We start from the raw sequence: 51,142 nt of genomic DNA, 5'->3' as shown, positions 1-51,142 counted from the left end.
ATACTTTTATAGAATTGATCAAGCTAATGGTGGATTTGGTAGGGACCTGGATGTTAAATCATCCTGTATTACAAGAGTATAAGATTGTTCTGGAAATTTCCAGTAATTTGACACCTTCGGTCTCATTAGTCTGCTGCCCACATTAATTAGATTATTGTGTGAGTTCCGCCGCCACCACAAAAACCACATCGCCAGGTCTCGCCTCATCTCCGTGCTTTACTTGCAAACTTGAAGAGTGCACTTTTTTTTTGTTTACGTATTAGGTAGATGTGCTTATTACGTGTCAATTTGCGCATGCGGGACACTTTTGGGTCGTTTTCAGTTCATATTGGAGATCGCATACAAGTCTCATATAATCGGTAATGTGAACGGCCTAACAAAAAAAATCGGATTTCACAACAAATCTATGTTATATGGGTCGTTTCAGGTTGCAGTCTGAACGTAGTGCAACAGATTGTTTCTTGCCTCAATTTGGGGATGTTGTGGCCGCAGACCTGGCAACCCTAGTCCTCTGGTCGCACTTCGGCTGGAATCTGCCATTATGTGCCAGATGTTGTGTCAAAGTAACGGTGCTTTTAGGCAGTTTCTCATGATTTCTCTCTTGCACACTTTGGTAAGTGCGTATATTTAGAATCAGTGACTCATTGTAAAGCAGTGCAGTACAGTGTGCTTTTGCACGACTGATTTCTTGATATTTTAATTTGCATATTTCCGGTATTGCTGAGTTCTCAAAGTTTCATAAGCTAGTAAGAGATCATTTACGGAAATCCCCTGCTTACTCTCCTCATTTCTGAGACAGTGACTTGAGCCCAGATTACTGCAGCCCAGATTCAATGAGCCCCAACTCCCAGCCCTTCACTGATTGTTTTCATGCTGGATTCCTAGCAGATCACTGAGATCACAGATGTCTGAGAAGCCTGAAGATCCTCTTTGAATGACCATGAATCCGTGTGGGCTTCCACATCCAACGTATATTCTTTTAACTCTGGCACTATCCTGCATATTGATTAACCACTTGTATTTTCATCAAGCATCGACTGTAAGAGTGTCATCATTCCCAGAGTTAACAGCAATAAAAGTGCCAAAGACCAGAGACCTCAAGAACACCACCAGGAACTTTTCAAAGAAAATCAATTCAAGTGAATTACCAAATCACGCCGATGTTGCCGGAAGGGACTGTGGTCTTCCTGTGGAAAAGCGGTTTGATTGTGCCCGTGATCGAACCGTCAGTCAGGCGGAGTGTGAGGAACGTGGCTGCTGCTACTTGCCCCTACCCCAGTCTGAGTACAGTGGGCCACCGTGGTGCTTCTACCCTGCATCATATCCTGGCTACAGAATGGGACCACTTTCTCCCACACCTAGGGGTCAATCAGCCACCCTTACACGCGTCACTCCATCTTACCTGCCCCAAGACCTTTCCACTCTGCAGCTAGATGTGATGGAGGAGGAAGCAGGCCGCTTACATCTTACTGTAAGTAGCTGAGATTTATAGATAAATACATACACACGTACCTAAGGACTTGTCTTGTTACTCACAGAGCAAAAAACGAACCGTACATACATAAGTAGCAGATAGAAATAAGTGGTAAATGGGTAAAAAGCAGTGCTGTAGATCAGGGGTTCTCAACCTTTTCCGCTTTGAGGCCCACTTGTAACGAGTCGAGACCCATTAAAAAAGATCCCCAAATATTTTAGCTTATCTATTCTATTAGAATCTAATAATCTATTGTAAAGTGTATTAATGGGATGCAACATCACTCCCTGTTACAGATGGGAGCCCAGGAATTAAATAAATGCGATTTTAAAAAACCCTGTTTTTAATTGTAGGTATTGTATTTAAAACTCTACGAATGTGCCAGAAGCCAAACCATGCATGCAGGGCATTCTCAGCCAAAAGGGATTAATGATCCAAAAGTGGAGTCTAGTCCATTAACACAAGAACTTATTGCCATGTTTGTGTTCAGCAAACAAGCAAGTTATTAAAACCAAGAAATGGATATAGAAACCACTCAATGGGATTAGATCCTTACACACTAACAAAGAAGGATTTTTCCTATGAGTTGGAAAATTATCCATCTGTTGAGTTCCCCGACATCTCAAACTACCTGCTGCTGCACACATCGTTCTACACGGACAAACATAAAAACCTGGAAGAGCATGGAGGAGTACAACTTTTTATATGTGGCTGGGTTAAAGATCTGGTGATCAGGACACTACAAGATAGACAGCGGTAGATAGATCTAAGTGCAGGAAGAGTGTTTATTAGCAGGCATGATATTTACAAAAGCAAAACAGAAAGCAAAATATTTAAACAGCGTTATAAACATGGCTAGAAACAAACATGACCGTGATAATGCTTCGCAAAGCCTCTGTGAAAACAGCGTCCCTACCTGTGTGTGCTGATTGCGCCCAAATCAGTATCAGGTGTTTCCCGTAAGGGTAGTATCTCACTGGGCTGCGACAAATTGCGAACGTCATTCGCGAGAGAGTTTCAAAAGTGTCTCGAAACATTCGCGGGGCTTCTCGATTTCCTCACATGAGTCGCAAAGTGTCGCTCCTTCGTCGCTGAAATTTTGAACATGTTCAAAAAATTAGTGCGACAAAATTTCTCTCAAAATAGCCGCAAATGCGTCGCTGGTGTCGCAAAGCCGTCGCAAACCCTTCTCAAGTCAGTTTCCGTGAGGCTTCCTCTACTTCCCTGCTTGCTGAGGGAAAGCCGGGCTGCGACAGCCTGCGACTAGTTGGAGACACAACGATTGCGGTAAGATATGCGAATATCAATTCAGTGTGATTCCAAGTGAAAATTGTCACCTTTTCCAATGTCTACCAATCTTTTTGCCAAAATCATATTTTAGTGCCGCTGATAAATTGTTCTCTTCCTTTATATGGGGAAATGGGATCCCTAGGATTAAACGGGGTTTTTTACAAAGGGACAGATCAGTTGGTGGGTTAGCATTACCCAACTTGAGAAATTATTATTGGGCAGCCAACATACAGAAAATGAGTCTCTGGGTTCAACAGCCAACGCTAAATTGGTGTGAGATAGAAGCTAGTTCATGTCCCTCCACTTCACTTGTGGCGTTGCTCACATCTAAACTACCCATTCAACCAACCAAATACACTTGCAACCCTATTGTTATTGCTACCTTAAATATCTGGTCTCAATTTAGACTCACCTTTGGACTGAAAGGGACATCTAGTCATAGTCCAATTTGCAACAACCATCATTTTATTCCCTCCAGTATTGACACTGTCTTTTCCATTTGGCAAAGGTTAGGCCTCAGAAGTTTAAGAGACCTCTACACTGACCATTCTTTTCATAGCTTTACCACACTTTGCGAAAGGTTTCACCTTCCTCAATCACATCTCTTTCGCTATTTCCAGGTCCGTAACTTTGCTAAGCTGAATAATTTGGATTTTCCAAACACCCTATCTGATACAGCAGCTGACTTAATTTTTAACATTTCAAGCCATCAAAAAGGCCTCATCTCAAAAATATATAGTTCAGTATCCCAAATCACAGAAACTGGGCTTGACGGGATAAGAAGGGATTCGGAGGAGGAGTGGGGTAGCCCTATAGCTGACAATGATTGGAAGGAGGCACTCACTAAAGTTAATGGTAGCACATCTTGCGCAAGGCTGAATTTAATACAACTTAAAGTGATTCACCGCATTTACTTCACCAATTCTAAACTAGCCAAGATATATCCCAATATCAAAGATACAGTGGTGCTTGAAAGTTTGTGAACCCTTTAGAATTTTCTATATTTCTGCATAAATATGACCTAAAACGTCATCAGATTTTCACACAAGTCCTAAAAGTAGATAAAGAGAACCCAGTTAAACAAATGAGACTTTTTATATTATACTTGGTCATTTATTTATTGAGGAAAATGATCCAATATTACATATCTGTGAGTGGCAAAAGTATGTGAACCTTTACTTTCAGTATCTACTGTGACCCCCTTGTGCAGCAATAACTGCAACTAAACGTTTCCAGTAACTGTTGATCAGTCCTGCACACAGGCTTGGAGGAATTTTAGCCCATTCCTCTGTACAGAACAGCTTCAACTCTGGGATGTTGGTGGGTTTCCTCACATGAACTGCTCGCTTCAGGTCCTTCCACAACATTTTGATTGGATTAAGGTCAGGACTTTGACTTGGCCATTCCAAAACATTTACTTTATTCTTCTTTAACCATTCTTTGGTAGAACGACCTGTGTGCTTAGGATTGTTGTCTTGCTTCATGACCCGGCTTATCTTGAGACTCAGTTCATGGACAGATGTCTTGACATTTTCCTTTAGAATTCGCTGGTATAATTCAGAATTCATTGTTCCATCAATGATGGCAAGCCGTCCTGGCCCAGACGCAGCAAAACAGGCCCAAACCATGATACTACCACCACCATGTTTCACAGATGGGATAAGGTTCTTATGCTGGAATGCAGTGTTTTCCTTTCTCCAAACATAACGCTTCTCATTTAAACCAAAAATTCTATTTTGGTCTCATCCGTCCACAAAACATTTTCCAATAGCCTTCTGGCTTGTCCAAGTGATCTTTAGCAAACTGCAAACGTGCAGCAATGTTCTTTTTGGAGAGCAGTGGCTTTCTCCTTGCAACCCTGCCATGCACACCATTGTTGTTCAGTGTTCTCCTGATGGTGGACTCATGAACATTAACATTAGCCAATGTGAGAGAGGCCTTCAGTTGCTTAGAAGTTACCCTGGGGTCCTTTGTGACCTCGCCGATGATTACACACCTTGCTCTTGGGGTGATCTGTGTTGGTCGACCACTCCTGGGGAGGGTAACAATGGGCTTGAATTTTCTCCATTTGTACACAATCTGTCTGACTGTGGATTGGTGGGGTCGAAACTCTTTAGAGATGGTTTTGTAACCTTTTCCAGCCTGATGAGCATCAACAACACTTTTTCTGAGGTCCTCAGAAATCTCCTTTTTTCGTGCCATGATACACTTCCACAAACGTGTTGTGAAGACCAGACTTTGATAGATCCCTGTTCCTTACATAAAAGAGGGTGCCCACTCACACCTGATTGTCATCCCATTGATTGAAAACACCTGACTTTAATTTCACCTTCAAATTAACTGCTAATCCTAGAGGTTCACGTACTTTTGCCACTCACAAAGATGTAATATTGGATCATTTTCCTCAATAAATAAATGACCAAGTATAATATTTTTGTCTCATTTGTTTACCTGGGTTCTCTTTATCTACTTTTAGGACTTGTGTGAAAATCTGATGACGTTTTAGGTCATATTTATGCAGAAATATAGAAAATTCTAAAGGGTTCACAAACTTTCAAGCACCACTGTACATGTAATAGATGCAATTTATCTCCAGCTAACATGACACACATGTTTTGGTCTTGTCCTTGTCTTCATGATTATTGGACTAATATTTTCCATCATATGTCCAAATTTCTCAATCTCACATTGCTACCAAGTGTAGAAATTGGTGTCTTTGGGATAATACCAAATCATGAGAAGGTCACAAAGTGGGCAAAGAACATCATTGCTTTTACATCCCTACTTGCGAGGAGAAGAATATTACTGGGCTGGAAATCACCGCTTGCCCCTACAGCATCCACATGGCTTAAAGACCTCATGATGTTTCTTAGTCTGGAAAAAATCAAATACAATTTAAGAGGGGCTCCTGAGAAATTTGAGTTAACCTGGAACTCAGCACTAGAATACATAAATAAATTAAAAACACTTGAAGATCTTTAACCTTCATCCTACCAAGTGGGGTCCATCTGGACCCCGCACCTATATGTTTGTTTGCCATTTTAAAAATATGTGACATACTGCCTCACCGTTTTACGAGTTTGTCGGAATTTATGTCTTAATTAAAACACTAAAGCACCGGAAGATCAGCTTTTTGCATTGTGAAGGTATAATTAATTTGTTACTGGGGTCCAACCGGACCCCAGAGTAAAGTTTATCTGTCTTTCATTTTATAATTGAATAGCACACTGAAAGTTAACTTCTTTTATTTCTTTTATGTTCCATAATGAAACTACCAAGGCATTCCTTCTTGGGGTCCGTGTGGACCCCACTGCTGCAATAAGCACAGGCTGCAAAACAAAAGCCCTAAATTATTTTACAATTACTTTTTTGTTTTAAATTCTGTAAGAAAAGACCTAAGTTGTAATCCAGAATGTTTTACAGCTGCATGAGCTGCAAAAATCATGTATATAATGCCAATTTTTTTTGTGGCGCTATAATTTGCTACATGTATGCTAGTTATTGCAATATTATTGCAATGTTATTGCATTTATAATACATCATTGATATTCAGCCATAGTGGATTTTGTTCTTCAATAAAGTTATGTCTGTTTGCTGCATTGAATTGGTTCTTACTGCATTGATTTCAAGGTATTCCCTCCTGGGGTCCATACGGACCCCGCCTGGTAGTTTGTGTATGTAAAATTGGCTGGTAGGATGAAGGTTAAGTGTGTTCTTTATGCCTTGGGCCCTTTAGTGTATTGCTGTTATTAATACAAGATGTTCTGAACAAAACTTATCTGGTGATTTTGTCTTTATAAGCTTTAATTTTAAAGAAAAGTATTGGGGTCCAAACGGACCCCACATGGTAAGATTAAGGTGTAAAATAGCATGGTAGGATGAGGGTTAAGCATTGCTAAAGCAGAATTTGACCTTGCTATCTTACTCCCTAACCGACTTCTGGGTTTTTTTTTTGGTGTTGTTGTTGTTCTATAATTTTCATGTGTGCTCAGTTAAATAATGTATATATGTTGGGTTTTTTCTCTTCTTCATAATTACATGTTAATTGATAAAAGGACATACCTATATGCATCTCTGAAGGTAGCTTGTTTAGCTACATTGTTATATGCACATTGTATTGTATGTAGTGAGGAGGGGAGGGGAGGGTGGGGAATGAAAGGGTTTATTTGAAGGGAAAAAAATGGAAAATGAAGCTTTCAATGTCAATTGTACTTTTTATATGTGAAATCAAACATATATGTCAAAAAAAAAAAAAGAAATTTGTCGCTAATTCGCATATTTTATCGCAATTGTTGTGTCTCCAACTAGTCACAGGCTGTTGCAGCCCAGTGAGATACTGGCTTAACGGCCAGGTCCCAAGCGCGCACAGTGCGCTCCGTAAGCGCATGCAGCCGCTCGAGCTGCATCAGGCTCAAGCGCGCAAAGGCGCAACAGTCAAGTGTTCACCTACTGTGTGACCACAGCTTTTAGCTCACGTGTATATCGCCACCAAAATGCCTCATTTTCATCAATAACCTATCTCAAAGTATCGCGAGCTGTAGTGTGACCGTAGCTTAATGAGACAGATATGATGTCAGATGCAACCCAGCAATTGTACCCTACGACGAGTAAAAATGAGCTTCAACTTGAAAAAAAATTTGCGGCACACGAGATGGCGTTTCGCGGCCCAGTGGTTGAGAAATACTGCTGTAGATGAGACAGTTAGTAGTGTTGGTGCCTCACACTATCAGGGTCTGGGGTTTGAAGTTGGACCTACTGTCTGTTTTGCATGCTCTTCCTGTGCTGGTCTAGTTCCTCTTTGTTTTCTCCAAAAAAAAAAGTGGATTGTCTTCAGACCTACCATGACCTCGATCAGGCTTGATTGCAGTGTAAATGTAACTCTTGATGTATTGCAAACTCAACATCCATCATTTGCCCATTACTAAAACAAAAAAGTAGCCTACAGTATATATAATATATACAGAATGAACACATTCACATCTTCTGTAACTTTATTCTGATAGGGATCCAGAGCCCATCCTGGGAATACTGGGCACAAGGTGGCCTGAAGTCCATCACACACACACACTGACACTTTAAGTAGCCAGTTTACCTCTTGGCATGTTTTTTGGGTGGTTGGAGGGAACCCGGAGGAAGGATGTGCAAAACCCTGCACAGACAGTAACCCAAGCTCAGAATCGAACCAGAAACCCTGGAGCTGTGAGGTCACAACGTTACCCACTGGCTACTCCATTTTCCTGAAAGCATTAACCTGAAATGTAGAACAATTACTGTATTCTAATACAAAATAATTTTTCATACGACAGCTGAAGGATCCTTTGTCAGCTCGATATGAAGTTCCCTTTGTTGCAGTGCCATCCAGTAGACATACAGAGACACAAGACTTCCTCTATGATGTGGACTTTCAGTCAGACCCATTCGGCTTTGTGGTTCGTCGCAGGTCCAATGGCCGAGTGCTGTGAGTGTGTTCTATAGTCTTCATGTGATTTCCAATTTTGATCGTTTAATTGCGGATGAATGAATAAATAAATAATAAGTATTACCTTGTGGGCTGGTATGAGTAACACTGATTGATTTGGAATTTGTGGCATTCCACATGTACAATGTTCAGGCCTTTTGTGTGATATGTGCACATTAGACTGAACACCACTGTAGCACCGCTCCTGTTTGCAGACCAGTACCTGCAGCTCTCCACGTCTCTGGCATCTACTTTCATCTCTGGATTTGGGGAGCACTACACACACCTGACGCTGGATCTCAACTGGACCTCTGTCACTATGTGGAACAGAGATGTGGCACCACATGTGGGTACCTCACCAATCAAGTCTCCACTTTGAAAGCTCTCTGGTTCCAGTATTCTAATATTTGACTATTTTCAGAGCGATGCCAATCTTTATGGTTCCCATCCATTCTGCTTAGTTCAGGAGGGTGATGGTCAGGCTCATGGCATCTTCCTTCTTAACAGCAATGCCATGGGTGAGGAAACGGACCCTTTTAAGGTTTAAGTACATTTTTTTTAATAATATACAGTGGTACTTGAAAGTTTGTGAACCCTTTAGAATTTTCTAAATTTCTGCATAAATATGACCTAAAACATCATCAGATTTTCACACAAGTCCTAAAAGTAGATAAAGAGAACCCAGGTAAACAAATGAGACAAAAATATTACACTTGGTCATTTATTTATTGAGGAAAATGATCCAATATTACATATCTGTGAGTGGGAGAAGTATGTGAACCTTTGCTTTCAGTATCTGGTGTGACCCCGTTGTGCAGCAATAACTGCAACTAAACGTTTCTGGTAACTGTTGATCAGTCCTGCACACCGGCTTGGAGGAAGTTTAGCTCATTCCTCCGTACAGAACAGCTTCAACTCTGGGATGTTGGTGGGTTTCCTCACATGAACTGCTCGCTTTCAGGTCCTTCCACAACATTTCGATTGGATTAAGGTCAGGACTTTGACTTGGCCATTCCAAAACATTAACTTTATTCTTCTTTAACCATTCTTTGGTAGAACGACTTGTGTGCTTAGGGTCGTTGTCTTGCTGCATGACCCACCTTCTCTTGAGATTCAGTTCATGGACAGATGTCCTGACATTTTCCTTTAGAATTCGCTGGCATAATTCAGAATTCATTGTTCCATCGATGATGGCAAGCCGTCCTGGCCCAGATGCAGCAAAACGGGCCCAAACCATGATACTACCACCACCAGGTTTCACAGATGGGAAAAGGTTCTTATGCTGGAATGCAGTGTTTTCCTTTCTCCAAACATAACGCTTCTCATTTAAACCAAAATTTCTATTTTGGTCTCATCCGTCCACAAAACATTTTTCCACTAGCCTTCTGGCTTGTCCACATGATCTTTAGCAAATTGCAGACAAGCAGCAATGTTCTTTTTGGAGAGCAGTGACTTTCTCCTTGCAACCCTGCCATGCACACCATTGTTGTTCGGTGTTCTCCTGATGGTGGACTCATGAACATTAACATTAGCCAATGTGAGAGAGGCCTTCAGTTGCTTAGAAGTTACCCTGGGGTCCTTTGTGACCTCGCAGACTATCACACGCCTTGCTCTTGGAGTGATCTTTGTTGGTCGACCACTCCTGGGGAGGGTAACAATGGTCTTGAATTTCCTCCATTTGTACACAATCTGTCTGACTGTGGATTGGTGGAGTCCAAACTCTTTAGAGATGGTTTTGTCACCTTTTCCAGCCTGCTGAGCATCGACAACACCTTTTCTGAGGTCCTCAGAAATCTCCTTTTTTCGTGCCATGATTCACTTCCACAAACATGTGTTGTGAAGATCAGACTTTGATAGATCCCTGTTCTTTAAATAAAACAGGGTGCCCACTCACACCTGACTGTCATCCCATTGATTGAAAACACCTGACTCTAATTTCACCTTCAAATTAACTGCTAATCCGAGAGGTTCACATACTTTTGCCACTCACAGATATGTAATATTGGATTATTTTCCATAATAAATAAATGACCAAGTATAATATTTTTGTCTCATTTGTTTAACTGGGTTCTCTTTATCTACTTTTAGGACTTGTGTGAAAATCTGATGCTGTTTTTGGTCATATTTATGCAGAAATACAGAAAATTCTAAAGGGTTCACAAACTTTCAAGCACCACCGTATTCGAATCAGAAGTGTTCTCTTATATGTCTGTGTAGAAGTAGCACTGCAGCCCATGCCAGCGCTGACATGGGTGACCATCGGAGGAATTCTGGACATTTACATCTTCTTAGGCCCTGATCCACAGAGCGTCGTCCGACAGTACCATGAGGTTATTGGTGTGAAGCGTTTGAGTTTAATTTAAGCTGCATTTCAGTACACACAAATCCTAGTTAGGATTTATGACTTTGTTATAATATTATCCCAAGGTTATCCCATGATGCCTCCTTACTGGTCTTTGGGGTTCCACCTCTGCCGATGGGGCTACACCTCCACCAATGTGACCAGAGCTGTGGTGCAGAGGATGCAGCAAGCCATGTTTCCTCTCGTATGTAATGTATAGATTTGTAAACATGCATTGCGGGATTTTCTTCTTTATTATCCCTCGCCCAAACGAAGCTTGGCGGGAGATATAGAAATGGGTTTCGTCCGTCTGGTCACGTTTTCGTTTCCAGGCCATATCTTTAAAGCTACTGAAGATATCTTCATGAAACTTTGTATACATATCAAGCAACATGTGAACTGGTGCCTTTTGCTATTTTGGATTTTTGAAAAAAAGTATTTTTCAAATTTTTACATAAAAAAATAGATTTTGACTTAGTTTCTAAGAGCAATGTTCGTTTCCGGAGCATATATCCAAAACTATTCATGATACGGATTTGAAACTTGGTATACATGTTAACAAGGTGATGTAGATGTGCCTTTTCATACTAAGACATTTGAAAAATTTTAATTTTTCATGTTTCCTTGGAAACAATTTCAGACTTGGTGTCTCAGGTTAGTCTTGGGGTAGGTTTTGTTTCCGGAGCAGAACTTGAAAACTATGAGAGTGGTATGGTCTTGAAAGTTGGTATATGTGTTGATTAAGTAATGTATATGTGCCTTTTGATACTAAGAAATGTGAGAAATTTTAATTTTTAGCTCACCTGGACCAAAGGTCCAGTGGACTTATGCCATGGGCTGCTGAGGTCAGTGTAAAGAGGTAGGGTTGGTTTCCTGCAGCAGAACTTGAAAAATATGACAAATAATATCTTGAAACTTGGTATATAGTTGGTATATAGGGCGGGGGATATAGATGACTCTGTCTTCTTGTTTTGCTTTGCAGGCACCAAAATGAAATTATGTTTCAAAGAAAAGTTAGATAAAGCTTACTATCTGGAAATGTTTCAGGAAGTATTACAGTGTTGTGAAATGGAATAGCAATTTAAACCTGTGTGTTGCTAGGACGTGCAGTGGAATGATCTTGATTACGCTGACAAGAAGCGAGTCTTCACCTTTGAACCACAGAGATTTGGAGACTTGCCTGAGATGGTGCAAGAGTTCCATGAGCAGGGACTGAAGTATGTGCTCATTTTGGTAAGTGGGTTAGAAAATCGGTGATATGGGCTATAGATAGCCTGTTCATATAAGATAAGATAAGCTGTCATCAAGGTAAATAGTGGCTACATTGAAGAATCTAAAATATGAAACACATTTTTTGTTTTGTTTAACACTTTTTTTGTTTACCACATAATTCCATATACGTTCCATGTGCTATTTCATAGTTTTTTTTGTCTTCAGTTTTGCTCTACAATGTAGAAAAGAGTCAAAATACAGAAAAACCTATGAATGTGTAGGGGTGTCCAAACTTTTGACTGGTAATGTATATGTCCGATAACTACACTGGGACATTTCACTGTGTGTATCACTCCGTTGTGTCCCCAATGTAAACGTCCACTTTCTGGTTTGAAATGGTTCCTACAATAGAGTTAGCTATTTTATCAGCTGACATGGCAAACGATACTTTTCAGGAATATACGTTTTGGCTTAAAATATGAATCTGCCCTTCTGGTGTCGGGCAAAAACACTGGGGATATTCAGCAGCGTCTGTCTTGTGAGCTTCAATCAGTCCAAGAGTGGCTTGTAGAAAACAAGTTGTCTCTGCACCTTGGCAAGACAGAATCCATACTTATTGGCTCCAAATGTAGACGTAATAGTAACGAGTCTCTGGATGTCACATCTCATCTCATCTCATCTCATTATCTCTAGCTGCTTTATCCTGGTCTATAGGGTCGCAGGCAAGCTGGAGCCTATCCCAGCTGACTACGGGTGAAAGGCGGGGTACACCCTGGACAAGTCGCCAGGTCATCACAGGGCTGACACATAGACACAGACCACCATTCACACTCACATTCACACCTACAGTCAATTTAGAGTCACCAGTTAACCTAACCTGCATGTCTTTGGACTGTGGGGGAAACCGGAGCACCCGGAGGAAACCCACGCGGACACGGGGAGAACATGCAAACTCCACACAGAAAGGCCCTCGCTGGCCACGGGGCTCGAACCCGGACCTTCTTGCTGTGAGGCGACAGCGCTAACCACTACACCACCGTGCCGCCCTGGATGTCACATGTAATGGTCAAAAAATTACCAGTAAATCTTGTGTCAAATACTTAGGCATGGATTTAAACCAGTCTCTTAGTGGTAACCATATAGCTGACAATATTATACGTAAGGCCAACGCCAAACTCAAGTTTCTATATCGGCAGGCCAGGAACCTCGATAAGGCAATCAAGAAACTTTTAATGTCTCCTCTTATCCAATGTCTCTCTGACTAGCTCCACTTGGTACTCTGGCCTTACCAAGAATTATAAGAATCGTCTTCAGGTTACACAAAATAAAATTATTCCCTTCCTACTTAGCGCCTCCCCCAGGACTCCTATAGGGTATACTGAGTTCAAACAGGTCAACATGTTGCCAGTCCGTCTCTGTCAAACAGTTAAAACTAAATCACATCCACAACATGTTATATGGTAATGCTCTGAGATATCTCACATCTTATAATATATATCAGTGTTCGGAATACCCGCCATAATACCCGTTCAGGTCCCTTGTCCCTTTATGTTCCCTCTGTTAAGTCATTTGGGTTAACATTCTTCATTTAGGTATACTGCGATCACTGCCTGGAACAAACTACCGTGTCAGTTGCAGTCCATAAATGTTCTACATAGTTTTCAATCCAATGTCAAGAATTTTTTATTGGATCAATTTTATCAGCATTCACAAAATCCTTTTATTATGTCCTTTCTAGTTCATGCCATATTTTACTTTGTATACCTCCTGGACACCTTTTTTTTCTTCCTCTTTTGTTTATAGCCTCCTTTTTTTGGCAATTGATGGACCGGTAGGGTCAACGTCCGCTCTTGTAAAGTGCCCCGAAACAATAATGCAGCCACACATGATTTTTTTTTTTTACACTGGTATCATATTATGGAATAGTTTGCCACTTTCCGGCGGCACGGTGGTGTAGTGGTTAGCGCTGTCGCCTCACAGCAAGAAGGTCTGGGTTCGAGCCCCGTGGCCGGCGAGGGCCTTTCTGTGCGGAGTTTGCATGTTCTCCCCGTGTCCGCATGGGTTTCCTCCGGGTGCTCCGGTTTCCCCCACAGTCCAAAGACATGCAGGTTAGGTTAACTGGTGACTCTAAATTGACCGTAGGTGTGAATGGTTGTCTGTGTCTATGTGTCAGCCCTGTGATGACCTGGCGACTTGTCCAGGGTGTACCCCGCCTTTCGCCCGTAGTCAGCTGGGATAGGCTCCAGCTTGCCTGCGACCCTGTAGAACAGGATAAAGCGGCTAGAGATAATGAGATATCAGAGGGGCTTGCCCTCTTTGCAAGAATGGGCTGCAGAAATGGCACGAGTTGCAGCATTTGAAAAAATGTTATATAAACAACTGGGTAGACTGGATGTATATGAAGGAAAATGGGGGAAATACTTAAATTTCTTAAAGGACTCCTGAAAGGGTTTATACAGGGGAGAGACACCAGTTCTGAGTTTCCAGGTGGAGGACTGCGTACCTGTGTTGCTGATGCTCTTTTTGTGTGTGTGTGTTTTTTTTTCTTTTTTTAGTAAATTATCTCTTAATGCTGTGCTTATAGATTTCATCTAGGTATGCACATGTATGTGTATACAAGCATATGTGTCTTTGTACATGAAGGTGTATTGATAGAGGTATCTGATTTATGTAATTATGGGTTATGCGCTGCATTTATTTAATCTTTTTCTTTTTTCATTTTCATTAATGTTACAGTTAGTGTGGCTGTAGTTACTAGAGATAGGTCTGCTATACATGAAGGAGCACGACGTTAAATAACAACCAAAGAAGGATCAGCATTTGGTGGTGATGGTTTACGGGGGCTCGTTTGTGGTGGTGGTGGTGTGTGTGTGTGGGGGGGGGAATATGGTGTGAGTCTTTCATTCTGTAATACCATGCTCTGTTATGCTGTTAAAAGAATAAAATGTTAATCACAAAAAAATATCAGGTGGCACGGTGGTGTAGTGGTTAGCGTTGTCGCCTCACAGCAAGAAGGTCCGGGTTTGAGCCCCGTGGCCGGCGAGGGCCTTTCTGTGCGGAGTTTGCATGTTCTCCCCGTGTCCGCGTGGGTTTCCTCCGGGTGCTCCGGTTTCCCCCACAGTCCAAAGACATGCAGGTTAGGTTAACTGGTGACTCTAAATTGACCGTAGGTGTGAATGTGAGTGTGAATGGTTGTCTGTGTCTATGTATCAGCCCTGTGATGACCTGGCGACTTGTCCAGGGTGTACCCCGCCTTTCGCCCGTAGTCAGCTGGGATAGGCTCCAGCTTGCCTGCGACCCTGTAGAACAGGATAAAGTGGCTACAGATAATGAGATGAGATGAGACGAAAAAAAATCAGGTGGCACGGTGGTGTAGTGGTTAGCGCTGTCGCCTCACAGCAAGAAGGTCCTGGGTTTGAGCCCCGGGGCCGGCGAGGGCCTTTCTGTGCGGAGTTTGCATGTTCTCCCCGTGTCCGCGTGGGTTTCCTCCGGGTGCTCCGGTTTCCCCCACAGTCCAAAGACATGCAGGTTAGGTTAACTGGTGACTCTAAATTGACCGTAGGTGTGAATGTGAGTGTGAATGGTTGTCTGTGTCTATGTGTCGGCCCTGTGATGACCTGGCGACTTGTCCAGGGTGTACCCCGCCGTTCGCCCGTAGTCAGCTGGGATAGGCTCCAGCTTGCCTGTGACCCTGTAGAACAGGATAAAGTGGCTACAGATAATGAGATGAGATGAGACAAAAAAAATCAGGTGGCACGGTGGTGTAGTGGTTAGCGCTGTCGCCTCACAGCAAGAAGGTCCTGGGTTTGAGCCCCGGGGCCGGCGAGGGCCTTTCTGTGCGGAGTTTGCATGTTCTCCCCGTGTCCGCGTGGGTTTCCTCCGGGTGCTCCGGTTTCCCCCACAGTCCAAAGACATGCAGGTTAGGTTAACTGGTGACTCTAAATTGACCGTAGGTGTGAATGTGAGTGTGAATGGTTGTCTGTGTCTATGTGTCGGCCCTGTGATGACCTGGCGACTTGTCCAGGGTGTACCCCGCCTTTCGCCCGTAGTCAGCTGGGATAGGCTCCAGCTTGCCCCCGACCCTGTAGAACAAGATAAAGCGGCTAGAGATAATGAGATGAGATGAGACAAAAAAATATTAGAGGAGCTTTTAGAAGTCAGGTTAAGACTTTTTTTTATGGAATAGAGTAACAGATTCATAATTAAGTTGGTGAGATTTGTCTCTTTGTAGGGTAGTGTTATTTATTATTTTATATGATTTGTCCCATTTTGTTTTAGTAATGTTCTTGGACTTGTCTGTGTTAAGTTTTGTGTTTTATTGTTTTTATGTTTTTATGTCTTAACATCAAGGAACATGTTGGAAATAAGTGTTTTTCACTTTAACATGTTATCCTTTGGATTTTATTGTCTATCAGTCCAAAATAAAATCAATCAGTCAATGTACTTGGACCACAATGGAAATAAGTGTTTACTTTATTGTGCTATCCCTGTATTTTAATGTGCACTATACTTGTATTTTGTACATTATTTTACTAAATAAACTCATCATCGTCATGAAAGCTTGTGAGACAAAGATGAAAGGGAAGAAGCACCTTTAGTGGGAATGTACAAATGTGCCTTCTTCAGGATCAGTAGCAAGGCAAAAAAAAATTAACACAACATTTGGCCATATTGTGTCCAAAATGTCACTTAGTGGGCGGCACGGTGGTGTAGTGGTTAGCGCTGTTGCCTCACAGCAAGAAGGTCCGGGTTCGAGCCCCGGGGCCGGCGAGGGCCTTTCTGTGCGGAGTTTGCATGTTCTCCCCGTGTCCGCGTGGGTTTCCTCCGGGTGCTCCGGTTTCCCCCACAGTCCAAAGACATGCAGGTTAGGTTAACTGGTGACTCTAAATTGAGCGTAGGTGTGAATGCGAGTGTGAATGGTTGTCTGTGTCTATGTGTCAGCCCTGTGATGACCTGGCGACTTGTCCCCCACCTTTCGCCCGTAGTCAGCTGGGATAGGCTCCAGCTCGCCTGCGACCCTGTAGGACAGGATAAAGCGGCTGGAGATAATGAGATGAGATGAGATGTCACCTAGTTGATATGAATTCGAACTGTTATATAAAAGGAATATTGCACTCGCAGTCTTGCCTTACACTGAATATTGTCATGGCTGTGATTAGCTACGGCAGTCACCCTGTGGGCTTATGTGTGTGTGTAACTAGATAGGTAGGTAGATATATCAATCCATCTATTATCTTTACCACTTATCCGTCAGGGTCTCAGGTGAAGCTGGAGCCAATCCCAGCTGACTTCATCGTGGGCTGGTCATCAGTCTATCGCAGGGCTAACATTCTTTTCATAAGCATTCATACTCACATTCACACCTATATACTGTATCTCAGACTTCCTTTCAGCAGTCTTCTATAGGCACTGTGTATATACACAATCACAACGGCTGCCTGTGCTTCTATTTTAGGATCCAGGCATCAGTAGTACGAGTCCTCCAGGTTCATACAAACCTTTCGATGATGGAGAGCAGCGGGGTGTTTTCATCAAAAACATGACAGGACAAACACTCATTGGGAAGGTGAGTGCTTCTCCAAATGTAAAGTGAGGGAAGATAATTTCAAGTGTGAAATAAAAAAAAACACTCTAAAAATAGTCTTAAGATATTTTTACAGGATAATAGCTATTTCAGTTTTTGCAGTGGCTCTGTGACAGTTTGTAAGCAGCCCACCCCCACCCCCCAGCTAACAATTTTAGATGAGCAGAACATTGTATGAATGTTTTGTATGAGATCTAGGAATGTTTGGTTCCAGAAAACATTTTATATACTTGTAGATTTACCTCCAGCATTGTCACATTGTTAAAATTTGCATAATGTTAGCTTTAGCGTAACCTTGAGATGCAAACCAATATCGCAGAAATTGTTTCATCTCAATGTCTCAAGTCAGGTTGGTCAGAAGGTGTTGGTTAATGTTCTTAATGTTCTACGGCAGGGGTCACCAAACTACGGCCCGCGGGCCAGATCCGGCCCGCCACCCCCCTTTGACCGGCCCCCCAGCCCCTCTGCCCCCCATCACTTGAACCGGCCCTATGAGGCAATACCCAAAAGTGGTCATGGCCTATTTTTTTAAATTGCTTTTTGGCAAATAATAACATGTCTGCATCTTGTATTTTGTTGATTTTTTTCAATTAAAATTGATATTTAGTTATAAAATGAACTATTCATATTTTCCGAATTTTCGTCATATGCTCGCGATCAAGCAGTGACAGGCAGCGCATGCGCAGAGAAAAGTCAGTGTTCAGGACAGCAAAATGGCTAGCGGTCAGCGAAAAGCTGACAGAGAGTGCAGAGTTTTTAAAGAACAGTGGACCACCGATTATTTTTTCGTTCAGTGTAAGGACCGTGCAGTTTATCTTGTATGTAAAGAAAGCGTGCCGGTTTTCAAAGAATATAATCTGCGTCGTCACTATGAAACCCGCCACAAAGAGTATGCTAGTTTGCGAGGGCAAACAAGAGAAGACAGGATTCGGAGGATGAAATGCGGACTGGCTGCACAACAGAATGTATTCCTTCACCAAACCCAGATCAACCAGGCTGCTGTGCGAGCTAGCTATAAGGTAGCTCACCTACTAGCTACCCATGGAAAGCCGTTCGCTGATGGGGACTTTGTTAAAGTATGCATGCTTGCTGTGGCCGAGGAGGCGTGTCCCAACAAGAAGGATGCGCTCAACGCGGTGAGTCTCTCCGCACCTGCTATGACCAGGCGAATCGAAGATTTGGGGGACAACGTGTATGACCAGCTGAATGAGAAAGCGTCAGAATTCGAGTTTTTTGTTTTGGCCATGGATGAGAGCAATGACGTGCAGGACACAGCACAACTGCTGTGATCTATTGATCTATTGCTCATATTATCATAATTTCACTGTTTTTTAAAATGTATTTATTTTATAGGCCTATTTATTTGACCTTTATTAAGTGCTGCATACAATTATTATTTATATTATTAATAATATCAACAGGCCTACCTACAATTTATAATTTTCCACTCACCTTTGCCAGTGTCAATCACCTCAACTAGGCAGATGTTTCTTACCTTGACAGCTTTGATATTATTTTTATTAGAAAATAAATAAATGGAATATCAGTGGTATTTCAAATTAAAACAAAGTGTGAAGACTTGATTACTACTTTTGCAAACCACTAGTAAAGATAAACAAATATGTGCCAGGAATCAAGTGTTGATATAGTAGTATGGATATAGTAGTGGGGATGGCCGTGCCAGGCTAGTAATCTCTACTACACAATGAGGCCTGCTGGTGGTCATATTTGTCTGGGTCATACAATTCTATGTGATATAGCTGACCCGACCCCGGCCCCCATCACAGTCAGGAACGAGAATGTGGCCCCCAGAGAAAAAAGTTTGGTGACCCCTGTTCTACGGTATAACAGCAGCTCTGACAGTAGTGTCGGCTCTAAGGCCGACACTACTGGTATATATTAATGTTCTCTTTTTAATGTTGTGGTTTCTATAGTAATAATTAATTAACAGGGACATGCATGTGTGTGTGTATAATTAATATATAAAATACACTCTACAATGTGCAAAAATATATGTATTTGTTGATGTAGTTAATATACAGTACTGTGCAAAAGTCTTAGGCACCTTATTTTTTTCATACAAAATTTGTTATAGATTTCGATTTTATGACTTCTACATTATTGAGTCAGTACAAAAATATTTTCGAGTTCCAAACTTTCATTTTCCAGCACAAAATTAAATGTTACAGAAAAAAATGTTTGCATCCGATCAGTATTGTAGTCGAGTCACTAAACCTCAAGTCTGAGTCCAGGCTCGAGTCCCCAGTGTTCAAGTCCAGATCATTAAAAAAAATTTCAAGTCGAGTCCGAATCGAATTCACGATTGATCTGAGTCGAGTTTGAGAACAAGACTCCAACCGCACCATTTGACGCTGGCTGTTTTAGCGCCATTCCTTGTTCCTGTTTTAATTTGTTCCTGAACATGACATACGGTATGAACAGGTGAATGTGCATTCTCTTTGTCAGGGAGTGCAAAGTATTCTGTCAGAGATGGTTGGGAGACGGATGTAAGTGCAGAAGGTGTGTTTATTAATAAAAGTGAAGAAAGGTACTGGTGCGGATTTAAGAGAAAAAAGTTTTAGTACATGGCTACTTGGAATTGTGACTTGATTGTATTGCAGATACCGAGATATGCCTGCCATTTTTTAATTAATAATGTTAAAAAAACCCAAAATAAATCATTATGTGGGATTGAGCTGAAGAGTTTGTGGTATAAATTTATATTTAATAGTAGGTCCTAGCTTAGGTTTTTTTTGCTCGTGTCACGAATGCAGTGAAAAGCCAGCTGGACGAGTCCTGTTGGATTTTGACAGCGTGCGGGAACTTCGTGCATTGACATAATAACATACTGTATTCCTGGACTGCACTGTAGACTACATGTAAAGGGTGTGCGCCATCCTCTTATGTTTATGGTATCGTTAAGACGTGTGTTACAAGCCAAAATGATAAGATGCTGCAGTAGGCTTACTGCGTACACACACGTGTCGGCTGTCCAGCTCCTGCTTGTATTTATTAATAGTGTATCCCTATACTCACTATACCCTGTGTATGTACATGGGACACGTGCCGTTTTGGGGCTGAGCCTCACTTTGATTTTTACGACAGCGGCTGGATAGGTCTATGAGAGATGTTGATTTTTGCAGCGGCTCTGAAGAAAACAGTGAAACAGGCAGTAGGTTGAGTGAGGAATAAACAGGCTATCGTAGACTAAGCAGAATCAAAGACGAGAAACAGGAAATCAGGGACCAGGAAAGCAAACAAGGAAATAAGGCTCGGTAATGTGTCAGCAACACAACTCAATACTTCGCAAAGTCAGCGCGTTTTCACAGTTTCACAGTGTTTCACGTAGGCATGCTGATTGCGCCTTAATCCTGTGCAGGTGCGAGTTGTTTATGGCGCGCGTGCACGAGAGTCCACTTGGCGCGCGTGGTGTCCGGAGCGCACCCGAGAGTCTATCTGATGCACGCGCCAAGGTGCGCAGGTATGACACTCTTGCATGAAATTAGTACAAAAATTAATATAGATATAAATATGCCAAATTATTTTGGCATGTTACAAAAAATAAAGAAAAAAAAATCTGAGTCCTCGTCTCAAATTTATGAGTCCAAATGCAGTTAATGCATGATTCTGAGCCATCAGTGCTCAAGTCCAAGTCAAGTCACAAGCCCTTAAAATTAGGGCACGAGTTGGACTCGAGTACTGCAAGCCTGATCTGAGCAGCATATTCCATAAGAGAGCACTTTTCAGATTAAAAAAAGAAAACATAATGAAGGCTGCTGGGTTTTGCTGCAAAATTAAGAAGCGAGTGTGACAGTCAAAGTATCCAGAAGAACTGTGGCTGGTTCTGTAAGATCTCATCTCATCTCATTATCTGTAGCCGCTTTATCCTGTTCTACAGGGTTGCAGGCAAGCTGGAGCCTATCCCAGCTGACTACGGGCGAAAGGCGGGGTACACCCTGGACAAGTCGCCAGGTCATCACAGGGCTGACACATAGACACAGACAACCATTCACACTCACATTCACACCTACGGTCAATTTAGAGTCACCAGTTAACCTAACCTGCATGTCTTTGGACTGTGGGGGAAACCGGAGCACCCGGAGGAAACCCACGCGGACACGGGGAGAACATGCAAACTCCGCACAGAAAGGCCCTCGCCAGCCACGGGGCTCGAACCCGGACCTTCTTGCTGTGAGGCGACAGCGCTAACCACTACACCACCGTGCTGCCGGTTCTGTAAGATGCTCAGTAAAACCCACAGCTCATTTCCTTATAAAACTGCACTCACTGTACCTGAGACTACTACTTTTTTTTTAAACAAAGGCTCGTCTCACACCAAATATTGACTTTGTTTCAATTATTATGGCGTACTGCTGTTTATGGGCAGCACGGTGGTGTAGTGGTTAGCACTGTTGCATCACCAGGCCCGACTCTACGGGGATCCAGCCCTGTGCCTCACAGCAAGAAGGTCCTGGGTTTGAGCCCAGCGGCTGGCGAGGGCCTTTCTGTGTGGAGTTTGCATGTTCTCCCTGTGTCTGTGTGGGTTTCCTCCGGGTGCTCCGGTTTCCCCCACAGTTCAAAAACTCCAAAAACATGCAGTTAGGTTAAGTGGCGACTCTAAATTGCCCATAAGTGTGAATGTGTGTGTGAGTGAGTGTGCAGGAAGGAACCGGCCACCCTACTGCTGCAATACTGGCCAAGTTAACCAAACATGGTTTGCCTCAAGCCCGGATCAGGTTTGGCAGTGACGCCGACTGCTGTTTATAGTATTTTCTCAATTCTGAAACATTTCATTTCTGGTCTACAGCATTTCTTTACATGTGCCGAAGATTTTTGCACAGTACTGTATGAAGAGTACAGCATTTTTGGAACTCATCTCAAGTGTCAGATTAGATTAGATTAGATTAGATTAGATAAAACTTTATTGATCCCTTTGGGAGGGTTCCATCAGGGAAATTAAGATATCTCATCTCATCTCATCTCATTATCTCTAGCCGCTTTATCCTTCTACAGGGTCGCAGGCGAGCTGGAGCCTATCCCAGCTGACTACGGGCGAAAGGCGGGGTACACCCTGGACAAGTCGCTAGGTCATCACAGGGCTGACACATAGACACAGACAACCATTCACACTCACATTCACACCTACGGTCAATTTAGAGTCACCAGTTAACCTAACCTGCATGTCTTTGGACTGTGGGGGAAACCGGAGCACCCGGAGGAAACCCACGCAGACACGGGGAGAACATGCAAACTCCATGCAGAAAGGCACCCGTCAGCCACTGGGCTCAAACCCAAAACCTTCTTGCTGTGAGGTGACAGTGCTAACCACTACACCACCTATAAACATTCATAAGAGAGTAAAAGAAAGCAACTGTTGAGGGAACAATTGTTTACTGTATATCTGTTATAAAATGATTGGACGTTCCCCAACATTTAACATAACTATAAAGAGATAAAACATACAGCGTGTCATTCTTTAATTACAAATTGTAATTGTATAAGAGGAATAAAGCACATAATAGTAACTCAATTCTGTGTTGGGCTGCCCAACTTTATTTATTTTCCTATTATAACACACCTATTCCTATTATGTAGTGTTTTATTCCTTACACATTATATTACATTCATTACTTATCCAGCATACAACATTCCCAGAGTAGCTTGGGTTTAGGTGTCTTGCCTCAAGGGTAGCCATTCCTGTTGGTCCAGGGAATCAAACCGGCAACCTTTTGGTCCTAAAGCTGATTCTTCAACCATTAGGCCATGAATTCCCCTTATAGTCCCAGTACATTTAACATTAATATTGCAGGCCAGTCTGTTTCTCTGTTAGCTGGGATTTATTTAAACATTTTGATTTACTGCACTGGGCGGCACGGTGGTGTAGTGGTTAGCATGGTCACCTCACAGCAAGAAGGTCCAGGTTCAAGCCCCGTGGCCAGCGAGGGCCTTTCTGTGTGGAGTTTGCATGTTCTCCCCGTGTCTGCATGGGTTTCCTCCGGGTGCTCACAGTCTAAATACATGCAGGTTAGGCTAATTGGTGACTCTAAATTGACCGTAAGTGTGAATATGAGTGTGAATGGTTGTTTGTCTCTATGTGTCAGCCCTGCGATGACCTGGCGACTTGTCCAGGGTGTACCCTGCCTCTTGCCTATAGTCAGCTGGGATAGGCTCCAACTTGCCTGCGACCCTGTAGAACAGGATAATGGATACAGATAATGGATGGATTTACTGCACCAGAATGTATTTGATATTTGAGGCATAACGTGTATTTATGTGTGTGTGTGTGTTTATCAGGTATGGCCTGGTCCAACAGCATTCCCAGACTTCACTAATCCAGATACAGTGAGCTGGTGGGAAGAGTGCATCAGAGACTTCCATGCCAATGTGTCACTTGATGGCCTCTGGATAGTGAGTCTGATCTCGCTATTTCATTATCCAGTGTCTGTTTTTCTCCTTCACTCTGGAGTTATTTGTGTGTCTGGTTTGATTAAAAGGGTTGATAAGGCCAAAGTGTAATGTGGTAGCGCTCCATGTTATTTGCAATCTGTCTTCCTGTCATTAGATTCTCATTTGCTCTAACTGTCACAATATATCAACAGGATATGAACGAACCTGCTAGTTTTGTTCATGGCTCGGTCCATGGATGCCCAGACACCGACCTAGAGAATCCATCTTATACTCCAGGTCTTTTTTTTTTTTTTACGCATTTAACACATCTTCATTTCAACGTAACTCTGTATGGCTTGTATAGAAGGATATATTTCTTCTTTCACAGATGTTATAGGAGGTCAGTTAAACTCAGGCACTCTGTGTATGACCAGTCAGCAATTGTTATCTTCTCATTACAACCTGCACAACCTGTATGGGCTGACTGAGGCGATTGCCACCTACAGGTCAGACATGGCATTGCTTGACTTATTGACATGAATGATTACCAATAAGGATATTATGTACGTTTTTTGCATTTTATAGTTATTTTACACTTGTCAAGCAGATAACATTTAATTTGTAGTCCGGTTATTTGCTTGTCCTGTCTTTTTCTGGCATGTACTCAGTGCGTTGCTGAAAGTCAGAGGCTCTCGGCCGTTCGTGCTGTCCCGCTCTTCTTTCCCAGGACTGGGCCGTTTCTCAGGTCACTGGACAGGAGATGTGCGTAGTGACTGGGAGCAGCTGCAATACTCCATCCCTGGTAAGGCAGAATGAAAAGCTGTAGACTTCTGTGCCAAGTTTCCCAAAAGCATCGGAGCACAAAGATCATCGTTAAATGGTAGAGCAAGCAGCACAATGAACACTCTCTCTCCTAGTTAAGACGGTCTTAGTGTTAAGAGGCTTTTGGGAAACTCACCACAGTTATCTATGGTGAATAATATGGCGGAAATGCAATTGAGTGCAAAACTTGGACTTTTGGCTCACCTCCATTTCATTTTTAGCTTCTAGGATTTATTTTATTTGAAGATAAATTGTAAAATCGAGGTGGGTTATGGGCGGCACGGTGGTGTAGTGGTTAGCGCTGTCGCCTCACAGCAAGAAGGTCCGGGTTTGAGCCCAGTGGCCGGCGAGGGCCTTTCTGTGTGGAGTTTGCATGTTCTCCCCGTGTCCGCGTGGGTTTCCTCCGGGTGCTCCGGTTTCCCCCACAGTCCAAAGACATGCGGGTTAGGTTAACTGGTGACTCTAAATTGACCGTAGGTGTGAATGTGAGTGTGAATGGTTGTCTGTGTCTATGTGTCAGCCCTGTGATGACCTGGCGACTTGTCCAGGGTGTACCCCGCCTTTCACCCGTAGTCAGCTGGGATAGGCTCCAGCTTGCCTGCGACCCTGTAGAACAGGATAAAGCGGCTACAGATGATGAGATGAGGTTTGTTATCTTCACCCCCAGTCAAACTTTTGCAATCAGCTGTATGATATCATATTACTGGAAGACATTTTTACAATACACAATGTACACATTTGCTAACAGCAGCAGCAAAATGGTAGTGCTGCATAAAAAAACAAAACAGTTTTTAGTCAGTTACGAACCGTTACTATCAGAGCTAGGACTTCAGCTCAGCCAAAACTTAGCCAGACACACCAAAAAAGCAACAGGGCAAAGGATTTTGCAAGGGATTAGCGGCAGGCTGCCAGATTGCTCTGTTGTGTGTAGTTGTCGATGTTGATTTTAAAAAGTAAGTAAGTAAATCACATCAGGAAATGAATACTTAAGTCTGAGTGGAAAATACTGTGGTGAGCGTGCGTGGAAGAAGAGTCTGGAGACAGAAATCTGAGTTTCCCAGTTATTAGACTGTGCTACTTGCTCTTGATAGCACTGGCCTGACTGCTTTATTATTATCATTCACTGACACTACTGATGAATGCTATACCGGCTGGAAGGTGACTTCACAACTGCGCTGACAGCGCTGACTCGTGGTTAAGCTCGCGTTGGCCTTCAAGAAGGCTGAGGGTGATAAACTTTTGGTCCCTCCCATTATAAATCAAAATCTGATTGGTTAATTAATCTGTCACTTCCTACATAAACATACACTGTCATGGCCTTCTGTCCCGGCAATGAAATCCTAACTAATGAGTGAGCCAGCTCTAAACTCTTCTCAGCCTAGAGACAATAAGCAGAAAAATCTCATTGGATAATTCGATTTTAATGTTTTCAGGACAGTAACCCTTTCATTTCTGAAGCAAATTTGAGAGAAAATGAGGCCGAATTAGAAGAGGATAATTACAATGAAATGATGAAAGACTGAAAAAAATTAAATATAACATTTGAAATGCTGATGTGTTTGGGCCTTCTCTGAAGGCCTCGAAGGCCCTGATGGTTCCCCTCTGTTCCCCCCCGTAATATGCTTACTTATGGTGGCACGGTGGTGTAGTGGTTAGCATTGTCGCCTCACAGCAAGAAGGTCCTGGGTTCGAGCCCAGTGGCCGGCGAGGGCCTTTCTGTGTGGAGTTTGCATGCTCTGTCTGTGTGGGTTTCCTGCGGGTTTCTGCCTCAGTCCAAAAGCATGCAGGTTAGGCTAATTGGTGGCTCTAAATTTACCGTAGGTGAGAATGGTTGTTTGTCTCTATGTGTCAGCCTTGCGATAACCTGGCAACTTGTCCAGGGTTTACCCTGCCTCTCGCCCATAGTCAGCTGGGATAGGCTCCAGCTTGCCTGCGACCCTGTAGAACAGGATAAGTGGCTGCAGATAATGGATGGATGTTTACTTATACGAGTGATTCCACGCTTATGGGTACTGAAATGGGGACATGAACTTATTTTTAAAAATTCACCTAAAACCATTTCTTTTTTTTACCATCAGGTCACAAAACATGTAATCTTTAATGAATGATATGTTAAAAGATAACTTTAATTTTCTGAGATGTAATAAAAACATATTTATATGCCAAAGTCAGAACGTAACAGAAGTGTTGTGGACATATAGATTCTCAATTTTAACAATGTAGAATTACTTTTTGAAACATAGGAAGGTGATGTTTTAGCAAATATAATTAATAAACATGTGTAGTAGAATAAACATACACATTCTTTCAATAAGATTAACATGGTATATAGCTAGATTGTAATTAATTCGTAACAGACGTGAGATGGACAATCGTAACAGAAGTAATGTAACAGACATCATTTTGGAACTCATAGGCTTGACTTTGGCATATAAATATGTTTTTATTACATCTCAGAAAATTAAAGTTATCTTTTAACATATCATTCATTAAAGATTACATGTTTTGTGACCTGATGGTAAAAAAAGAAATGGTTTTAGGTGAATAAGTTCATGTCCCCATTTCAGTACCCATAAGCGTGGAATCACTCATACCACATTGCTTTTGAAGGCTTTCTTCTGATTGGTCATAATGGTATTGATTCACTTTCTATAACAGCACAGCTCTGAGAGTAGTGCCAAGTGCAATTCAAATAACAGGTTTTTATTAATACCCAATTGTTCATGTTGTGAAATTTTCCACAGGGCGGGGTTTCATTTTTCCCCCCTTATTTTTGGAAGGAAGTTCCAGTGTCAGCGCTTTATAAAAGTCAGATGTAAAGCTGTTTTCTGACATGGGAAAGTCTTCAGAATGTAGCGCTTTTCACTTTTTGGTAAATTAAATCTCAAGAACATTTTGTTCTTAACTTTACAATGAAGAAAAAAGGCTGATGATGGAGAACAGGAACTCATTTCCCCCCCAGACATTTCATGACATTAAGGGTAACTATACTGTTAGAAAGAGGGGTACAGTAGGAGTCCATTTCTGTCCCTCAAGGTACAGTCTACACTATTGTACCCTATAGGGCTTGTTATTGGACCTCAAGTACCCCTTTTCCACCAAATCAGTTCCAGGGCCAGTGCTGGTGCTGGTTCACAACTCGTTCAACTTGCGAGCCAGCTGAGAACCAGCTTGCTTTTCCATCGCTCGCGGTGCTAAGGGAAGACACGTCATTACGTCGCTGTATAAGTCAGTTACGTCGTTGTATACGTCATTACGTCGCTGTATACGTCAGTTACGTCGCTACGTTTGCATAAACCTTGGCGCGAATATCAAAGCAAAAACAACGTGGAAGAAGCAGCAGCAACAACAACAACAATAATAATGGATGACTTCGCGTTTGTACAGCTGCTGCTTCTCGTCGCTTAAAAATGGCGATCTTTCGCGGTCTTGTTATTGTTGTCGGTCTTAACAACTCCGCCCCCCCGCTGACGTAAGCGGTTCTTTCCTCTGGCCCAGCAGAGAGTTGGCGCTAGCCTGGAACCGTTTTTTCTGGCCCCAGAGCCAGTTCTTTGTCAGTGGAAACAGAAAACCCGGTTCCAAACTAAGCACTGGCCCCGAACCAGCCCTGGAACTGCTTTGGTGGAAAAGGGGAAACTATGTGTTACCTTTTTAGGGCCTTAAAGGCACGGATATGTTCCCAAGCAACATTTAAAGTGCACACGTAAGTATCTTAGAGAGTACTGCCCCAGTGACAAGCCATTGTACCCCTTAAGGTACAATAATGTACTTTATTTCCTCAGAGTTTACAAATGGATAAAAATGTATGATGTTTTGTTTAACAAATAAAAATAATTGTCATTGTTATCATGTTTTTGTGGTATAAAAAGAAAAAAACAGGTCAGGAAACACTTTTATAGGAAAATAATCAACTTTACCGCATCACCCTTTCATTGATACTTTCCCTATAAAAGCATTTTATTTCTTACATAATTCTCATCTCGTCTCGTCTCGTCTCGTCTCATCTCATCTCATCTCATCTCATCTCATCTCATTATCTGTAGCCCAGTGGCGGCTGGTAGTCTTTCAAACAGGGGAGGCTGGTCGGTTACGACATTTCCAGATTTTAAAAGAAAAAACACATCAATTTTGCCCATACTCTTGCCTCTGATCTGGCTGATTGTTGGCAGCGTCACAAACTGTGAAATAACAGGTTCTTTTGGCCCATTAGCCTACTGTCCAATATACATGATGGTGGTGTTGGGGGGGGTATATTTTAACATTTTATATTTTAAAATTGTGGCATGTTGTTTAAAAATTGATCATTATTGAAAGCAGCTCTTTGTCAGGAACCTCAGCAGTAGAGCTGGGTGCCACACATTTCATTCAGTGACACTTTCCCTATATTTTACTTATTTTGACTGAGAAATGTTTTATTGACAATTTTGATAACCCTTCACTTTTAATCCAGGTCTGTAGTGTGAAATGTTCTCGGCTGTGTTTTTGTTTAAAAATGTTTTCCAAATTGTAGCTGTGTTTAATTCATATCCAGAAAAATATATATTCCAATATAATATACTCAGCATAAACATTTTAAATAGATTCGATATTTTTGGTCCATCCATGACATATTACTAAAGCAGCCTATTTACTGTTGTTGATGTGGGTCACTTGCTGTTAGCCAATTTACTTTCTCGTACCAGGAGAGCTGAAAGGAACGAGTATTATTCCCTACCTTTTTCACCAAGTCAATTTGAGGCGTTGCTCTACCCTGCTCTTTAATTTTAATTTTTTCCTCGAAAGGAAGACTGGCAAATGGCTTCGCCAAAATTAAATCAGCAATGCTTGGCATCCGTGCGCAGCTTTCTTGCTAGCTGACTAGCCCCCTCAAGTTCAAGTTCAGTCACTCAAATAAACGAAATTTCTGGAACTAAGATAGCAAACTTGACAACACTATATTTACACTTTATTTACAATGAAAATATATACAAACTAAAAAAGCTGGTAGAAATCGTATGTAATGAATTAAATCGAAATGTAAGCTGATCTCTTACAATACACCACAGCACTTGCGAATCCGCATGCGACTGAACTGAAATTCACCGCTGTCTGTCTATAGTTGAAACAAGCTGTCAATCAAAGAAAATATCCGGCTGCTTTCACCAATCACCGGTCTCCTTGCGGAAACTGCCATGTCCCTCCCATGTGAGGCTGGGAGTCCGTAGGCGGGCATTTTCGCAGTATTTGTCCAATAACCGTCTTGCATTTTGAGATTGAAAAGCGCATAGCTCCCGAATGCCATTGAAGTCCACTGAGGCTGGGAGTCCGTGAGACTCCGTGGGCGGGCGTTTTCGCAGTATTTGTCCAATAACCGTCTTGCATTTTGAGATTGAAAAGCGCAGAGCTCCCAAATGCCATTGAAGTGCACTGAGGCTGCGCTGCATCGTGCTGTCACGAGGGGAAAAACTCACGCACACATTAAAGTTATAAGGGCATTTTTAGAGGAGGCTGAGCCTCCCTCGTTGTCTTAGAGCAATCGCCCGTGCTGTAGCCGCTTTATCCTGTCCTACAGGGTCGCAGGCAAGCTGGAGCCTATCCCAGCTGACTACGGGCGAAAGGCGGGGTACACCCTGGACGAGTCGCCAGATCATCACAGGGCTGACACACAGACAACCATTCACACTCACATTCACACCTACGGTCAATTTAGAGTCACCAGTTAACCTAACCTGCATGTCTTTGGACTGTGGGGGAAACCGGAGCACCCGGAGGAAACCCACACGGACACGGGGAGAACATGCAAACTCCACACAGAAAGGCCCTCGCCGGCCACTGGGCTCGAACCCGGACCTTCTTGCTGTGAGGCAACAGTGCTAACCACTACACCACTGTGCCGCCTCTTACATAATGCTCACAAAAATAAATGATTTAATTTGGAAAAGGAGGAAAATCTCTCCTGTAACAGTTTCATGCTTTCCCTGCTACCACATAAGTAATTATCAGCCATCTCAGAATGTTGAAAGCCTTTACATATTTCTCTTTTAAAAAGCTTTGAGGATGCCTTATCTGAGTTGCAGAATCCCTCATCTCGTATCTATGGTTTTTTGATTCATACTTGAAGTGAGAGATTAAGCTTGTTGAACTGAGAAAAGCTGCGACTGTTGAATGTTTTTGAAGCTGTTTGTGGTTTGTGTGCGTGTGTGTATGCAATCATGCGTGTGTGTGTGTGTTGCAGCTGTGCTGCTGTTTGGGCTGTATGGAGTTCCTCTGGTCGGGGCAGATGTGTGTGGATTTGAAGGCAACACTAACGAGGAGCTGTGTGTGCGCTGGACTCAGCTCGGTGCCTTCTATCCATTCATGAGGAACCACAATGACAGACCTAACGCTGTGAGCTGCAAAACATAATCTCACAGGACACCAAGACACAAAATGAACTTATTCCAACTTGATCTTTGGTACATTGTTTTAAGTTAGCCCTGTGTAACTGTATCCCAAATATAATATACAGTGGTGCTTGAAAGTTTGTGAACCCTTTAGAATTTTCTATATTTCTGCATAAATATGACCTAAAACATCATCAGATTTTCACACAAGTCCTAAAGTAGATAAAGAGAACCCAGTTAAACAAATAAGACAAAAATATTATACTTGGTCATTTATTTATTGAGGAAAATGATCCAATATTACATATCTGTAAGTGGCAAAAGTATGTGAACCTTTGCTTTCAGTATCTGGTGTGACGTCCTTGTGCAGCAATAACTGCAACTAAACGTTTCTGGTAACTGTTGATCAGTCCTGCACACCGGCTTGGAGGAATTTTAGCTCATTCCTCCATACAGAACAGCTTCAACTCTGGGATGTTGGTGGGTTTCCTCACATGAACTGCTCGCTTCAGGTCCTTCCACAACATTTCGATTGGATTAAGGTCAGGATTTTGACTTGGCCATTCCAAAACATGAACTTTATTCTTCTTTAACCATTCTTTGGTAGAACGACTTGTGTGCTTAGGGTCGTTGTCTTGCTGCATGACCCACCTTCTCTTGAGATTCAGTTCATGGACAGATGTCCTGACATTTTCCTTTAGAATTCGCTGGTATAATTCAGAATTCATTGTTCCATCAATGATGGCAAGCTGTCCTGGCCCAGATGCAACAAAACAGACCCAAACCATGATACTACCACCACCATGTTTCACAGATGGGATAAGGTTCTTATGCTGGAATGCAGTGTTTTCCTTTCTCCAAACATAACGCTCCTCATTTAAACCAAAAAGTTCTATTTTGGTCTCATCCGTCCACAAAACATTTTTCCAATAGCCTTCTGGCTTGTCCATGTGATCTTTAGTAAACTGCAGACGAGCAGCAATGTTCTTTTTGGAGAGCAGTGGCTTTCTCCTTACAACCCTGCCATGCATACCATTGTTGTTCAGTGTTCTCCTGATGGTGGACTCATGAACATTAACATTAGCCAATGTGAGAGAGGCCTTCAGTTGCTTAGAAGTTACCCTGGGGTCCTTTATGACCTCGCTGACTATTACACGCCTTGCTCTTGGAGTGATCTTTGTTGGTTGACCACTCCTGGGGAGGGTAACAATGGTCTTGAATTTCCTCCATTTGTACATAATCTGTCTGACTGTGGATTGGTGGAGTCCAAACTCTTTAGAGATGGTTTTGTGACCTTTTCCAGCCTGATGAGCATCGACAACACCTTTTCTGAGGTCCTCAGAAATCTCCTTTTTTCGTGCCATGATGCACTTCCACAAACATGTGTTGTGAAGATCAGACTTTGATAGATCCCTATTCTTTAAATAAAACAGGGTGCCCACTCACACCTGATTGTCATCCCATTGATTGAAAACACCTGACTCTAATTTCACCTTGAAATTAACTGCTAATCCTAGAGGTTCACATACTTTTGCCACTCACAGATATGTAATACTGGATCATTTTCCTCAATAAATAAATGACCAAGTATAATTTTTTTGTCTCATTTGTTTAACTGGGTTCTCTTTATCTACTTTTAGGACTTGTGTGAAAATCTGATGATGTTTTCGGTCATATTTATGCAGAAATATAGAAAGTTCTAAAGGGTTCACAAACTTTCAAGCACCACTGTGTACTGTGTTTATATTATACTGTACATATCGAAACTGTAACTGGCCTGTGTGATGTCTGACTTAACGAAAGCCTTTGTAGTAACTGAAAATATCCAAATCCACTCCTAACCTTCACGTTAATTAATAATATACAAAATAGATATTTAGGCACTGCCTAAAAGCAGAGCTCCTGATGAGTGTATGAGCAAAATATTTGCAAGAGCATAAAATCAACCTGAATAGAATAATATTATTATAATATTATCGCATATGAACCATTGAATTGTGTAGTGTATTTTGCATCAGTAAATTGCTGCATTGTCTTGTGACAGTGATACCAATAATGAGAGACACATCGCAGTTACGATACATATTTATTCCTTTCTTTGACACCGCATACCATGCACCAGAAACAACACCACGACATTTATTATGCTGTGACTCTGCTGGGTGCCTGGTGGACAGCAGTGAACCAGTGCTTTCACATTACATCATTACTATATAGTTACGATCAAATATCAAACTTGATGTGTCAAACAGTTGTCTGGTTACATTTCTGACGTCCATGTGTGTTGTGTCTGGCCACACACTGCAAAGCACATGCATGCCATTAAGACTAATTAGCATGCACCTGTTCCTTATTAGAGCTCAATCGCAGCGAAACTGTCTTTTGTCCAGCAATCTAGTGGCCTTATAAAACTGTTTTAACTAGTTTTATATGAAACTGTTGTAAATATTTCCGTAAAATGTGTTAGTAAATAATCCTACGTTATTTTTTTCAAAAGCAAATTAAAAATAAGCGCTGGATAAAAACCCATCTATCTTCCAGTGGTGCTTGAAAGTTTGTGAACCCTTTAGAGTTTTCTATATTTCTGCATAAATATGACCTAAAACATCATCAGATTTTCACACAAGTCCTAAAAGTAGATAAAGAGAACCCAGTTAAACAAATGAGACAAAAATATTATACTTGGTCGTTTATTTATTGAGGAAAATGATCCAATATTACATATCTTGCACTTACGATCAGGTTCCCTGTGGTGGTGCACGTTCATCGTTTGTACACACATTTTACGGTCAAGCTATCAAAAATCAGATCGATCCATTACCATAATCTCTTCAGAATGAGGAACTCTGCTATAAGAGTTGATCTTAAAATGGGTAAATATCAAACCCAGAAGAAGCTAGTATAATTAGACTATCATGGCTAAGTCTCTCTTTCTCTCTCTGTTACAAAAACAATGCCCAGTATTTTTGGCATCCATGTTGTCTTATTTACTATTAACAAATGGCTTAAAGCGGATTATTTTTTACATTTGACCCTTTTTTTTTTTTTAAATCCAATTCCATTATAAACCATCTATGTATATACTCATTGTCATCCCCCCGGCATATAACGCGGGGGGATATAGCTATCGCTCTGTCCGTATGTAAACATTTTAGTTTCTGGAGCGTAACTCAAAAACTATTAGGAATTTTTTCACGAAACTTGACAGTTATGTTAAGTGACTAGAGGAGTTGCGCCTTTTGACGTTTTGGGATTTCTGTGATTTTTATTTTTTTCTGCATTTACATGGCAACCAATTCGACTTAGGAACATTTGGAGTGAGCTTTCATGTGGGGGCCGGGGGGAGGATGGGATACGTCATCTCCTGATGACCTTTGTTTTATGTTTGTGTGTATCTCAGCCCCAGGAGCCTTATGTATTTGGACAGCAGGCCCAGGCAGCCATGAGGAACGTGATGATGCTAAGATACTCTCTTCTGCCCTTCCTGTACACACTTTTCCACCATGCACACACCTCAGCCAGCACTGTAGCAAGACCCCTGTTTATGGAGTATGAAGCTCAGTTCCTACATCAACAAACTGTAGTAACATCACACAAAGTCGAAATGTTTTTGAAGCACTTTTATTACCTGAAGATACTGTAACTTATTTGCTAGGTTGTTGCTTTGGACTGACAAGAGCTGTTTCTTCCCAGGTTCCCATCTGATCCAAACTGTCTGACGATCGATAAGCAGTTCCTGTGGGGGAGTTCTCTGCTCATCAGTCCAGTCCTAGAACAGGGAGTTGTGGATTTGGCAGCCTATCTTCCCCCTGCGATGTGGTACAGCCTGCACAATGTAAACCCCGTTCTTATATGCCTGCTTAATTTTTTTTTTGTTGCATAAATCTCATCTCTAATCCATAGTAGGATCATTCATAACCTCATCTAATCTTGTGTTATACTGTAGGGACAACCTTACAACAGCAAGGGCCAGTACCTGCTCCTTCCAGCTCCACTAGATACCATCAATGTCCATGTGCGAGGCGGCCATATTATTCCACAGCAGGTACACACATGTTCAGCAAAACATGTTAAAACGTGAGCTTTGTTAGCATCATACGTGATTCCTTTATATCTGGTCTTTATTCTCTGCACATTTGTTCAGGTGCCTGCACTGACGACCTCAGCCTCACGCAGTAACCCTTTCCTCCTGACGGTGGCACTCTGCTCACAGGGCTGGGCCAAAGGGGAGCTGTTCTGGGATGACGGGGACAGCCTAGACACATTTGAGCATGGAGATTACTCATATGTCGTCTTCATGGCAGGACAGGTAGGGCTGTTTTAAATGTGAAATGATACATTATGTACAAAATGCAGGAATTTGGGGAGAGAAAAAGGTTGTGAGTTCAGTTTCTTGAATTGCCAGGAAGCCAATGTTGAGCGAATATCACACACTTAGCTGTAGATGGATTTAAGAATCTAGCAAGTAATAAACGTAAACATTAGGGCTGTCAAAGTGATTGTGTTAACACACACCATTATTATTAGCACTGTGTTATCATCAGTATCAATGCACATTTTACACTTGGGGACCCTTTAACAGTTAAATAAATAAATAAAATAGTTAGTTAGTTAATAAATAAATAAACAAATAAATAAATGAACCCCTCAGTACAGGTTTATTAACTATAAAAAAAACTACGCACATTATTTACATCTGTACATACTATTTTGGCTTTTTATCAAGATCAGATAATTATTTTTAATTTCTGAATTTCCCAAACCTTCCGCTCCACTTTTTTTTTTATTAAAATTGTCATTAAATGCCAATTGATGACATTAGATGATAAAATTGACAAACATTGATAAACCATAAATCATGTAATAAATTGATAAAACATTGACAGTTGATGACAGTAGATGATAAACCTGACATTATATGACATTATTTATACACACTACCTGTGCTGTTCAAAATCTCCAACGCTCCAAGAATCTTAAATTAACATTTCTACAAGCGGTTTATTAACTATAAATACAACCCCGATTCCAAAAAAGTTGGGACAAAGTACAAATTGTAAGTAAAAACGGAATGTAATAATTTACAAATCTCAAAAACTGATATTGTATTCACAATAGAACATAGACAACATATCAAATGTCAAAAGTGAGACATTTTGAAATTTCATGCCAAATATTGGCTCATTTGAAATTTCATGACAGCAACACATCTCAAAAAAGTTGGGACAGGGGCAATAAGAGGCTGGAAAAGTTAAAGGGCTGATGACACGTTTTTGACATCTTTGGCGATGTTTTATAACATAAAAAGTAATTCCCGATGATCCATATATTAATTCACGAAGGCACCTATTTTACAAGTTATGATAAAAATCGCGGCTATTTGGGCAAATTTGACAGGGCTGCAGCACCCAGGAGACGAATGAGGAGGAGGGGCTATATGACGTCAGCGAAAGAACCTTCCTCCTAACTTACCAGTTTGTTGTTGATGTGACAGGTGTTCAGTTTATCATTATTAGTATTATTATTATACATTATATATATATATATATATATATATATATATATATATATATATATATATATATATATATATATATTATGCCTTCGCGTTGTGTTGCCGGCTTTTGCTCCAAAACCCACAAGGATGGGGTAAGTTTATTCAAGTTTCCCAGAGATCCCGAGGTGCATGCGAAGTGGGTGAAGCAAGTCAGGCGCACTCGTGACAAGTGGGAGCCCTCACCAACATCCGTCCTGTGCTCTGAACACTTCGATTTGGATTGTTTTGACACCCTTCCCAGCTTAAAAGAATCTCTTGGGTGTTCAGTTCAGCACAAACGTGTGTTACTACCATCAGCAGTGCCTACAGTATTCCGGAGGGGGTCTACTAGTAGCTATGCCGGATCCAGCAGTCGCCTGGGACAAGGCGACTCCTCCAAAGACAGTCCTCCTGTCAGAACATGTGTTGAGAAACGATATAAGATAAAGGTATGTAGAGCTATAGAGTGTTCTGACATGATGCTAAAAATAGTAACACTGCGGTCTGCGCGGCCATCTTGGAAGTGACTCGCTCCAGAGCGCTCATAGAGTACACATCATAGAGTACACATTCATGATAATCATAAATATAATCATAAAGTCGGCGTGATATCAGTCATGTATTTGCTTGTGAAAGCTTGCGGCTTTCATGTAACTGCCGCCTAGCAACGAAAGGCAAAGGGTAAAGAGGGTAGGCTATCATAGATTCTATTCAGAAGAGATCAACACATGATTGCTTAAAAATTAGGTATTTTAACAATTTGCATCTGTTTTGTGATTATCGTGACACTTGTGTGTTATATAGAACTGCATGTCTTATCAGCACATCGAGGATCTTCCACCGGAGGCTTTAGCAAGTACTTGTAGCAACACTACACTTTACCCTTTGCCATGCGTTGTTAGGGAACGGTAGCAAGTACCCCAATGACCGACTTCAAGAATATGTAGAAAAAATTTAGAAATTATACTTTCCAAAAGTCATTTGAGCTTAGTGTATTGCATTTCCATTTATATTGTAGGCTCTTGCTGATGTTTTTGCGGAGTATGACGCAGCTGCTGAATCAGAAGCTGCAGAGTTTGTATGTACTAGTTGTGAACATTCACATTATTATCAATCTCGTTTATTTAAAATCAGATAAAATCATAAAATCATGATCACTGCTTAAAGTACCAGTATTTGGTTGTTCTTTTGTTCAGAGGAAGAGCTAGCACTAGAGAGTTCACCGGCGTTTTCATGCGCCATTTCCATTGAGTAGAACAGCCAGGGAACCGCAGCGTGTTCTTCTGCTGACGTCACAGCATGGCCGCGAGCCACGGACCCAGTTTTCTTGCGCTGTGCAATTAAAAGTTGGATATTCGCGTAACAACAGCTTCTTTTCACGTAATTATAACAGAAATCTAACATGTTTGCCATGTTGTATAGTTTATTTAAGAAATTGCATAGAGTCATGTTCGTGTCATCAGCACTTTAAAGGTACAAAAAAGGAACAGCTGGAGGACCAAATTGCAACTCATTAGGTCAATTGGCAATAGGTCATTAACATGACTGGGTATAAAAAGAGCATCTTGGAGTGGCAGCGGCTCTCAGAAGTAAAGATGGGAAGAGGATCACCAATCCCCCTAATTCTGCGCCGACAAATAGTGGAGCAATATCAGAAAGGAGTTCGACAGTGTAAAATTGCAAAGAGTTTGAACATATCATCATCTACAGTGCATAATATCATCAAAAGATTCAGAGAATCTGGAAGAATCTCTGTGCGTAAGGGTCAAGGCCAGAAAACCATACTGGGTGCCCGTGATCTTCGGGCCCTTAGACGGCACTGCATCACATACAGGCATGCTTCTGTATTGGAAATCACAAAATGGGCTCAGGAATATTTCCAGAGAACATTATCTGTGAACACAATTCACCGTGCCATCCGCCGTTGCCAGCTAAAACTCTATAGTTCAAAGAAGAAGCCGTATCTAAACATGATCCAGAAGCGCAGACGTCTTCTCTGGGCCAAGGCTCATTTAAAATGGACTGTGGCAAAGTGGAAAACTGTTCTGTGGTCAGACGAATCAAAATGTGAAGTTGGAAATCAGAGACGCCATGTCATTCGGAATAAAGAGGAGAAGGACGACCCAAGTTATCAGCGCTCAGTTCAGAAGCCTGCATCTCTGATGGTATGGGGTTGCATTAGTGCGTGTGGCATGGGCAGCTTACACATCTGGAAAGACACCATCAATGCTGAAAGGTATATCCAGGTTCTAGAGCAACATATGCTCCCATCCAGACGACGTCTCTTTCAGGGAAGACCTTGCATTTTCCAACATGACAATGCCAAACCACATACTGCATCAATTACAGCATCATGGCTGCATAGAAGAAGGGTCCGGGTACTGAACTGGCCAGCCTGCAGTCCAGATCTTTCACCCATAGAAAACATTTGGCGCATCATAAAACGGAAGATACGACAAAAAAGACCTAAGACAGTTGAGCAACTAGAATCCTACATTAGACAAGAATGGGTTAACATTCCTATCCCTAAACTTGAGCAACTTGTCTCCTCAGTCCCCAGACGTTTACAGACTGTTGTAAAGAGAAAAGGGGATGTCTCACAGTGGTAAACATGGCCTTGTCCCAACTTTTTTGAGATGTGTTGTTGTCATGAAATTTAAAATCACCTAATTTTTCTCTTTAAATGATACATTTTCTCAGTTTAAACATTTGATATGTCATCTATGTTCTATTCTGAATAAAATATGGAACTTTGAAACTTCCACATCATTGCATTCCGTTTTTATTTACAATTTGTACTTTGTCCCAACTTTTTTAGAATCGGGGTTGTATAACAGAGCAATTACAATTACTACAATTATCGACACCTTTTCAGATTTACCAATAAAAAACAAGTTTACAAAGGTGAGTTTCAGTTATAACAGTTATTATTGGTTAATTAATCAACCGGAAGACCCGCCTCGCCCTTTGATCTTGTTGTCTGATGACAGCTCGTTACCTGAGATGGAATTTTTTTTTTTCAGCACAATCAGCAAGTTGAGTAAAACCCAGACGTTATCATCGCAGGTAAGCATGGTGGAAAGATCATGGACGTGTTTTTACCGATCAAATTCACCGATATTTCATGACCTCCTTTTCGAAACCTACTTTGTTTCTTACTCTTTCATTTGACAGTTGACATTTTGTATCTAAACGCGCGTTTGAGAAGTCACGTGAGGTGTCGATAATTGTGATCACTTTCACCGGTGTCCACCATTATCGACACCCCGTGGAATTAAGTGACATTTACAACTGTTACGTATTGATCTTTGTGTAACATTGTGGAAGTAGATGAAGTACTTTAAAAAAATAAAAGTGCTATGATTTTATAATTTTTTTTAAATGATCCATAACAGAATGGAGTTTATAAAGTATCTGGAATCCAATTGCAATAAATAGAATTAGACCAGAATTAAATTCCTAGCATATAAAAAAAATTACATGCTTGAAATATTCAGATTTTTCTATTCCATTCAGAAATTTTTTTTTGCAGTTTGTTGTAAATATCTATCACATATTACAATATCAGTAGGCATTTTATATTTTGGTCCGAGGAATGATATGCGACCTTTGACCTGGATTTTCATGTGGTTACAATATCAATTGCCTGTTGACATTTATCGGTAAACTACAAAACTAGAAATTAATACAAACAACAACGAATGATTAACAAAATGCGATCTACGAAAACACTTAGAAAGTGGAACAAAGATTTTCTGACACAGGTTAAACATCAGTTCATTTGTTTACAAACGTTAGAATTACTTCCTCATTTGCGTAAGCACTGACATCGATATATTTATATAACAGATATTTTGTACTAAATATGTCTATGTAAAACAAATTTTAAATAAAAAGTACGTTTTGTTTACTTGATACCACATACTGCTTATTTTTTTTAAATTAATAATCATCTGGATGTCGATACTTGTGGAACGGTGTCACGTGATCTGATTCGCTAAGTAATCGGGAATCAACTCATTTTTTTCCAGTGGAAGTTTCAGTAACTATTCATGCACAGTTTACGTATTGAAAGTCTTTTCTACTTTTGCAACAGACAAAAGATCGTTAAGGTGTCGATAATTGTAGCCGCCGCTCTAGATGTATAAAAGTCTGTGGAATGGGGCGGAACACTGAAGCACTTTGACAGGCGGGTTAGTTGTAAGGTAGTTTTTTTTTTTTTTAATTTAAGCTTTTCAGCATAAACACTTTCCTTTCATACATGGCATGGAGGGAAGCTCTCCCCCTCTCTGCTTCTTCTCTCAAGAAAGCACAACTTTATTCATCACACACTTGTGAAATTCGGGGAGCAGTTGGGAGTTAGGTGCCTCGCTCAAGGGCACCTCAGCCCAAGGCCGTCCCATAGTAACCTAACCGCATGTCTTTGGGGGAAACCGGAGCACCCGGAGGAAACCCACGCAGACACGGGGAGAACATGCAAACTCCACACAGAAAGGCCCTTGCCGGCTGCTGGGCTCGAATCCAGAACCTTCTTGCTGTGAGGCGACAGTACTAACCACTTACACCACCGTGCCGCCCAACAACAGATATAAGCCTCCAGCTATCTCTACAAAACACACACACATACTGTATATGCACCATTAATTTGACACAAGTGTGATCATTTTGCCACACACCTTCCCCAGCCTCGCCCTCCATTCACAAACCGACACTCGACCACACTCCTGCTACTACAAGATATCACAATTAACAATAAAAAACAATGATTAGTCATGATTAATTATTTGACAGCTCTCGTAAAGATAAACACATTTAACTATTATTCCGAATAAATTCATTAATATTCTCCTGCACTATTTTTTTTTACCTAAACCAAATTTCAGTGAAGTTTTGGTAAATTGAGTCAGAAAGACCATTTTATAGTGAAACGAGGAATTCCATATACCATAATTAACATGTAATTTACCTAGATTTTTGTATCTATTGTATGTCTGTGTACAGTTAAGTGCAAAAGTTTGTGCACCATTAGGACAAAATAAAAAAATATAGTTTTAGTTAAAACAAGACAAGCTAACAAACAGTAAAACCATGTGAAATAATTAATAGTTCAAAAAAAAAAAACAACCCTCACTTTTTATCTCCCTTTTAGAAAATTATAGCAATTTTGTCTAATCAGCTCTATGCTCACTATTTATAACTGCCATATCCTCGGAACAGTTTTTCAGATCCTCTCAGTTGTAATATTTGCCACATTATTGTGATAACTGCCACATTTTTTGGCCAATTTTTGCTAATTTTTCTTTACATCACTGTTATAACTCTGCCAGGTATCAGCAACTACCTTCTACAAATCAGATCTGAACACACACAGAAGCTTTTTTTTTTTAAATAAATAAGAGCTTATATGTCTCATGATTTGAATTCTGGTCTTGTTGCAGAATTCACATTTTCTTCATACATAACGTTATGAAATTTGGCCACATTTTCCATTTTTTGTTCAGAAATCATGAAAAATACAAACGTTTATCTGGCTGTACAGTATATAAGCAAAGAAATTGAAGATGTGTAACTAGTTTGAAGAGCAAAAAATGCAATCAGTGTAATTAGAGCAACAGATGAAAACAACAAAATGAAAGGAACATACTGTAGACATCTTGTGGTTTGTTCTTGTTCTCGCCATTATGTTTGATGGGTTTAAACTGTTTCATAATTTAATGACAAATACTTCACGATTATTCCACGAAATCAAGTCGTACATGAGCTGACAGCCGATGAGGTGCGTAGCACCGAGTTGGCAATAAGCCATGTACGATGAGATTAAGTGGAATAGCTGTTTTATTATATCCACATTCACTGGATTTTGAGAAACAGAGCATTTTTCTTTTTCTTTTTGGTAAATTCGATAAATAAAAACTTTATACAAAACGTCGACAAAATCATTTCGGCTTAGAATGTAAACAAAGGGGCGAAATGACAGTAGCAAATTATGAAAATAATATAATAACGGGGCGGATCCAGGAAAATGGGAAAGGGGGGTGTCAACCCAGTAAGGCCAGGGGTCCGGGGGCCGCCAGAGGCCCCCAGAAGCTCTGCAGTTTTTAAATGCCCGGAGATTAATTTTGAGCTATCAGGGACGTGTTGTAAATGAAATCTCTGAAAGAAAATTACCGTATCAAAAATATGTTTTCAAAATAGGAACTTTCAAAACCATTTTATTGTCACTGAAAATGATTTTGTCAGAGTTGCAGGTATATGCGTAGAGCATAATTACAACTGATGTATGGTAATATTTATGAAAGTTGCATTGTCATATTATTCATTACCACATGACACACTACAGTGTAGTACACTGACCACAAAACACCTTTTATCAATACATGATGACTATTTTAGCAACTGCAATCTGAGCTCCTGCTCAGGACATTCAGTGTACATATAAGACAGTGAATGTACCCAGGGAAACTGAGGGAATATCAGTGCCCACTAAAGAACAGAGCTTAATACCGAGATAACTATAAACAAAGACTGCAAGAGCTGCAAGCCTAGAATACAAAGTCAGGAACTGCAATCTGAGCTCCTGAATCTAATAGACTGAGATAATGATACAATGACTGTATGAGTTGCATATGAACAAATCCTATCAATGCTCGAAAAACCTCATGTCCAATCGTCCCAGACGACTAAAGTCTGTGCAAGGACGAGTAAAACTTTAATGGTAATCGTCCGATCGGACGACAAAAGTTAGTCCTGGCAACCTAAGCAGCACAGGCACACAGGTGCTAAGACAGCAGGGAACCAATCTAAAGTAGCTCGTCTCGTTTCAGGGGAAATGCATAAAGTTTTATTCATCAGCACGACAATATATAAAAGTACAAAACATATTTTGAGGAAATCATTCAAATTTCCTTGTTTTTGGTTATAATTCGTCGAAATATGCATATGTTCGAGTTTACTGGAAAAGCTCTGCTCAGAGGGGTCCACGTAATGACGTAATTATACCAATTGGCTAAGGGCAACGAGGGTCAAGGACCTCGTGTGCCAGCAGTGTGGTCGAAGCAGGCAGGCATCCAACTTGGAACTTTTATATCACAATTGGAGTTAATAATAAACAATATCACTGAATAAATGTTCCTTACCTCTAACCAGTGTGTGTGTGTGTGTGTGTGTGTGTGTGTGTGTGTGTATATATATATATATATAAATAAATATCACGCAGTGGTGCTTGAAAGTTTGTGAACCCTTTAGAATTTTCTATATTTCTGCATAAATATGACCTAAAACATCATCAGATTTTCACACAAGTCCTAAAAGTAGATAAAGAGAACCCAGTTAAACAAATGAGACAAAATTATTATACTTGGTCATTTATTTATTGAGGAAAATGATCCAGTATTACATATCTGTGAGTGGCAAAAGTATGTGAACCTCTAGGATTAGCAGTTAATTTGAAGGTGAAATTAGAGTCAGGTGTTTTCAATCAATGGGATGACAGTCAGGTGTGAGTGGGCACCCTGTTTTATTTAAAGAACAGGGATCTATCAAAGTCTGATCTTCACAACACATGTTTGTGGAAGTGTATCATAGCATGAACAAAGGAGATTTCTGAGGACCTCAGAAAAAGCGTTGTTGATGCTCATCAGGCTGGAAAAGGTTACAAAACCATCTCTAAAGAGTTTGGACTCCACCAATCCACAGTCAGACAGATTGTGTACAAATGGAGGAAATTTAAGACCATTGTTACCCTCCCCAGGAGTGGTCGACCAACAAAGATCACTCCAAGAGCAAGGCGTGTGATAGTCGGCGAGGTCATAAAGGACCCCAGGGTAACTTCTAAGCAACTGAAGGCCTCTCTCACATTGGCTAATGTTAATGTTCATGAGTCCACCATCAGGGGAACACTGAACAACAATGGTGTGCATGGCAGAGTTGCAAGGAGAAAGCCACTGCTCTCCATAAAGAACATTGCTGCTCGTCTGCAGTTTGCTAAAGATCATGTGGACAAGCCAGAAGGCTATTGGAAAAATGTTTTGTGGACGGATGAGACCAAAATAGAATTTTTTGGTTTAAAAGAGAAGCGTTATGTTTGGAGAAAGGAAAACACTGCATTCCAGCATAAGAACCTTGTACCATCTGTGAAACATGGTGGTGGTAGTATCATGGTTTGGGCCCGTTTTGCTGCATCTGGGCCAGGACGGCTTCCCATCATTGATGGAACAATGAATTCTGAATTATACCAGCAAATTCTAAAGGAAAATGTCAGGACATCTGTCCATGAACTGAATCTCAAGAGAAGGTGGATCATGCTAGCCTGGCAAGCCAGGCTAAATGTGAATATTTAGTCTGGTCTCGGTCGTAGACATTTCCGAATGGGTTAGGAGGAACAAACCGCTGTCTTTCAAACTGTCTCTGTGCGTATAGGCCAACGCTCTGACCAATCAGTGCAACAGTGACTGTGACGTAGTCAGAGCGACAGAAAGCAGTGGGGGAGACCTTGAAATAAATAATTTTTCAAAATGCGTCTTAATTAATAAACAGGTTCTAGATATTAAGAAGTTTGGAGATAATGACCACAAGTTTGGAGTCTGTACCACATACTTAACATACACTCATTTTTTTTCCAAGTGTTTTTCAAGGGTTTGCTTAAACTGTTTTTGAGAGTTTTTATTTAGTGGTGTTTGGTGAAATAATTTCCCTTAAATTTAAAATAACGGGAAAATAAGAAACAATCAAAAAGTAATGTTTCAAAGCTGTTTATTAATTCTTCGTACTGCACAAACTAGCCCCATCCTTTTGGCTACCAGCGGAGCCAGCTGGTAGATCAGACTTTTGCCATAGCCGGTCGGCAAAACAGCAAAAACGTCCTTCTTGAAAAGGAATGAGCGGAGAGCCTCTTCCTGCTCATGTTTCAACGAAAACTCCAAGTCTAATTCTTCTAAAACTGATTCCAAAGCGGAGTCAAACGCGCACTGTTCACTAGCCGTAGCCATCTTTCCTGTTGTGCTTTCTCCAGCGTCGCACAGCTTTGTCGTCACTCCTGCAAAAGCCCGCCCAAAGAATCCAAACAAAAACCTTGCGTTGTGATTGGCGGGCACGATTTGATGCCCGGGGTGTTTTTGTTTATATTGTGCGAGGCTAGACCCATTTGCTAGGCAAAAATATTTTTGGCCGCTAGGCGGGTGGGTCTAGTTTACTAGGCTAGGATCATGCAGCAAGACAATGACCCTAAGCACACAAGTCGTTCTACCAAAGAATGGTTAAAGAAGAATAAAGTTAATGTTTTGGAATGGCCAAGTCAGTGTCCTGACCTTAATCCAATCGAAATGTTGTGGAAGGACCTGAAGCGAGCAGTTAATGTGAGGAAACCCACCAACATCCCAAAGTTGAAGCTGTTCTGTACGGAGGAACGGGCTAAAATTCCTCCAAGCCGGTGTGCAGGACTGATCAACAGTTACCGGAAACGTTTAGTTGCAGTTATTGCTGCACAAGGGGGTCACACCAGATACTGAAAGCAAAGGTTCACATACTTTTGCCACTCACAGATATGTAATATTGGATCATTTTCCTCAATAAATAAATGACCAAGTATAATAATTTTGTCTCATTTGTTTAACTGGGTTCTCTTTATCTACTTTTAGGACTTGTGTGAAAATCTGATGATGTTTTAGGTCGTATTTATGCAGAAATATAGAAAATTTTAAAGGGTTCACAAACTTTCAAGCACCTCTGTGTGTGTGTGTGTGTGTGTGTGTGTGTGTGTGTATATATATATATATATATATATATATATATATATATATATATGCATTTTTTAATTGTTTTTGATGGTTTCATATATTTCGTAATGATAGCATTTTTATTTTCTAAATATTTATCAACATTGTGGCATGGGAGCCTGTGATTGGTGGACAGCTGACAAAGGGTGTCTCCCATTGGTCGTAAATCATGACATAAAACTCATAAACACATACGGGACCTGCTGATTGGCTGTTCACATACTGGAGCCAAGCAGAGATGCGTGTGTTGCTGTTGTCCAAAGAAAACTACAGCTAAAAAACTCTACTATTGGATTACTTGGACAATCTTAGTCAGAAAGAAGCACAGGATAGATATATGCAGAAATTAGAGTTTGTTAGCAGTTCTGATCTGTACAAAATTCCTCAAAATGACTGGAGTGATTATGCAGATTAGTGGCCTAGCATTAGCATTAGCTACATGTTGGAATATAACTTCTTTTGCCCCGAAAAGTCCCGACACAGAAGAACAGTTTTAAAAAACTACAGAAGCAAGAAAACCTTTCTGTAAAGACTTTTTCCTGACATCAGCTTTTGGGAACAGAATGCTGTGAAAGCCAAAGCATTTACCCTCAAAGGGCTTTGACCTAAACTGTGGGCTAGATGGTATCCCCACCCCTCCATGTCTCATCAACCTCAAGGACATGTAGTTACACAGCTATCTGCACTCTGTCATTTATACAGTGATGCTTATTATTGTTAAAACAATATCTGAAGTGTTATTATTTGTAAAATATCTTGCTCTAGGCTTTCAAACAATATTGTAAGATTTTATTTTAATTTTATCTTATAGTGGATGGAACAATAATTACAAACACTAACAGAATCAGCACATTTCAATTGTAGCAAAAGTCATATAGTAACTATAATCACCCTTGTAGTAATAATTTCAATAAACGGTTGATGTTCAGTTCCCTTTTCATTAATTCTTGATTCAAAGACACACCTGAGTCACACAGGTTGAGAAGTGTGTAACGGACAGTAACAATTTTATCCAGAATAGTTTTTCCTGCCTGAGTCGATTTATTTCCCTTTCACATGCGTGCAGCTGTTGTAATGTTCAGTGTGTTTGTGTCGAACTCTCTTGAACTGTAGGTCCATCTCTATACTCTGGCTCCACAGTGACATTTTACGCAGGACTGTGTTCCTTTGATAACAGAAACAAAGCTCCAACATTATTATTATATTCATTCAAAACTCTCCACAGCTTAATATACCCTATTCATTCCTCTGTTCATAGAACTTCTTTCTTTCTGAATGTGTCTGCATATATTGGTATTATGGTTTTGTGGATTTATGATAATTATGCTGCTTCACCTATTAAAAAAAAAAATCAACTGCATTCTGTCCTCTCCAAAATAAAATAAAGCTCTGTGCAAGTGGAATTGTTTTTCAGGCAAGTATGTTTTGGGTGCTGCTTGCCCCTTGGGCAAGTAAGGCTGGGAGATTTTTTTTCGAGGACTGCCTATAATAAGTCTTAGTTCCCAAGACTCGGGGATTTCAAGCAGATTTTCTTCAGAGCCGCTGCAAAAATCAATGTCTCTCACAGACCGATCCAGCCGCTGTCGTAAAAATCAAAGTGAGGCTCAGCCCCAAAACGGCACGTGTCCCATGTACATACGCAGGGTATAGTGAGTACAGGGATACACTATTAATGAATACGAACAGTAGCTGAACAGCTGACACGTGTGTGTGTGTGTGTGTGTGTGTGTGTACACAGTCAGCCTGCTACATCATCTTATCATTTTGGTTTGTGAACGTGTCTTAATGATACCATAAACATAAGAGGATGGCGCACACCCTTTACATGTAGTCTACAGTGCAGTCCAGTAATACAGTATGTTATTATGTCGATGCACAAAGTTCCCGCACCCTGTTCAAATCCAACAGGACTCGCCCACCTTGCTTTTCACTGCATTCATAACACAAGCGAAAAAACCTAAGCTAGGACCTACTATTAAATATAAATTTATACCATAAATTCTTCAGCTCAATCCCACATAATTATTCCGTCCATCCATTATCCATAACCGCTTATCCTGTTCTACAGGGTCGCTAGCAAGCTGGAGCCTATCCTAGCTGACTACGGGCGAGAGGCGGGGTACACCCTGGACAAGTCGCCAGGTTATCGCAGGGCTGACACATAGAGACAAACAACTATTCACACTCACATTCACACCTACGGTCAATTTAGAGCCTCCAATTAGCGTAACCTGCATGTCTTTGGACTGTGGGGGAAACCGGAGCACCCGGAGGAAACCTATGCAGACACGGGGAGAACATGCAAACTCCACACAGAAAGGCCCTCGCCGGCCACTGGGCTCGAACCCAGGACCTTCTTGCTGTGAGGCGACAGTGCTAACCAATACACCACCGTGCCGCCCCACATAATTATTTATTTTTTTCAACATTATTAATTAAATTTAAAAAAATGTCGGGCATAGCTCCATATCTGCAATACTAAAGCTATTTTTTTTATGGGGGGGCATACACCGGGTGCGCACCCCCTTAAATCCGCGACAGCATAATAATTCTTGAAAAAAAAAACATTCTTACCATCAAATACTTTTATTCCATATTTTGTTGCTTTTTTTATTTTGGGGGTTTTGTTTTCGAGTAGAGTTTTTATTTCGTCCTCGGTTGGTTCAGCAACACGATCCACCATTTTGTTTTTCTCTCCTCACGGTATATGAGCCGATAGCCTAGTAGTAGAGTCGCCAATCGGAGCATGTGATTGCTCATATCCAGTGAATGTGGATAGAATAAAAGTGGTTATTCATGGTTGTTGATAGTAGCACTAACTTTTATGGTTTATGACTTTAATTGCCCTCTAGTCCCAGCTTGTGGGTGAGCCATTAAAACTGAATGGAGCTCTGGATGGTTTAGTTGTGGGAGAGGTGCGCGTGTTTGGAGTTTCAACGCCTCCTACAGGAGTGTGGGCTAATGGGAAACAAGTGAAGGATTTCTCTTACACCACAGACACCAAGGTAAAGCACCTACATGAATAAATGAGTAAGTTCTGGTGGAGTCATTCACATTTGCAGTATAATGCAGCTGATGTTATACTGATATTTTGACGTAATGGACAATCGGGGAAAACCTTACACACAAACTGTTAGCATGTTAGTGGTATTTTGCATTACTGAAATATCTCATTTTGCGGTGTCTTGTTTTAATGTGTGTTTTTATCGATAAAAGTGTTTCCTTGAGCTTCTATTTCTCAGTCAGGCCGTTTCAAATTATTAACAATAGTTTACAAAGATACAATCATTAACCGTACAGTACCGTGCAAAAGTCTTAGGCACCCTATTTTTTTTCATACAAACTTTGTTCTAGATTTCTATTTTATGACTTCTACATTGTCGTGCAGTACAAAAATATTTTAGAGTTCTAAACGTTCGTTTTCCAGCACAAAATTAAATGTTACAGAAGAAAACCCCATTTGTATTTGAGCAGCATATTCCATAACAGACTACTTTTCAGATTAAAAAAAAAGAAAACATAATGAAGGCTGTTGGGTTTTGGGGCAAAATTAAGAAGCGAGTGTGACAGTCAAAGTGTCCAGAAGAACTGGGTTCTGCGAGATGCTCAGTAAAACCTACAGCTCTTTTCCTTATAAAACTGCACTCACTTTACCTGAGACTACTATTTTTTTTAACGCAAAGGGTCGTCTCATGCCAAATATTGACTTTGTTTCAATTATTATGACCTACTGCTGTTTATAGTATATTTTAATGTTGAAACATTTCATTTCATTATTTTTAAGCCATTTTTGGTCAATAGCATTTCTTTACATGTGCCTAAGACTTTTGTACAGTACTGTACTTATCTATATGAATGTGTGATTTTGTACGTATGTAGGTTCTTGCGGTGTGGAATCTGGCCCTGCTGATATCCGAGACATTCACAGTGCAGTGGAGTTCATGAAATTCCTGCTGTTCTCTCTTTGCTGGATAATGGAATAGCGATTAATGTGTCTGTTAGATTTTTTTAAGCGGTGAAAATGCCACGTATCATGTGAAAACTGCACTTGATCTATGAAAAAGTTTATGTACTCAATAAAGTTTGCATAAATTTTTACAGTGTGTATTGTATTTGACTTTTGAATTTTCATCAAGATGATTCTCATCTCATCTCATTATCTCTAGCCGCTTTATCCTGTTCTACAGGGTCGCAGGCAAGCTGGAGCCTATCCCAGCTGACTACGGGCGAAAGGCGGGGTACACCCTGGACAAGTCGCCAGGTCATCACAGGGCTGACACATAGACACAGACGCAAGATGATTCTTTGTTCACAAAATACATTATGGTAAAACTGATTAAAACACAGAATCAATCTATATTTAAAATTTGGCTCATTATCCCAAATGGATCGTTTGAAATGTCTGAGGATTTGTTCGACTTGTGGAAAAACATATTGGCCCATCTCAAGCACCTTTATCTTACTGGTTATTTCATAAGTTTTTATCACATAAGCTATGAAGGATTTTAACCCTGTTCCTCCCATTTACTCAACTGGGAACAGATGGACACATGATAACCTCGTCAAGTCAAGTCCCTCCCACGCCAGGACCTGGTCTTCCCAGGCAGTCTCCCATCCCAGTACTAACAAGCCTTTTGAGGCACATTGGGCGGTGCTGATTTCTGTTTCTGTAGCCCTTGGCCTATATGTATTTCTAAAAACCTTTGGCTCTGAAGGCTTTTCACCCTGTTCCTCCCATTTACTCAACTGGGAACAGATGGACACATGATAACCTAGTCAAGTCAAGTCCCTCCCGTGCCAGGACCTGGTCTTCCTAGGCAGTCTTCTGTCTCAGCACTAACCAATCTTTTGAGGTGCATTGGGCAGTGCCAATCTCTGTTTCTATAGCCCTCAGCCTCTCACC

At 41.1% G+C, this 51,142-nt stretch overlaps 1 protein-coding gene across 1 annotated transcript; it reads left to right on the top strand.

The window, feature by feature from the left end:
* The first annotated feature begins 532 nt into the window (after positions 1-532).
* Positions 533-50,337, top strand: gaa (alpha glucosidase). The gene is made up of 19 exons (XM_060901636.1): positions 533-1,471; positions 8,071-8,222; positions 8,403-8,568; positions 8,644-8,740; positions 10,440-10,559; positions 10,650-10,768; positions 11,665-11,796; positions 17,231-17,341; positions 23,654-23,767; positions 23,959-24,043; positions 24,135-24,252; positions 24,415-24,548; positions 30,783-30,934; positions 34,331-34,479; positions 34,624-34,765; positions 34,877-34,975; positions 35,075-35,239; positions 49,092-49,244; positions 50,119-50,337. The coding sequence occupies exons 1-19, from the start codon at positions 935-937 to the stop codon at positions 50,182-50,184; spliced, it is 2,811 nt and encodes a 936-aa protein (XP_060757619.1). The 5' UTR covers positions 533-934; the 3' UTR covers positions 50,185-50,337.
* The last annotated feature ends 805 nt before the right edge of the window (positions 50,338-51,142 follow it).

This window comes from Neoarius graeffei, chromosome 20, assembly GCF_027579695.1.
Source record: "Neoarius graeffei isolate fNeoGra1 chromosome 20, fNeoGra1.pri, whole genome shotgun sequence".
In the NCBI taxonomy this organism is placed as follows: Eukaryota; Metazoa; Chordata; class Actinopteri; order Siluriformes; family Ariidae; genus Neoarius; species Neoarius graeffei.
This window is presented reverse-complemented; position numbering and strand designations above follow the sequence as displayed.

Bases quoted from the DNA above. Each gene is read 5' to 3' on its own strand.
- gaa (XM_060901636.1), top strand. From the start codon at position 935: ATGACCATGAATCCGTGTGGGCTTCCACATCCAACGTATATTCTTTTA. The intron at 24,549-30,782 runs GTAAGGCAGAAT...TGTGTGTTGCAG, and splicing joins GCTGCAATACTCCATCCCTG to CTGTGCTGCTGTTTGGGCTG. The intron at 30,935-34,330 runs GTGAGCTGCAAA...TGTGTATCTCAG, and splicing joins ACAATGACAGACCTAACGCT to CCCCAGGAGCCTTATGTATT.